At 44.0% G+C, this 65,117-nt stretch overlaps 2 protein-coding genes across 3 annotated transcripts; both read left to right on the top strand.

Moving 5' to 3' along the window:
* The first annotated feature begins 18,964 nt into the window (after positions 1-18,964).
* AFG2B (AFG2 AAA ATPase homolog B) lies at positions 18,965-43,485 on the top strand. Of its 2 annotated transcripts, XM_055278984.2 has the most exons (8): positions 18,965-20,164; positions 21,973-22,158; positions 28,407-28,565; positions 36,736-36,945; positions 37,745-37,937; positions 39,438-39,568; positions 40,657-40,782; positions 43,118-43,485. In XM_055278984.2, the coding sequence occupies exons 1-8, from the start codon at positions 19,076-19,078 to the stop codon at positions 43,283-43,285; spliced, it is 2,262 nt and encodes a 753-aa protein (XP_055134959.1). In that variant the 5' UTR covers positions 18,965-19,075; the 3' UTR covers positions 43,286-43,485. The 2 variants fall into 2 exon arrangements, with proteins under 2 accessions (XP_055134959.1, XP_055134960.1); XM_055278985.2 differs by lacking the exons at positions 40,657-40,782; positions 43,118-43,485 and having other exon boundaries at positions 19,004-20,164; positions 37,745-37,967; positions 39,438-39,569.
* Positions 43,486-52,480: 8,995 nt separating this feature from the next.
* On the top strand, positions 52,481-56,303 carry C5H15orf48 (chromosome 5 C15orf48 homolog). Its single transcript, XM_055279003.2, has 6 exons — positions 52,481-52,721; positions 52,803-52,997; positions 53,112-53,171; positions 53,340-53,425; positions 54,727-54,787; positions 55,920-56,303. Exons 3-6 carry the CDS (start codon positions 53,136-53,138, stop codon positions 55,986-55,988), a joined length of 252 nt encoding a protein of 83 aa, XP_055134978.1. The 5' UTR covers positions 52,481-52,721; positions 52,803-52,997; positions 53,112-53,135; the 3' UTR covers positions 55,989-56,303.
* The last annotated feature ends 8,814 nt before the right edge of the window (positions 56,304-65,117 follow it).

Raw genomic sequence — 65,117 nt, 5'->3', positions numbered from 1 at the left:
CTTAGGATAATGCTATGCCCATAAAGACTGCATGGTAATGAGTCTTTGACAAACTGAACTTATGTGGGTCAGCTAGAGCTGAATACTAAAGAGACAGAAAGTCCAGAACTAGTATAAGGCCTCTAAACAAGCTCAGGTATAGCTTAGATCTCTGTTGGGAACTCTACAGAGGCAAGAGAAGGTATTTTAGCATAGGGGTAGCTGTTGCTCCCTGCACTGCAGTCAAAGAAGGGACAGCAGGAAGAGGAAAGTGCCTTAGAAGGGTCTGTCCCATTGGGATGGTTCTGGAAATACAATGTATGTTCATCCTGACTTAATTACAACCCTCAGACTTTTAACGGTAGCTAAAATAGCTCCACTCACGCCGCTGAGAAAGTTGTGCCTTACAGTCGCGCGTGGTGGCTCACGCCTGTAATCCCAGCACTTTGGGAGGCCAAGGCGGGCGGATCACGAGGTCAGGAGATCGAGACCATCCTGGTTAACACGGTGAAACCCCGTCTCTACTAAAAATACAAAAAATTAGCCGGGCGCCTGTAGTCCCAGCTACTCGGGGGGCTGAGGCAGGAGAATGGCGTGAATCCGGGAGGCGGAGCTTGCAGTGAGCCGAGATTGCGCCACTGCACTCCGGTCTGGGCGAAAGAGCGAGACCTCGCCTCAAAAAAAAAAAAAAAAAAAAAAAGAAAAAGAAAGTTGTGCCTTACATTTTTCCCTAAATTGACACTTCCCCACCCCTCCTTTGTTTTTTGAGACAGAGTCTCCCTCTGTCACCCTGGTTGGAGTGCAGTAGTGCAATCATAGCTCACTGCAGCCTCGACCTCCCAAGCTCAAGCATTCCTCCCACCTCAAACTCCCAAGTACCAGGGACTACAGATATGCATCACTGCCTGGCTAATGTTTACTTTTTTTTTTTTTTTTTTTTGTAGAGATGGGGTCGTACTATGTTGGCTAGGCTGGTCTCAAACTCCTGGGTTCACATGATCCTCCTGCCTCAGCCTTCCAAAGAAATGAGATTACAGGTGTGAGCCGATCTTTCCCTTTCTTAACCCAACAGCCTCTAGCACTGGTTGTGCTAGTCAGACAGTGCATATCTAGACAGTGCCCAAAAGTGAGGAAGTCATATTGGCTAATTCCAGAAATGATGCAGAAGTTAGTGAATCTCTATCATTATGTTACATGATATTGGTGCCACAAAGATGCCACTGTCCATAAACAATCCCTGGTATTGCAGGAAATATTTTTGGGGCACCTTAGTGGTAAGAAGGCAGCTGTCACTGGACCTTCTCCTTCATCTCATTCTTGTAGCCTAAATTCCTTTCCCAGTACTTTTTCAAACATCTTCTCCAAGCTGATTCTCTATTTACACTTTTTGTCTAAAGCCTCAAAAAAATGCTATAAGAAACAGATTGAATGACCAACAACAATTAAAGAATGGTTAAGGAAATTATTACACATTTAGCATTTGGCAAAATGCTTGGCTCTTAAATGAATAAATACATTTTTCTTAATATTTCTTAAGTGAATGAATTTAGGATTTATAATAAATAAATTTCATAAGATGAACATGCATCACTAAAAATAATGTTTAAAGATAGTTTTTCTTTTAGTAAGCTAGGACGTGGAGGATGTGTCATTTTAAAATGTCAGATTGACATATTATTTTGAGTTGAAAACATTAGAGAAAATTTAGTCTTAGAAAAAGGAAGCTAACCTGTCTCTCTGTGTATAGTAAGCAATAAAGATTTCTCTGGGAGGGGTACCCTCTCCATACTAGGGCGAGAAAACAGCTCTTATCACCAGAGACTTGGAATTGTAGTTGACAATGGACCTATACAAACATACTTAATGAAGTAACTCTAATCTTTCACCAGTTTTATACCCCACTATATATCTCCTAGTGACTCCTCTAGAAAATTCACTGTCCCTAGCCAGACTGTCTTTGTCCTGTCATTTCTACTCAAATTTATTGCTCCTTGTCAAAAAAAGTATAAAAGCATCTTGCTTTGACTACTTCTTCACACTTCACTCTCCTGTGGAGATCCTTATGTACATGTAAAACTTATAAAATTTGTACGCTTTTCTCTTGTTAATCTGCCTGGTCTCAATTTGGCGTCTACATCCAGCTAAAAAGCCCACTAAGAGCTAAAAGTGGGGTTGGAGGTGATCTCTGGCTTCCTCACAATATTAACTGAAAAATAACCGAATATGAAATTGTACATACAGTATTCTCTCAACCATGTTGAATATATGTATGCACATAAAATTCTGGAAAGAAATTTACCAAAATTTAAATAGTGACAATCTTTGCATGGAGATGTAATAGGTAACCTTTATATTCTTCTTTCTGCTTTTCTGCAATTTGTATAACTTCCTCTATGAGACATTGCTACATTTATAATCAGAAAAAAAACCTAATCGCTATTTTTTTTTTTAGAAGCAAAAGGCCCTGTGTCTGCTTAGAAACAACTCTTGTTGTCACAGATATTTTCCCTTGCAGCTCTGCCCTAAGAAAACTGTAGATACTGCTCTGGGAGAAAACCTCCCACAGCCACCTGGCTCCTCTCATGTCCATGCACGCTGTGATCTGGCAGGACAGGGAGATTAGCGTGGGAAGACACTTCTGCCTATCTCTCTGTTGTGCACTTTGCCCAGTTCTCAGTCTGTGCTTGCTATTTCACTCCTGTCTGTCTCGCTTGTTGCTGGTAGGGAATTTTCCAGAATTATCATTCCCAGCAAAAGGCACTTCTCTAGCTGGGCCCTGGGAATTGGAGAAGTAACATTCGCCAGTTTTCTGCATCCCTCTCAAATATTCTTACTTGTCTTGGGCAACATCCCAGGAGGAAGTACTCATCTCCTCCACTTATGGTCATTTAAGTGACAAAACGTCCTCCATAGTGACATTCTCCCTGCTAAAGAAAGGTCTGTTCAAATAGAATTATTCAGACTTTGTAAGCTTAGAATCAAAGTAGGGTCCAATATTGAACTTTTGCTTAGGAACTCTAAATTACTGTTTCCCATGCTATTCAGAATTTAAAAGCAAAACTAAATACCAAGACCATATAAGACTATATATTGCAAAGGCTAAACTAGAAATATTCAGCTATAAGATGGAAATGGAATGACCTGTGAGGCGCGAGGTTTTTATGAAGGCTTGATTTAGTAATGACAGACTATGTCAGCCAACACACTGCCTTTTCTGGAAAGTTATGTTGTTCATGTGACAGCAATTAAATCATTTCAGGGGACGGATTTCAGACATTCCCAAGAGAATGCATCTGCAACTTGAGATACTTGTGCTTTTCTGGCACAATTCTGTAGCAACCAAATTTCTGACTCTGCAGCCAATTTAGCACTGGGAAAATCTAGTAATTCCCAGATATTTACAAACAGCCAACGAAGATAAATGTTTACTAGCATAGGACTAATTCCTCATTGACTCTGGTTAGATCAAACAGTACTATTTCATGGTATTCCTGGTTTTTTTATGTCCAAAGCTTCTGTAACATCTCCAGGAAGAATGAAGCAACTTCTTCCTTTGTACCACAGCACATCTTGTTAATATTTTTTTTAGAGCACTTATACATGGCTGTAACAGCTTGTTTACGTATCTCTTTCGCCAGACCTCTGGAGAGTAAGGGCTACAGCTCCTGTACTTAGCACAGTGATTATCACTTAATAAATGTTTGTGGAATCAATTGCCTAGTCAAAGTTTTATTTTTTCCCTTGGAATTTGTACCTCACTTTAAAACAATATTTACAATGTTTGAGAGAGGCATATTTATAGAATTTTAAAACTAAGAGGGACCTTATTTTGTAGTTGGGATAACCATGGCCCAAGGCTAAATGATTCATCCAAATTCACCACACTCTGCTGAGATAAATTGTCAGTGCAATTCTTTTTTCAAGAGTTAAGTGAACTTTTGGAAAACAGTTTGATTTTATACTCTGGGAATTCAAATCTGAAAACCTTAAACTTCCAAGTCTCGCAAAATGGTGCTATAGGTCTCAAGAAGGGCTTTAAGTGTGATTATATTAATTTTTAAAAAATTAAAGACAGAATCTTGCTATGTTGCCCAGGCTGGTCCTGAACTCCTGGGTTCAAGTGCTCTTCCTGCCTCAGTCAGCCCCCCAGAGTGCTGAGATTACAGGCGTGAGGTACTATACTAGACTGATTAAGTGTGGATATCGTAAGTAGGTGTTCTGCACAAGTTGGCCTTCTAAACTTGTAGAAGTCTATCTGTACTTTAATATGTTAAAATAATTTTCAAGTTTGTGGGAAATTTTGTTTTCTATCTGTTTTTGGATTTACAGAAAAGTTACAAAGATAGTACGGAGTTCCTGTACACCCATCACCCTGTTTTGGTTTACCCTGTTATTGTCTTCCACAGCTATGATACATTTGCTAAAACTAAGCTACCAACACTGTAAATCATTATTAACTAAACTCCAGACTTTACTTGGATCTTACCAGTTTTGCCACTAACACTCTTTTTCTGTTCCAATATCCAATCCAGGATACCACACTATATTTCGTTGTAATGTCTTCTGTGATTGCCTCTGCTCTGTGACAGTATCTTAGTCTTTCTTTGGTTTTTCGGGACTTTGTCAGTTTTGAGGAATACTAATCAGGTATTTTGTAGTCTATGCTTTGAACTGGGTTTATGTTTTTCTCATGATTGGACTGGCATTATGGAGTTTTGGAAAGAATACTGCTGAGATGAAGTGCCCTTTTTATCATATCATATCAGGTAGTATGTAATATTCTCATATCACCGATGGTATTAACCCTGTCATTTGCTTAAGGTAGTGTCTGCCGGGTTTTTCCTCTGTAAAGTTAGTTGGTGTTTTTTCCTTTTCATACTTTATTCTTTGGAATTGAGTCTCCAAGACCAACTCCCCTGGAAAGGAAGAGGGGTTTACATACATATATTACTTGGAATTCTTCTACAAGGAAGATTTATCTCTTTTCCTCTCCTTATGGAAAATTTAGTTTGATAAGTAATAATTTTCTTAGTTGGGGGAAGTTAAAGTTATAATGGTGTAAGACAGTAACGTTTGGCAGATATAAAATAGTTGGAATATGAGTTTAAAAGATAAAGCCCTCCTTAGGGGATATCTTCATGGCCAAGACATTTCATATCAATAAGCTTTCCAGATAACTGAAGCTTTTCCTTTAACACTAAAAGTTTTTAAATATATAAACTTCTCCCATTTGTATGGCTGCCTTTCTAAGATGAATTAAATACTTTTTATCTTCTTGAACATAATATCCTGAACACAATTTAACCTTTTTACAAAAATTGGTCATTATACTGAAATTCACAGCAGTGATGACGGTTGAACTTGATGACCTCTAAGGTTTCTTCTAATCCAAGTTTCTATGGTTTGATAACTATCCAACAAAATTAATGAAGCTATGCTCCCAAATAATCAAAGACTTCTTGTTTTTGCAGGGTTTTTTGTTTTGTTTTGTTTTCTAGACAAGGTCTCGCTCTGTTGCCCAGGCTGGAGTGCAGTGGCACAATCTGGGCTCACTGCAAGCTCCACCTTCCAGGCTAAAGTGATCCTCCCACCTCAGCCACCTGAATAGCTGGGACAACAGGTGCATGCCACCATGCCCAGGTAATTTGTGTATTTTTTGCAGAGATGGGTTTTTGCCATGTTGCTCAGGCTTTCTTGTTTTTAACTTAGGTTTGTATCTTGGGATAGGGGTACAGAAAGTCTCAGCCTCCCTTCCATACTAGAAAGAAGCAATAGGTATTCTTACAAAAGCATCCAGGGATGCACATAGGAATCACTTGAGGAGCTTGTTAAAAGGCAAATTCTGATTCAGGCCTGAGATTTTGCATTTCTTTTGCATTTCTTTTTTTCTTTTTTCTTTTTCTTTCTTTTTTCTTTTTTTTTTTTTTTGAGACAGAGTCTTGCACTGTTGCCCAGGATGGAGTGCAGTGGCGTGATCTCAGCTCACGGCAACCTCCACCTCCCGGGTTCAAGCAATTCTTGTGCCCCAGCCTCCCAAATAGCTGGGACTACAGGCGCACACCCATCTAATTTTTGTATTTTTAGTGGAGACAGGGTTTTGCCACGTTGGCCAGGCTGGTCTCAAACTCCTGGGCTCAAGCGATCCGCCTGCCACAGCCTCCCAAAGTGCTGGGATTACAGGCATGAGCCACTGTGCCCAGCCAAGATTCTGCATTTCTAACAACCTCCCACATGATACCCATGCTGCCAGTCCATAGGTCACACGCTGAGCAAGGACTCAGGGAATCCCACACACCAAATATTGTGGTCTGGCTGTTGACAGGGCCGGTGAGTTCCTAAGGCAGTTGGAACTTTTCTCTCATGCTGCAAAATATTTTAGACATGGATTGTTTTTTAAGTACAGTCGAATATTACAAAAAGAAGGAGCTAGATGACAAAAATTAAAAGCACATTCTTCTAATAGAAACCAAAGAAAGGAATGAAAATTATTTTCCTTAAATGACCTTTGATGCTATGGTTCCTTTGATTCAGTGAAAGGAGGTATCCAGATCACATCAAAATGACAATAAGCTAGTATTATCATCAGTTGTGTGGAGAGAAGGTCTACTTCTAGAACTTGAGGCTTCTTACCCTAAAATTGCACTTGAGGATTTTAGGACAGCATCAATGCACATTTTATAACATTGTTTCTGCTGTTTTCTCACAGCAGAAGTCTGTCCTTTAGGATTTAAGCCATAGTAGCCAACCCCTTAGCTCTTTCAAATTAAGCTGATATGATACACAGAATCTACTTATTTAAATATAAAATGAATTATGTGATTCCTGAGTGAAATATGGTGCCTTTATTAGGGCAACTAATAAAAGTCTTTCAACTATGAGAAGTCCTTCACATCACTGTATGGATGACCACACAGCCTGTCTGAGATAGTTCCAGTCAGAAGTGCAGTGCTCAGGGAAGTGCACCATGCATGCAGATGTGGAGATCGGAATTGACCTGGAGATCACTGCTTGACCATTAACTACTTGGATAACCTTGAGCAAGTCACTTAATCTCTCCACGCCTACTTGCACAAACTAGTTAACCTCAAGGTTTTGTTGAAGTCCTAGTTTCTCACCATTCTATTCTAATACCTTAGAAAGGTATTTTGTATACATTTCAAAACAGCGCTTGGCTGGGAGCAGTGGCTCACACCTGTAATCCCAGCTCTTTGGGAGGCCAAGGCGGGTGGATCATCTGAGGTCAGGAGTTTGAGACCAGCCTGGCCAACACGGTGAAACCCCATCTCTACTAAAAATACAAAAAAAAAAAAAAAAAGCTGGGCATGGTGGCACATGCCTGTAATCCCAGCTACTCTAGAGGCTGAGGCAGGAAAATTACTTGAACTCGGGAGGCGGAGGTTGCATTGAGCCAAGATAGTGCCATTGCACTCCAACCTGGGTGACAGAGCAAGACTCTATCTCAAAAAACAACAACAACAAAAACAATGCTCATCTCTTTTTATAATGCCATGAAGAGAGCTGATTTTGCCAACTTGTGCCTAACCGTTTAGCAAGTAGCAGCTTGAATGTTATCTTACACCAAGTAATCAGCAGAGGAAAAATAGCTGAGATTTTGACTTCATTTCTTGAATAGATTTGTTTGTGTTTATAAGCTAGCCAGTGGTTTAGTTAACACTGTGCAGAATTATTGCCCCAGACAATTACTAAAGATCAAAGTTTGTAGCATGAATTATACCACTTGGTAAGATTCTGCATTTCTCATAACTGAGTAGCAAATTTATATTAGAGTTGGTGTTAGTAAAAAGTGATTCTGGCTTCATTGATTGAATTGTAGAAGGTAAAGAGAAAAACTGCCAATTGCTGCCTAAAAAATTTTCAAGTTCTTCTGCTAAAGAAAAAAAAAACACAAAAAATAAAAGGATACAAAAGATTTTAGGTTGGCAAATGTGTACCTCAGACAGTGGCAGGCCCTATGGCAGAGTAAAACACAATACAGCATCATAATAGAGTGTGGGCTCTGGAACCAAACTACACCCAGCTTTAAAGCCTGACCCTACAATTTAAGCTGTATGACTTTGTGTAAATGACTTAACCCTTCTGTATCTCAGCTTTCTCAAATAAAATAAGGATAATAATAGTATGTAACTCATAGAGTTGTTATGATTAAATGAATTAATACATGTAAAGCACTTAAAATAACCACTCATATGTTAGCTACTGTTGTTATTAGGAACTGAAATGGGCAGAAGGGGAACTAGTCAGGACAGGAAGGCAAACTCGGTGACAGAAAGGAATAAAAAGATGCTGAGAGCAAGCTTAGAAATGAGGAAGAAAGTACTTTCCATATCTGCTTCCTACAGTGAGCATTCTCTGTACGTGACTACAACACTCTTGTAGAAAACTTTCTGCGTGTGTGTGTGTGTGCGCGTGCGTGTGTGTGTGGTGTCTCAAAATGATTTCATACATATCATCTCATTTGATTACCAGCAGTCTACAGAGATAAAGTCTCTACATAACCTAGCAAATTACTTCTGGCTCTCACAGAACGTGGGGTAGGTAAACACAGGATGAATCCTGAGAGCACCAAAGCACAGCACAGAAGAGCACCCACCACAAGCCATTCATTCCTAGATGGACTCTGAGAAGTAGGATGCTGGGTTTTTTTATGTATCACCAGGGATGTAATGTGGGGCCACATCTTTGTTTCCCAAGATGATCTCACCATACATTTCCCAAAAGCATTATATTTGATCATCTTCATATCTTCACATTCACCAAATGTACTTCATGTTCCTTTGCAGTAAGCATATTTTGCATGCCTGCCTAGCCTTTACTATGTATCAGATCCACTTCAAAGTAGCCACTCTGTTGAGCCCTGGAAGATGCTGGTATTGCTGTTTTCTTGTTTTTCAAATACAATTTGAAAATTTCAAATACAATTAGGGGATCAGTAGAAAACAGCTATATGGTGATGACATAGAACAATCTCTAGCCAAGTAATGGGAAATATGTCTCAGAGAGGTCACTGGCTTATTACTATTAATTAAAATAATAATTAACATTGACCACTTAATATGTGCCTGGCAGTAGCCAAGTGCATTACATGAATTTAGTTATCATGATATTGTGGTATACCCAGCGTATAGCAAATGGTAGGAGCTCAAGAAATATTTGTTGGATGAATGAACCCATGAGGTACGTATTAGTTTTATCTCCATTTTACAAATGATTAAAATCAGGTGTAAAATTTTAAAGCCTTGTCTAAGGTCACATAACTATTAATTGGTGGGTGTGGTTTGCAAAGCCAGATTTGGTTATAGCATAGCATAGTGTAGTGGTTCAGAGTGTTATTTTTTGTTTTGTTTTGTTTTGTTTTGTTTTTTTTAGACGGAGTCTCGCTCTGTCACCCAGGCTGGAGTGCCGTGGCGCGATCTCGGCTCGCTGCAAGCTCCGCCTCCCGGGTTCACGCCATTCTCCTGCCTCAGCCTCTCCGAGTAGCTGGGACTACAGGCGCCCGCCACCACGCCCGGCTAATTTTTTTGTATTTTTTTTTAGTAGAGACGGGGTTTCACCGTGGTCTCGATCTCCTGACCTCGTGATCCGCCCGCCTCGGCCTCCCAAAGTGCTGGGATTACAAGCGTGAGCCACCGCGCCCGGCCTGGTTCAGAGTGTTAACTTTGGAGCCAGCCAGGCCATTTAGTTTTGAATCCTAGCTCTGCCACTTACTAGCTGTGTGAACTCGGGAAAGTTACTTAACATTTTGCGCCTCAGTTCTCTCAACTATAATTAAAAAAAAAAAAATAGAGGCCGGGCGCGGTGGCTCACGCCTGTAATCCCAGCACTTTGGGAGGCCAAGGCGGGCGGATCACGAGGTCAGGAGATCGAGACCATCCTGGCTAACACGGTGAAACCCCGTCTCTACTAAAAATACAAAAAGTTAGCCGGGCGAGGTGGCAGGCGCCTGTAGTCCCAGCTACGCGGGAGGCTGAGGCAGGAGAATGGCGGAACCCCGGGGGGGCGGAGCCTGCAGTGAGCCGAGATCGCGCCACTGCACTCCAGCCTGGGTGAAAGAGCGAGACCCCGTCTCAAAAAAAAAAAAAAATAGTTCCAACCTCCCAAGGTTATTGGGAGGATTAAATGAGATCATACATATAAACACTTACAACTGTACCTGGTACTCTATCTGTGTAGCTATTATTGTTTAGTGGAGCCTTACATTACATGCCAATAGAGCCTTTAACCTTCAAAAGAAATTTCCATAAATTATAACATCCTGATAAGATAGGTGATAATAATTAGGTGATAATAATTACAATGAACATCATACAGGTTGAGTATCCCTTATGTGAAATGCTTGGGACCAGAAGTGTTTTGGACTTTGGATTTTTTTGAATTTTGGAATATTTGCATTATACTTACCGATTCAACATCTGAATTCAGAAATCCAAAATCTGAAATGCTGTAATGAGCATTTCCTTTGAGCATCATGTCAGCACTCAAAAAGTTTTGATGCTGAGCACTTTGAATTTTGGATTTCTGGATTAGGAATGCTCAACCTGTAATATGTCACTTAATCTCACAATAATCTATTTCAAAGATTTTAAGAATCAGGCTCAGAAAGGTTAAATGAATTGCTCAAGACCATACAGCAAGCCAGTAGCAATGCTAGCCCCTGCTGGAAGAAGGTAGAATGAAAGATCAAGATGACTAACACATAGCATCAACTCTTACAATCAGGAGGGAGTAGAGCAGAGGTCCCCAACCCTTGGGCCACAGAGCGCTGCCAGTCCACAACCTGTTAGGAACCAAGCCACACAGCAGGAGGTGAGTGGGACTGAGCGAGCATTACCACCTGAGTTCCACCTCCTGTCAGATCAGCAGAATTAGATCATCATAGGAGTGCGAACCTTACTGTATACTGTGAACTGGCATGCAGAGGATCTAGGTTGTCCGTTCCTTATGAGAATTTAATGCCTATCTGATGATCTGAGGTGGAACAGTTTCATCCCGAAATCATCCCCCTGCCACACCCCATCTGTGCAAAAATTGTCTTCCACGAAATTGGTCTCTGGTGCCAAAAAGGTTGGGGACTGCTGAAGTAGAGGAAAGACAGATAGGAAAACAACTAACTCAAGGCAGAATTAAGCCAAGTGCTAAAAAGGTGGGAAGGCTGCATGTTGAGGAAAACCAGAGGAAGAATTGTTGAATTCTATCTGGGCGTAGTGTGTTTGCCAAAACTTCATTCCAAAGGCACCAGGCAGGTCAGGCACTATTTCATGGTTCTGAAACATACTGAGTTCACTCAAAGTCAAAAAAGTTTTCAGGTCTATAAAGAAGTGGGACAAAGAAAATTCTGAAAAATGCCTAGGCATTCATGGCTACTCCCACACATTTTAGGGTGTGGGAGGGAAACAGTGACCTTCATTTCAATGGACAAATGAAACATTCAGTACCAAGGATGGGGTGAATAATGTAATTATTCTAAACAAAGTTCCCTATCTGCTCAGTTTGAGAGGATTCAGAACACGTATCTTCATCCTTTTGTCTTCAGTTTTGCTATTTTGGAACCCAGCGGATCATTTCTTTTGGAGTCAGCCCTCCCATTCCAAGGCTAAAAGGTCATGAGATCTCTCTCTCCCCTCTCTCTCAGGGCTTGCATTGTTTTGGCAAGATCTTGTCCATCAGTGAGAAATAATGGTGCAGCAAACAGGTATTTCTGTCTCCTCTGTCTGATTTTAGTGCCTTAGGAAGAGGAAATCAAGACTTCATCCCATTTTTTGGATGGGGTGTAGCAAAGCAGTAGAGGAAACTTTGATGAAATGGATAGCTGTGAATTAATATGAATAAACCATTTGCAGACAATCTCTATCCTATCTGTAGGCTGGCCTTGTTTCTGGCTCAGTCCCCAAGACCAGGTCATATTTAATGTTAGGTCAACTACTAGACAAGTCTGAGTGTTCTAAAGGTCTAAGAGTTATTATAGCACACTAAAATTCTCAACTCTAATATACCTTAAGTATAAAACCCAAACGAATTTTTTTTTAGATTTTTCAAGCTCATTCTCCTAGATTCAAATAAAAAGTAAGTGAATTTCTAGTATTTGATTAAACAGACAGATTTAACTATAAAACACCTAGCATTTTGCTCAGTGCTGGGACGGGGGCAAAAATTATGAAAGATTAGGAAAAAGAGGTACAAATTCCCAAATCACTTAAAGATCTCACTGGAAAAATAATACAAAGTCACTTTAAACAATTGTCTAGCAATACAAACAGAATGCAACTAGATGCATAAATGTATGGACAGTGCTACAGGACCTCCAATTAAGACAAGAGCAATTTGAACCAAAGATGTGAAATAAATCTTCCTGGAGGGAAGTTAAATTTGCATTAAGGCTTTATAAATGAATGACCTGGAGTAAAGGGTTTACTTGGAGGAGAGAATACCATTAACTCTGCCCTGTCCACCATTGTACTATAGTGCTCTGGATGTCATTCCCTCTAATTTACCGCACATTTCCTGGTACAGAATGAATAAATAAATGGCATTCAAGGCTTTCCATGACTAAGTCCCATTTTACCAATCCAGCCTTGCTGCTACTCATTCATTCATTCATTCAACATATCTTGATTTTACACTTAAATCCTTTAGGTACTATAGTAAGTACAGAGCACCTGGAGAAGAGCAGGACTCATTTTCTGTCCTTAAAGGGTTTAGAAAGACAAGGATACCACAACTAAAACACAATATGATAACTGCTCTAAGAAGTACGCGCAGGGTATCAAGGAAATTCAGAGCAGGAATACTTATCTTGGAGGAGGGAAAGCAGTCAAGGAAAGTTGATAAACTTGCCTTGAAGTTGCTATGAATAAACCATTTCTGGACAGTATCTTCCTTGTCCCTGGAGCCTGGTCTTCTCTCTGGCTCAGTCCCTAAGATCTGATCTTACACAATACTGGGTCAATGCTTAGACAAGTTTGAAAGCTCTATAATTCATTTAGATAAACTAAATTTTCAGATTTAATATAACTCAGACATAGTCCTCAAACCAGTCAAAGTATAAGAGATTTTTCTTGGCTGGTTTAATATAGTCAAAATTTAGGGAGAGATTGGAGGGATGGAGTTTAATTAGGACATTTTTGCAATGATCCAATAAAAGTAATAAAAATTCCTATTGATGGTAGAAATAGAAAAAAGTAGATGAATGTTTAGATAGGCTGGCAGCACACAGTTTCCAAAGGTATGTATGGTATAGTCAATCTTAAGATACAGTATTTGGGCTGGGCACAGTGGCTCACGCGTGTAATCCCAATACTTTGGGAGGCTCAGGTGGGCAGATCATGAGGTCAGGAGATCGAGACCATCCTGGCCAACATGGAGAAACTCCATCTCTACTAAAAATATAAAAATTAGCCGGGCGTGGCTGCGTTGTGCGTGTAATCCCAGCTACTCGGGAGGCTGAGGCAGAAGAATCACTTGAACCCAGGAGGTAGAGGTTGTAGTGAGCTGAGATCACGCCACTGCACTCCAGCCTGGGCAACAGGGCGAGACTCCGTCTCAGAAAAAAAAAAAAAAAAAAAAAGCCAAAAGTGTGGTAAAGTTAATACTGACCTTCTGTAAATTTCTTAAACACAAAAAACGTATTCCAATCTCAGGGCATTGGCACAGGCTTTTCCCTCTTCCCTTTCCTCTTCCGATTCTTCTGCTTGGTTTCTACTTATCCTTCACGTCTCAGCTGGAATGTCACTTCCTCAGAGGCCTTCTCTCCTTTCGTGTTGTGAAATAAGAAATATATATATGGTCTCTGCCTCTAGTCTCTGGCCTAGAGCTCCCAACACCCTTGTAATTTCCTGAGTTACAGGGGTGCTAGGAGAATCTTTGGTTCTAATGTTTAGTCTTTGCTGTCGTTCCTGACATGGAGCTCCTAAATCCCGTGGACTTTCCTGAGTGATAGGCGCAGTCTTTTGTTCTACCAAAGCAATTCTTGCCCGGCTCCTAGATAAGGGCTGGTCACCGGAAAGCCCAACCATGATCATAAACTTGGAGCTTTCAGCCCCTACCTCCATTCTCCAGAGAGGGACAGAGGCTGGAAATTGAGTTAATAATTGATCATGCCTACATGATGAAGGCCCCATAAAAATCCCTTAACTATGGGGTTCAGAGAGCTTCCAGGTTGGCAAACACACATCCATGTGCCTGGAATGTGGTACACACCAACTCCATGGGGACAGAAGCTCCTGTACTCAGGACCCTTCCAGATCTCACCCTTTGTATCCCCTGGCTGTTCATGGGTATCCTTATTACATCCTTTATTAATAAGCCAGTAAATGTAAGTAATGTGTTTTCCTGAGTTCCATGAGCCGTCCTAGTAAATTAATAGAACCGAAGAAGGGGTTCATGGGAAGCCCAGTTTACAGCCCGTCCCTGGTCAGAAGCACAGGTCACAACCTGGAACTTGTGATTGGCATCTGAAGGTGAGGGGGGCAGTCTTGAGGGACTGGGCCCTGAACCTGTGGAGTCTGATGCTATCTCCAGGTAGATAGTCTCAGCATTGAATTGAATTAGAGGACACCCAGGTGGTATCTGTGGGAGAATTTGCTTGATATGTGGGGAACCCCCCAACCAACACCTGGTGTCAGAAGTGTTGTGTTGCGTGGCTGAGTAGTGTATGAGAGTAGGAAAAACAATTTGTTTTGTTTTTCCTATCCTTAATACCTGTTTAAAGTAGGCCTTTTCTGTTTATTTCTTTCAAAGCAATTTTCATCACCTTTAATTATCAGATTTATTCACTTGTTTACTTCTTCAATGTTTGACTTCCCAGTAGACTATAAGCTTCATGAAGGCAAGGATTACAGTGTTTTTATTGTTGTTGTTTGTCACCAAATACTCAGCCTCTGGTATAGTAACAAGCAAGAAGTAGATGTTCAATAAATATTTGTTTTAATAAATATATAATTTCTATGTTTGTAAGTTGAAAAGTGTGAACCAACATCATAGGGAAAAATTACCTTAACATTAACTTCTAAAAAATGATGAATCAAGCAATTTCTTGAAAATGTGCAAGAACGGACTTTCAGAATGATGTTCTATGAACTATAGTCTGCAGGTCATTTGAAATCCAGCAAATATTTTCATCCTCCTTCTTCTGATTCTATAACTTATTCTATATCTAGAATTACTCTAAAGACTAATTCTAACCTGGATACAAGATAAAAAGTAAAGATGGGAGATTCTAAAGAACAATTTTAACAATGTCCCAGTTAGGGGGATTTTCATTACATACTTTAAGATAAGAACACACGTTTGGCATATTAGTTATCCGTGGAAATAAGTCACTTACTACATGTACATGAGTGTTGAGAAGAAAGTGTTTGCAAATCACGCTTTTTCAAGGGTGGCTAAACAAATCTCTATTCATCTATTACAACTCATAGTCATTGCTAATGTTCAAATATATTAGGGTTGAACATAACACAAAAATGGAAATGCAGGAAAGATTAACATTATTTAATCTACAGATGACTCATGCTACTGGTTTAACCATTTTCTTTAGATTTTTTTCAAATACAGGAATATATTTTTATATACATATATGCTGAAGGGACACAAATATTGTATGATCATTATCCTAAAGAAGAAACAGGTTCCAATTATTTCTTTTGAATTATAGACTTATAGTTAATTAAAAATTAGATTGTAACCTTGAATGTAACAAAGGACATAAAGAGAAACTATTTGTTACATGTACCTCTTCGGGAAAATCTCACAAAAGATTTTGTTTGGCAAAGCTATTTGAAACAATTTAAAGCTAGAAATGTTTCTAGGCTATAGCAAGATGAATTCCATCGGTTTGGATTTTGACCTACCACTAAATTTTGGATTTAGGAACAGTCTCATTTTTATACTTCACACAAAAATTAAATTTTAACTTAGAAACTGAGTTTTACATGGCTTGAGGCTTGTGAAAAATTATGTGAAAATAAGTCAGTTACTGCTATGGTCTCAATATTTGTGTCCTCCACGAAATTCATCTGTTGAAATTTTAACCCTTGAGATGATGGTAGTAGGAGTCAGGGCCTTTTGGGAGGTGATTAGGTCATGAGAGTGGAGCCCTCATGAATGGGATTAGTGTGCTTATAAAAGAAACATAAGGGAGCTAGCTAGTCCCTTCCACCATGTGCAGGTACAATGAGCTGTCTCTAGACAGGGGGACCTTACCAGTCATGGAATCTGCCAGTGCCTTGTCTTTGACTTCCCAGCCTCCAGAACTGTAACAAATAAATTGCTGTCATTTATAAGCTACCTAGTTCGTAGTATTTTGTTACAGCAGCCTGAACAGACTAAGCCAGTTAATATATAGAGACAACAGATGGCTTCATATACCTAGGTGTGAATCCTGGGAAAATCGAGTGGAAACCACAGTTGAGAACACCAATGTCCTAACAATCCTGTAGCCTTCAGGCTTAGTTGGTTCTGGACTCCCTCTAGTGGTTCAATTCTAGTGCTTTAATTGATGTTCTTCAATTCATAGAATTAACAAAGTTCTGGTCAGATTAAAAACAACTAAGCAAAAGAGCCATACAACTCCCATTAGAATGGTTTACCATAAGGAGGCCAGGTGCAGTGGCTCATGCCTGTAATCTCACCACTTTGGGAGGCTGAGGCAGGTGGATCACTTGAGGCCTGGAGTTTGAGACCAGCCTGGGCAACAGGGTAAAACCCCATCTCTACTAAAAATCCAAAAGTTAGCCAGGCGTGGTGGTAGGCACCTGTAATCCCAGCTACTTGGGAGCCTGAGACAGGAGAAATGCTTGAACCTGGGAAGCAGATGTTGCAGTGAGCTGATATCCTGCCATTGCACTCAAGACTGGGTGACAGAGCAAGACTGTCTAAAAAATAAATAAAATTTTAAAAATAAAAACAATGGTTTATCACAAGGAGATTATGTCATTGAATGGCATGATAAATATGGATGTTCAGATGGCTGAAATCATAGTGTTGCAAATGGTTAGACCTAAAGGGACAGAATGGATTTTACTGGATGATTGGGAAAGACATTTATAGTTTTGCTCAGAGTGAGTGGATAAGAGCTGAAGGCCCAGTAACAGAATTCCTTGTTGTTTTTGTTTGCAACCTATGGTAAAGACTGGATCTTTTAGGGAAAGAGTGAAGTGAAAGAATATTTCCTGTGCATATGGATTCTATAAGGTCAGAGGGTTCTTGTTTGACTTTGTATAAAATCAACCTCTTAGACCAACCAAAAGCAACATGTAGTTTCCTTCTCATCATATTCCTAATAGCATAGTTTGTGCCTCTGTTTTAAACCAATTCAGAAAACTTTGAGGCCGATTTAACTTTATTGGCTCCCTATGTTGGCTTTGGTTATTCCACTCCATTAAACCTTTACTTCTTGGCCATTTCTGCACTGTAAATATAAGTAAATCTACTAACTCTTTTACATGAGATCCCTTTACATATTTAAGACAGTTATCATGTCCTCAGTAAGTCTTCTTTCCCTCTCCCAGATCCTCAAAGCTTCTTGGAACTGAATAGAAGGAACTCGATGAGGTACAGGCTTCTGATAAAATAACTTGATAGGCATGTAATTCACACCTTTAGGGGTCGGTAAAAACGATGGCTTTTTTTTAATTTCAGAAAGTGCAAAGCTGTTATTTAAAAGTCCCAAAACCAAAAAGAACTGAAGCCAATGGGATTAAGAGAAAAAAAGAAAACAGGAAGTAACGGGTGACTTACCCATTTCAAGACCTCCTCCTGCTATTTTCTGATCCCTAAATTGTTCCAGAATCGATTTAAGCAGAAAAGTACAGCCGAGATCAGATAAGTTACTGTCAAGTCAAGAAGTCTGTCATGTCTGCCATGAAGTTTGGATAGAATGAGATCAGGAACTGGCATGGGTCTTAAGATCCCAGATCTGACAGTACTTCCCATTGATAAGATATTACTACACAGTCTGTAATTGATTATTTGCATAGATAGAAAAAAAAACTTCCCAGCAACTTAAGCACTCTAAAATATCAGTTTTGTCAACTCACAAATTGGGGTTGCAGTGAAAGTGGGGAAAATAGAGGTAGGAAGATGTAAGTCAAATAAAAACAAGGTATATCTTGTCTTTGAATATCTGTAGTTCTTTTTTAACGGCAATTAAGAGGGATAGAAAATGTATTCCAGCTGATAAAAAGGAATTCCCTGTGCGAAAGGGAGAGGAAAGGCAGAAAGCAGCCGGAAAAAAAATAGCAGGCAGTTGTCTTAATGTGGATAGGTATCGCCTCTAATACAGGACTTAGTACTGCTGTGCCCCAATTAGCCAGTAGGCATTGATCACATGAACTTTAGTGATTAACTTGTTGCCAAAGAATATTCAAAAGAATATCAGAAATCAGAACAAATGTACTATTGGTGTGCCACAAATCCATCAGGTAGCCTAGTTTTCCTTCTTTCCTCTCTACAAGGGATTTTAAGTGCCACAGTGTGCTTCCCTCCCACTATGCTGGTGCTTTCCCATAGGAAGGGTTGTGCCTGGACCTCCCAGATTGGAACCCCGATTATCGAAGGTCCCAAGGCTGTATTCTCAGCTACGCCAAGTCACCTGAGACATTTGCACCAGAGCACCCAAAATTCTGTGCCCATGGGGATAGTTGGAGTTTCTTCACAAAATAGCAGTCTCTAGGTTGCTATTCCAACAGCGGCAGTACTGATGCTCCAGTTCGAACGCCAGGAAAACAGAATGTGACGCCAGTGACTTCCAAGATATATGTAACCAACAAAGTACATGCTTAATGACCTAGTGAAGTGAGCTTAAGCCGCCTCCCAGACACCTGTAACGAAGACCATCTCGGCAGAGCTCCGGGGTGGGCAACTCGATTTCACGAAAGTGGACACCAACGCTGTACCCAGGGGCCCGAGCGTCGTCTAACGTTTCCATTGGCCCTTTCGGCCTTCAGTCAGCTGCTATCAACCCAGTCTTCCCTAGCGCATGAGCGCTGTCTGCTTCCGGCCTGCGAGCTCGGTGTTCCGCTTTTTGTGAGCCGGGTGGATTTCCCACCCTGGTTTCCTCTGCCTGGTTCATCTGTGTGCAATGGCTCCGGACTCGGATCCCTTCCCTGAAGGGCCGCTGTTAAAGCTGCTACCCTTAGACGCTAGAGACCGGGGCACCCAGCGCTGCCGCCTGGGCCCGGCCGCCCTCCAGGCCCTGGGCGCGCGCTTGGGCTCGGCAGTGAAGATCTCGCTGCCCGACGGCGGCTCTTGCCTCTGCACTGCCTGGCCGCGGCGGGACGGAGCGGACGGCTTTGTGCAGCTGGACCCGCTGTGCGCGAGCCCCGGGGCGGCGGTCGGGGCGTCGAGATCCCGGAGGAGTCTCAGCTTGAATCGCCTCCTCCTAGTGCCCTGTCCGCCCCTGCGGCGCGTCGCCGTGTGGCCGGTGTTGCGAGAGCGGGCAGGCGCGCCCAGTGCCCGGAATACAGCCGCGGTGCTGGAGGCGGCGCAGGAGCTGCTGAGAAACCGACCGATCTCTCTGGGCCACGTGGTGGTCGCTCCGCCGGGCGCTCCTGGCCCAGTGGCTGCCTTGCACATCGTCGGCGGGACGCCCAGTCCCGATCCCGCTGGGCTGGTCACCCCTCGTACCCGCGTCAGCCTTGGCGGGGAGCCTCCGTCGGAAGCCCAGCCGCAGCCCGAGGTGCCCCTGGGAGGTCTTTCGGAGGCGGCCGACTCGCTGCGGGAGATCCTCCGCCTCCCGCTCCGCTACCCCCGCGCCCTGGCCGCGCTGGGCTTAGCGGTGCCTCGCGGGGTGCTCCTGGCGGGGCCCCCCGGAGTGGGCAAGACCCAGCTGGTGCGGGCCGTGGCGCGCGAGGCGGGCGCGGAGCTGCTGGCAGTCAGCGCGCCCGCGCTGCAGGGTTCCCGGCCTGGGGAGACCGAGGAGAACGTGCGGCGGGTCTTCCAGCGCGCCCGGGAGCTGGCCAGCCGCGGACCCAGCCTCCTCTTCCTGGACGAGGTGGACGCCTTGTGTCCCCGGCGGGGCGGTCGAGCACCCGAGAGCCGCGTAGTGGCCCAGGTGTTGACGCTGCTGGACGGCGCCAGTGAGGACCGCGAGGTCGTGGTTGTGGGAGCCACTAACCGGCCGGACGCTCTAGACCCAGCGCTGCGTAGACCCGGGAGATTTGACCGAGAGGTGAATGGGCTTGGCGGGTTGGCCCACTGTCGGTGGAACCTCGGCCTCTTCTGGCGCCAGCTGGCTGCCCCGGAGGCGTTTGCCTCTTAGGTTTGAGCATCGGTGAGGTTAGAGTGAGGCTCTTTGCAATGCAGAGAACACGTTCTCTGCCCATATATGATCTGTGAGTCAGGACCTGTATTTCCCCAGAGTCAAATTGTCAGGACCTGTGAGTCAGGATCTGAGAGTCAGGACCTGTATTTCCCCAGAGTCTAATTGTTGTGGGAAGCGAGGTGTCCATTACAGATTAATTTTGTTGTGCAGGTCCTATAATCAGTAATGTTAATTCTTAAGAGAATTTTGGTCACCTACAACCGTGTTAAACTCATTTTTTGGAATGAGAATTTAAAGAAGAAGGATAGCCTCAAGAAGTAAGTGTGTTGAAATAAAAAGGGAGAAGGCGGGGAAGAACTAAATGGAAGCAGGCATGAACTCTTGTGGATTTATTCATTCCTTGTCATAACACCAACATCCTATCCCACAATTGAGGAGGTATCCACAACTGCTCCCTGAGTTGTCAGGGAGGTTGAATATTCAGAGCTGTCCTATTTTATAAGCTTTGGTCCTAAATTGACTTGAATTCTAAAGAATAGTTTGAAATTTAGTGACTGATATTTCTATTTTGTGATAGGATTCAAAAGAGAAATGATAATTACACACTTTTAGCTTAGTTAGTTCAGGATTTGAGTGGATTTCTTCCTTGCACTATCAAGTACCTGTGTCCTTAAGGGCAGGGACCTAGCTATCTATACCTGGCTTCTAGAACTTTGTGTGTTCTTAAAAATAACAAAAACTTGTTAAATGACATAGAATTTTCGTTGTGCAACTTTCTAGCCAGTGTTACTCCTCTGGAATATGAGGATTTTCATATATTCGGAATCTAAAGTATACATAAAGTGCACTGTACTAATTCCAAAATGATTCACTAAATTGTCGTACATGTTTGTCAGGATAAAAAAACATACTATTATTTTGGCCCGGCGTGGTGGCTCACGCCTGCAATCTCAGCACTTTGGGAGGCTGAGGTGGGTGGATCACCTGAGGTCAGGAGTTCGACACCAGCCTGGCCAAGATGGTGAAACCCCGTCTCTACTAAAAATACAAAAATAAGCCGGGCATGGTGGCGCATGCCTGTAGTTCCAGCTACTCTGGAGGCTGAGGCACCAGAATCACTTGAACCAGGAGGTGGAGGTTGCAGTGAGTTGAGATGGTGCCCGCTGCACTCCAGACTGGGCAACAGAGTGAAACTGTCTCAAAAAAAAAAACCAAACAAACAAAAAAAATATATATACACACACGCGCGCACGCACACATATATAAAAATTTTTTTGGAAGTAATTCTTTTTTAATTGATCTATTTTTATTAATACATAATTGTGCATGTTTTGGGGTACATGTGATATTTTGGTACATGCATACAATTTGTAATTATCAAATCAGGGTGTTTAGGATATCCATCACCTCAAACATTTATCATTTCTTATCTGAGTGTTGGGAGTATTTCAAATTCTCTCTAGTAGCTATTTTGAAATATACAAGAAATTATTGTTAACTATAGTCACCCTACTACGCTATCAAACATTACACGTATTCCTTCTGCCTAACTGTATGTTTGTACCCATGAGCCAACCTCTCTTTATCCCCTCACCCCCAACCCTTCCCAGTGTCTGGTTGCTATCATTCTGCTGTCTACCTCCGTCCATGAGATCAACTTCAAAAATAATATATTTTAAACTATAAACTTCTTTTTTTTTTTGCTTTGCATATAGGTGGTCATTGGGACTCCCACACTTAAACAAAGAAAGGAAATTCTGCAAGTGATTACCTCAAAGATGCCCATCTCCAGTCATGTTGATTTGGGCCTTCTTGCAGAAATGACAGTTGGCTATGTTGGTGCCGACCTGACAGCACTCTGTAGGGAGGCTGCCATACATGCCCTCCTTCATAGCGAGAAGGTAAGAAGTGTTAATTTATGAATGTCTATGTTAATCTATTATTGTAACAGATTAATTTGGGGGTTAAAAAAAAAGTGGTGAGTACATTTCCTTAGAACATTTGATAGCTTCCACAGCTGTTGCTTATACATTTTACATCTCAACTCTATATAAATAGTATATGATTGAGGGTGGGGATAAAGGGCTGAGTCCTCTGGGTCTACTGAGTGAATTTGTTCCCTACTCTTATAGTAACTCCCTAGTGTTGAAGCCCAGAGCAGCCAAGAAATAGTGTGGCCCCAGAAGAATCGAAGAGTTTTTTTAATTTGAATTTTTTTATTTTGAGGCAATTTCAGACTTAGAAGTTACAAAAATAGTACAAAGAGTTTCCATACACCCTTCTCCCAGATTCTCCAAATGTAACATTTGCCACGTTTGCTCTATCATTCTCTCTTCATGTGTATTTCCTTATATCTATACATAAATGTAATGAAATATTTGAGCATATGCTACATCCATGATGCCCCTTTACCCTCGAAAACTAAGTGTATATTTCTGAAAAACAAGGACTTTAACCACAGTACAATGATCAAGCTGAGAAAATTAACACAGACACAATACTTGTACTTAACCTAAATAGACCTTCATCTAGAATCATACTTCAGGCTTTCTTCTATGAAACCATAACTTTTTAAGAGTCAGTTATTCTGCAGAATATTCCTCAGTTTGGGTTTGACTAATGTTTCTTCATGATTCAATTCAGGTTTTGCATTCTGGGCAGGAATATAATAGAAATGATCCTGTGTCTTTCTCATTACATCTGTTAGGCAGCACATGATATGTTTCTGTTCTATCACTGGTGAAGTTAACTTTGATTTCTTGGTTAAGGTGGTGTCTGTGAGATTTCTCCATTGTCAAGATACCGTTTTTCCCTTTGTTATTAATAAGTATCTAGTGGGAGAAGTAAGCTTTTCTAACCTAGGAGAAGATTGGGCACTTGGAATTGTACTTAAATTTGTCCTTGACCTGCAGGTCTGTAATTCATGACTATTTCCTAACAATATTTAAGATATTAGATTAAATATAATACTTTTCAACATTGTTGGTTGGAAAATCCAGTATTTTGTATATAATAAATAGTCCTGAATCCTTAAACCCATTCAGGAAAAAACTGATTTCAGCAGGCTAAGGATTCTGAAACAGAGTTTTCAATCTCATTTGTAACATCAAAATTGTCTTTTCATCTTAAACTGCAAAAGAATGATTTATTATCCTAAATTTTGAAAAACCTTTTTACCTAAATAATTTATACCTTGCCTCACTTCCTTTCCTTTATTTCTACAGTTACACTGAAGGTGGTGAGGAGTTATGTGATCTTCTAGTGATCTTTTAAGTCTTCATCTTGTAGGTTTAGACCAAAACTACTTGAAGTTTTAAAGTTGTGTGTGTAAAGGTGTGAGAATACATGTCTTTTGAGGGAGACAGTAAGTAAGCAGGAGATGGGAAGGGAGATTTACATTTAGGATTTCCTCTGCTTTGAAGTTCCAGGTTTGACCATAAGCACCTCTGACTTAGGTGGACCAGTCAGCTGCTGTCGTCCCAGGGTGGAGCCCACTGCTACTTCAGGAGGGGCCTGCTCAGGTGTAGTTACCACAGGTGATGGCCGAGTTCAGAAACAACCCAGGGGAAGTGGAAGGAAGAAAGGCAAAAAGCATGAAGGGACAGAGACAACTGGGAAGGTACTGGCTCCATCTTTTATTCTTTCCCCCACCAGCTGAGGGGCTGCTGCTACCTCTACCTGTGCCAGGGCAGATAAGGGATACCTTACACTTTGTTAAACTTTTTGTGAAGTATTCCTATTAAAGGATTAGAACTGTAGTTTAACACTCAGACATACACAGAGGGGAAAGAACGTATAAGCCCAAAGAATCAAGTAAAATCATGTGTACACACATGATCTTGGGCTATAAATGAGATTTTCAAATATTAGTTGGTGTTACCTGAAGATTAGTTAATATTTGGACATCAGACACCTAACATATCAGCCAGTTAAAAAGGCTATTTGTTTTAAATATATAATAGGGTTATTCATGAGAAATGAAGATAGAAAATTATAAAGAACTGCCTACCTGAAATCTCACTTTCCAGAGATGACAATTGTTAACACTTTTGGGAGAATACTTTACAGAATAGCTCTATACATACAGATTCACTTAACATCAGTTTACAAATAAGAGAAGACAGTTTGTTTTTGAAAACGGGAATTTGTGGACAACTAGATGTTTAGAATTGGATATAAGAGGGCAAATACTTCAATAAATACAGTACAGATATTTTTAATAAAATTTTCAGGACTTTTTAACAAAAAAAAAAGTGTTTCACTAGAATGATCAAGGAGAATGTAGAGTCTCCGAAATATAACCTGAGAGTGAAGATGACTTTTCTAGGCATAACATAAACCTTAATAGCCAAAAAAGAGATTATTTGCTGATTTGACCATTTGGGGGTGGCAAAACAATACTATAAAGTAGTCAGACTAGGAAAAATATTTTAGTCCAATTTCCTTGATGGAAAGAACTTTTACAAATCAGTAAGAAAAGACCAACAGTCCAAGAGAAAATGGGTAATGGGGTATGAACAGGTAGTTGACAAAGGAATGACAATAAACATGAAAGATCTTCAACCTTGATTTCTTCTAAAATTATTGTCTTTATTTTGAAATAATTTAAAACTTATAGGAAAGTTGCAAGATAGTTACAAAGAACTTCCACTAAACCCTTTATCCAAATTCACCAATTTTTAACATTTTGCCAAATAAGCTTTCTCATTCTCTTTTGCTCTCCTTCGTGCTCCCTCTCCTCTTCTCTTTCTCTGTCTCTCTCTCATCTCCATATATATGTATTTATATGCACATAGTGAGAGGTGACAGTTTGCTGGCAGTCCTCACAGCCCTGGCTCGCTCTCGGTGCCTCCTTTGCCTGGGCTCCCACTTTGGCGGCACTTGAGGAGCCCTTCAGCCCACCGCTGCACTGTGGGAGCCCCTTTCTGGGCTGGCCAAGGCGGGAGCCGGCTCCCTCAGCTTGCAGGGAGTGTGGAGGGAGAGGCGCGAGTGGGAACCAGGGCTGCGCGCAGCGCTTGCGGGCCGGCTGGAGTTCCGGGTGGGCATGGGCTTGGCGGCCCCTCACTCAGAGCAGCCGGCCGGCCCTGCCAGTCCTGGGCAGTGAGGGGCTTAGCACCCAGGCCAGCGGCTGCAAAGGGTGTGCTGGGTCCCCCAGCAGTGCCGACCCACTGGCGCTGTGCTTGATTTCTCACCGGACCTTGGCTGCCTTCCCGCGGGGCAGGGCTCGGGACCTGCAGCCCGCCATGCCTGAGCCTCCCACCCCCTCCGCGGGCTCCTGTGCAGCCCGAGCCTCCACGACGAGCGCTGCCCCCTGGTCTACAGCGCCCAGTCCCATCGATCACCCAAGGGCTGAGGAATGCGAGCGCACGGCGCAGGACTGGCAGGCAGCTCCACCTGCAGCCCCGGTGCAGGATCCACTGGGTGAAGCCAGCTGGGCTCCCGAGTCTGGTGGAGATGTGGAGAACCTTTATGTCTAGCTCAGGGATTGTAAACACGCCAATCAGCACCCTGTGTCTAGCTCAGGGTCTGTGAATGCGCCGATTGACACTCTGTATCTAGCTGCTCTGGTGGGGCCTTGGAGAACCTTTATGTCTAGCTCAAGGATTGTAAATACACCAATCGGCACTCTGTATCTAGCTCAAGGTTTGCAAACACACCAGTCAGCACCCTGTGTCTAGCTCGAGGTTTGTGAATGCACCAATCGACACTGTCTGGCTGCTCTGGTGGGGCCCTGGAGAACTTTTATGTCTAGCTCAGAGATGGTAAAGGCACCAATCAGCGCCCTGTCAGAACAGACCACTTGGCTCTACCAATCAGCAGAACGTGGGTGGGGCCAGATAAGAGAATAAAAGCAGGCCGCCGAGCCAGCAGCGGCAACCGGCTCCAGTCCTCTTCCACAGTGTGGAAGCTTTGTTCTTTTGCTCTTTGCAATAAATCTTGACACTGCACACTCTTTGGGTCCACACTGCTTTTATGAGCTGTAACACTCACCGCGAAGGCCTGCAGCTTCACTCCTGAGCCAGCGAGACCATGAACCCACCAGAAGGAAGAAACTCCAAACATCCGAACATCAGAAGGAGCAAACTCCAGACGCGCCACCTTAAGAGCTGTAACGCTCACTGCGAGGGTCCGCCGCTTCATCTTGAAGTCAGTGAGACCAAGCACCCACCAATTTCGGACACAATAGTATTTATTTATTTTGGACTATTTGAGAGAATTGGTTGCATATATCATGACACTTTATCCCTTAACATTTTAATGTCTATTTCCTAAGAACAGCAGTGTTCCCGTATGTCACCACAGTATGGTCATGTATAGTGTTGTGTCCTTAGGGCCTCACATGTAGAGGCACAGAGTGTACATTGGTTCCTCGTTGGTGATGCTAACTTTTATCAACTAGTTCAGGCAGTGCGCAATTTCTCCACCGTGGAACTAGTATTTTTCCCTTTGCCACTAATGAGAAATCTGTGGGGAGACACTTTGACATATCCTGCTCCTCATCAAACTTTCAGGCTGGGCACAGTGGCTTACACCTGTAGTCCCAGCTGCTCAGGAGGCTGAGATAGGATGATCACTTGAGCCCAGGTGTTTGAGGCTCAATGAGCTGTTGCCTCAATACCGCTGCACTCCAGCCTGGGCAGCAGAGCAAGACCCTGTCTCGTAAGTGAATAAACTTTTACTCCCTTCAACGTAGCATCCAATTCTTGCTCATAACAGCCTTTACTATCATGATTGCAAGACAGGCAATATTTTTAATTCCAATATTCCCTCTACCTCATTTTGAATTGAAGAAATTTAGTTAACACAGTAATGAATGAGTACTGGTTCTTCCTGTCATATTGGCAGACATTTAAGAGTTTGGTAATGAGCCAGGCACTGTGGCTCACACCTATAATCCCAGCACTTTGGGAGGCCGAGATGGGTGGGTCACTTGAGGTCAGGAGTTCAAGACCAGCCTGGACAGCATGGGGAAACCCCATCTCTGCTAAAAATACAAAAATTAGCCAGGTGTGGTGGCGCATGCCTGTAAATCCCAGCTACTCGGTAGGCTGAGGCACGAGAATCACTTGAACCTAGGAGGCGGAGGCTGCAGGGAGCCAAGATCACAGCACTGCACTCCAACTGGGTGACAGAGCGAGACTCCGCCCAAAAAAAAAAAAAAAAAAAAAGAGTTTGGTAATGTCCAGTATTGGAGAGGTGTGGAGAGAACACAGCTTCATATTATCGGAGGAGAATAAATTGATGCAGCTTCCTTAGAGGACGATTTGGTAATAGCTGTCAAAATTGTATATGTGTGTACTTGTAAACCCAGTAATTCTACTTTGAGGAAATTATTACATAAAATACTTGAACATGAGTTTGAACATGGTGGCTCATGCCTATAATCCCAGCACTTTGGGAGGCTGAGGTGGGAGGATCGCTCAAGCCCATGAGTTCCAGACCAGCCTGGGCAACATAGGGAGACCCCATTTCTACAAAAAAATATATATATATATTTTTAATTAGCCAGGCTGGTGGCACACACCTGTAGTTCTAGCTACTCTAGAGGGTGAGGTGCAAGGATTACTTGAGCCTGGGAGACTGCAGTGAGCTATGATAACATCACTGCATTCCAGCCTGGGTAAGAGTGAGACCCTGTCTCAAAATAAACAAATACTTGAACATGAGCACAAAGACTTTTTCAGTTGCAGCTTTGTTTTTAATATCTAAAGACTGGGGATGACCTAATGTTTGTTAGAAAGGTGTAGTTGGGGTAAATTCAGTAGTGTATTATGGAATTGTGAAAAAGAATGACATAGAACTATATTAGTTGACATGAAAAGATCTCTAAGATAGGTGAAAGAAGAAAAGTACAGGCTGATATAGTATGGTTCCATTTGTGTATCTGTTTAAAAGGATATATGTATGCTTACTATCATAACATACTGGAAAAATACACAAACTCTTGACATCTTTCGGGGAAGAATTACTGGCGGGAATTGGCAGGGAGACATTTAATTCTTTGTACTATGTATATAAATTGTTTTTATAATGATAACAAAATAACTTTACAAATCCAAAAGAAGATTTTAAAAAAAAGAATTGTGCTATAAAAAAAGACCAACCTAATTTTTGGTTTGATTTTGCTTTTTTGGGTGTATTTCTTCAGAACCAGGACAATCCTGTGATTGATGAAACAGACTTCCTTGAAGCTTTTAAAAATATTCAGCCCTCATCGTTTCGAAGCGTCATTGGATTGATGGATATCAAGCCTGTTGACTGGGAGCAGATTGGTGGCCTTGAAGATGTAAAACTGAAGTTAAAACAGGTAAGACAGATAATCTACTTAATCCAGTAGGATATTACAGATTTAGCATTCTGTGCATTTATGATGACAACATACTGCGCTGAAACTGCTCTTGCTCCTATCACTAATGCGATCCTAACATCTAAATCCAATGATTGCTTTTCAGTCCTTATTTAACTGGACTTCTATGGATGTTTAAACTGATTTTTATAATTTCCCACCTCGACCCTTTGTTTTTGCTTTAAAAGAGTTTATAACCTAAGGTTGGGTGTGGTGGCTTATGTCTGTAATCCCAGCACTTTGGGAGGCCAAGGGAGGAGCATTGCTTGAGTTCAGGAGTTTAAAACCGGCCTGGGCAACACAGCAAGCCCTTGTCTCTATTTAAAAAAAAAAAAATTTATAACCTAAGGCTGGGTGCAGTGGCTCATACCTATAATCTCAGCATTTTGGGAGGTTGAGGTGGGTGGATCACCTGAGGTCAGGAGTTCAAGACCAGCCTGGCCAACATGGTGAAACCCCGTCTCTACTAAAAATACAAAAATTAGCTGGGCATGCTGGCAGGTGCCCATAATCCCAGCTACTCGGAAGGCTGAGGCAGGAGAATCACTTGAACCCGGGAGGCAGAGGTTGCAGTGAGCGAAGATCCCACCACTGTACTTCAGCCTGGGCGACAAAGAAAGACCATATCTGGGGGGAAAAAAGTGTATAACCTATAGTCTTAGCACTTTAGAAGCTCGAGACAGGAGGATCTCTTGAGGCCAAGAGTTCAAGACCAGACTGGGCAACAAAGTAAGACTCCCCATCTCTATAAAAAAAAATTTTTTTGAGACATGGTTGCTCTGTCACCCAGGCTAGAGTATTGTGTCACAAACACAGCTCACTGCACCCTTGAACTCCTGGGCTCAAGCAGTCTTTGTGCCTCAGTGCCCCCCCCCCAAGTAGCTGGGACTACAGGTGCATACCACCACGCCTGGCTAATTTTTAAAATTTTGTAGAGATAGAGTCCCACTGTGCTACTCAAGCTGGCCTTGAACTCCTGGGCTTAAACAGTCCTCCAACTCGGCCTCCTAAAATGGTGGGATTATAGTCATGAGCCACCATGCCTGGCCTACACAAAATTTTTTTAAATTAGCCAGGTGTGGTAGCACGTGCTTATGGTCCTAGCTACTCAGGAGGATCACTTGAGGCTTGACCCCAGGAGATTGAGGCTGCAGTGAGCTATGATTGCACCACTGCACTGCAGCTTGGGCAACAGAGCAAGATCCTGTGTCTTTAAAAAAAATTAAAAAACAATTTTGACTGGGCATGGTGGCTTACACCTGTAATGCACTTTGGGAGGCAGGCAGATCACCTGAGGTCAGGAATTAGAAACCAGCCTGGCTAACATGGAGAAACCCTGTTTCTACTAAAAATGCAAAAAATCCCTCTCTCTTTCTTTCTTTCTTTCTTTCCTTCCTTCCTTCCTTCCTTCCTTCCTTCCTTCCTTCCTTCCTTCCTTCCTTCCTTCCTTCCTTCTTTCCTTCCTTCCTTCCTTCCTTCCTTCCTCTCTGGCCCAGGCTACAATCTACTCGGCTTGCTGCTGCCCGCTCCGCGGACTGCCTGGGACTGCCGGCGCGCGCCACCGCTGCCTGCCTTTTCTCCTTTGGATGCAGGCACGCGTTCGCCATCTTGGCCACGCTGGTCACAAGCTCCTGACGCCGAGTGCTCTGCCCGCCTCAGCCACTGCTGGGACTACAGACGGAGTCTCACTCACCCAGTGCTCGGTGTTGCCCGGGCTGGAGTGCGGTGGCGTGGTCTGGCCTTGTGGCAGCCTCTACCCCCCGGCCGCCTGCCTTGGCCTGCCAGGGTGCTGGGATTGCAGCCCCTGCCCGGCCGCCGCCCCATCTGGAAGGTGGGGAGCGCCTCTGCCCGGCCGCCCCGTCTGGGAGGTGAGGAGCACCTCCGCCTGGCCGCCCCGTCTGGGAAGTGAGGAGCGCCTCTGCCCGGCCACCCCACCGTCTGGGAAGTGAGGAGCGCCTCTGCCCGGCCACCCACCGTCTGGGAAGTGAGGAGCGCCTCTGCCCGGCCACCCACCGTCTGGGAAGTGAGGAACGCCTCTGTCCGGCCACCCTGTCTGGGAAGTGAGGAGCGCCTCTGCCCGGCCGCCCCGTCTGGGAAGTGAGGAGCGCCTCTGCCCGGCCACCCATCGTCTGGGAAGTGAGGAGCGCCTCTGCCTGGCCTCCCATCGTCTGGGAGGTGAGGAGCACCTCTGCCCGGCCGCCCCGTCCGGGAGGAAGTGAGGAGCACCTCTGCCCGGCCGCCCCATCCGGGAAGAAGTCAAGAGCGCCTCTGCCCGGCCGCCCCGTCCGGGAAGAAGTGAGGAGCGCCTCTGCCCGGCCGCCCCGTCCGGGAAGAAGTGAGGAGCGCCTCTGCCCGGCCGCCCCGTCTGGGAAGTGAGGAGCGCCTCTGCCCGGCCGCCCCGTCCGGGAAGAAATGAGGAGTGCCTCTGCCCGGGCGCCCCATCCGGGAAGAAGTGAGGAGCGCCTCTGCCCGGCCGCCCCATCCGGGAAGAAGTGAGGAGCGCCTCTGCCCGGCCACCCATCGTCTGGGAAGTGAGGAGCGCCTCTGCCCGGCCACCCACCGTCTGGGAAGTGAGGAGCGCCTCTGCCCGGCCTGCCATCGTCTGGGAGGTGAGGAGCACCTCTGCCTGGCCGCCCCGTCCGGGAGGAAGTGAGGAGCACCTCTGCCCGGCCGCCCCGTCCGGGAAGAAGTGAGGAGCGCCTCTGCCCGGCCGCCCCGTCCGGGAAGAAGTGAGGAGCGCCTCTGCCCGGCCGCCCCGTCCGGGAAGAAGTGAGGAGCGCCTCTGCCCGGCCGCCCCATCTGGGAAGTGAGGAGCGCCTCTGCCCGGCCGCCCCGTCTGGGAAGTGAGGAGCGCCTCTGCCCGGCCGCCCCGTCCGGGAAGAAATGAGGAGCGCCTCTGCCCGGGCGCCCCGTCCGGGAAGAAGTGAGGAGCGCCTCTGCCCGGCCGCCCCGTCCGGGAGGAAGTGAGGAGCACCTCTGCCCGGCCGCCCCGTCCGGGAAGAAGTGAGGAGCGCCTCTGCCCAGCCGCCCCGTCCGGGAAGAAGTGAGGAGCGCCTCTGCCCAGCCGCCCCGTCCGGGAAGAAGTGAGGAGCGCCTCTGCCCGGCCGCCCCGTCTGGGAAGTGAGGAGCGCCTCTGCCCGGCCGCCCCATCCGGGAAGAAATGAGGAGCGCCTCTGCCCGGGCGCCCCGTCCGGGAAGAAGTGAGGAGCGCCTCTGCCCGGCCGCCCCGTCCGGGAAGAAGTGAGGAGCGCCTCTGCCCGGCCGCCCCGTCTGGGAAGTGAGGAGCGCCTCTGCCTGGCCGCCCCGTCCGGGAAGAAATGAGGAGCGCCTCTGCCCGGGCGCCCCATCCGGGAAGAAGTGAGGAGTGCCTCTGCCCGGCCACCCATCGTCTGGGAAGTGAGGAGTGCCTCTGCCCGGCCACCCACCGTCTGGGAAGTGAGGAGCGCCTCTGCCCGGCCGCCCCGTCTAGGAAGTGAGGAGCGCCTCTGCCCGGCCACCCACCGTCTGGGAAGTGAGGAGCGCCTCTGCCCGGCCACCCACCGTCTGGGAAGTGAGGAGCGCCTCTGCCCGGCCACCCACCGTCTGGGAAGTGAGGAGCGCCTCTGCCCGGCCACCCACCGTCTGGGAAGTGAGGAGCGCCTCTGCCCGGCCGCCCCGTCTGGGAAGTGAGGAGCGCCTCTGCCCGGCCACCCATCGTCTGGGAAGTGAGGAGCGCCTCTGCCCGGCCACCCATCGTCTGGGAAGTGAGGAGCGCCTCTGCCCGGCCACCCTGTCTGGGAAATGAGGAGCGCCTCTGCCTGGCCGCCCCGTCTGGGAAGTGAGGAGCGCCTCTGCCCGGCCACCCATCGTCTGGGAAGTGAGGAGCGCCTCTGCCCGGCCTCCCATCGTCTGGGAAGTGAGGAGCGCCTCTGCCCGGCCGCCCCGTCCGGGAGGAAGTGAGGAGCGCCTCTGCCCGGCCGCCCCGTCCGGGAAGAAGTGAGGAGCGCCTCTGCCCGGCCGCCCCGTCCGGGAAGAAGTGAGGAGCGCCTCTGCCCGGCCGCCCCGTCTGGGAAGAAGTGAGGAGCGCCTCTGCCCGGCCGCCCCATCCGGGAAGAAGTGAGGAGCGCCTCTGCCTGGCCACCCCATCTGGGAAGTGAGGAGCGCCTCTGCCCGGCCACCCCGTCCAGGAAGAAGTGAGGAGCGCCTCTGCCCGGCCGCCCCGTCCGGGAAGAAGTGAGGAGCGCCTCTGCCCGGCCGCCCCATCTGGGAAGTGAGGAGCGCCTCTGCCCGGCCGCCCCGTCCGGGAAGAAATGAGGAGCGCCTCTGCCTGGGCGCCCCATCCGGGAAGAAGTGAGGAGCGCCTCTGCCCGGCCGCCCCATCCGGGAAGAAGTGAGGAGCGCCTCTGCCCGGCCACCCATCGTCTGGGAAGTGAGGAGCACCTCTGCCCGGCCACCCACCGTCTGGGAAGTGAGGAGTGCCTCTGCCCGGCTGCCCCGTCCGGGAAGAAGTGAGGAGCGCCTCGGCCCGGCCGCCCCGTCCGGGAAGAAGTGAGGAGCGCCTCGGCCCGGCCGCCCCGTCCGGGAAGAAGTGAGGAGCGCCTCTGCCCGGCCGCCCCGTCTGGGAGGTGAGGAGCGCCTCTGCCCGGCCACCCATCGTCTGGGAGGTGAGGAGCGCCTCTGCCCGGCCGCCCATCGTCTGGGAGGTGAGGAGCGCCTCTGCCCGGCCACCCATCGTCTGGAAAGTGAGGAGCGCCTCTGCCCGGCTGCCCCATCTGGGAAGTGAGGAGTGCCTCTGCCCGGCCACCCATCGTCTGGGAGGTGAGGAGCGCCTCTGCCCAGCCACCCATCGTCTGGGAAGTGGGGAGCGCCTCTGCCCGACCACCCATTGTCTGGGAAGTGAGGAGCGCCTCTGCCTGGCCACCTGTCGTCTGGGAAGAAATGAGGAGCGTCTCTGCCTGGCCGCCCCATCTGGGAAGTGAGGAGCCCCTCTGCCCGGCCGCCCCGTGTCTGGGTAGAAGTGAGGAGCTCCTCTGCCTGGCCGCTCCGTCTGGGAGGTCTACCACGGAGGCCAGAAGCAATGTGGGGGCTGGACGTGGTGGCTCACGCCTGTGGTCCCGGCACTCTGGGGGGCGAGGCGGGTTGATCACTTCGGGCTAGGAGTTCGAGACCAGTCTGGCCAACTTGGCGAAACATGAAGAATACAACAGACAAACCAACCAACCAACTCAATGACAACAAAACAGGTCTACCCTGGAGTCATACTCTAATTTCTTCTATTTTCCTCCCTTTCTGATCCTTTATCCCACTTTCTTTTTCTTCCTCTTCCTTCTCCCTCTTCTTTGTCAAATAGAGGATTGAGTTATTATCACTGATCCATATAAAGTCCCTCTCTCATTTATTTTAACTCCCACCCCCATTTCTATTCCCCGACTTCCCATGTGCAACCTTCCTAATATGTTTGATACGCATCTTTTTGTTTGTATGTATTTTTAGAAAATGTTTATTGTTTTTGTATGCAAAAAAAATTAATAAAAAAAAAAAAATGCAAAAAATTAGCCAGGCATGGTGGCGCGTGCCTGTAATCCCAGCTACTCAGGAGGCTGAGGCAGGAGAATCGCTTGAACCCGGGAGGCGGAGGTTGCAGTGAGCCAAGACCACGCCATTGTACTCCAGCTTGGGCAACAAAAGTGAAACTCCATCTCAAAAAAACAAAAACAATTTATAGGCCGGGCGTGGTGGCTCACACCCGTAATCCCAGCACTTTCGGAGGCCGAGGCAGGAGGATCATGAGGTCAGGAGTTCAAGACCAGCCTGGCCAACATGGTGAAACACTGTCTCTACTAAAAATACAAAAATCAGCCAGGCGTGGTGGTGCAAACCTGTAATCCTAACTACTCAGAAGGCTGAGGCAGGAGAATCACTTCAACCTAAGAGGCTGAGGTTGCAGTGAGCTGAGATTGCACCCCTGCACTCTAGCCTGGGACAGAGTAAGACTCCATCTCAAAAAAAAAAAAAATTATAATCTAAAACGGGGGTCAACAGATTTTTTGTAGAGAGAGCCACATAGTAAATGTTTTAAGCTTTGTGATCCACAGTCTCTGTCATAACCACTCACCTCTGCCATTGCAGCACCAAAGCAGCTGTAGACCATATGTAAATTAGTAATTATATTCTGATAAAATTATGGACACTGAAATTATATAATTTTCACATGTCAAAAAATATTTTGATTTTTTTTCAAGCATTTACAAATGTAAAAACTGTTCTTAGTTTGGGCTGTACCAAATAAAGGTGGAAGGCCTTAGTTTGCCTGGATCTCTGATCTAAAAGATGTTAAATGGATGCAGTACAGGGACTGGTAAAAGCACAAAATTGAAATGAACAACATGACTACCTGATAGTGGATTTCACAGTGGAGGCTGTGGGACGCAACTCTTCAGATCCTCTCACCTGCGTTACAGTTTCAGAAATTGATTTTGCCAATTCGCCTACATGTGATCCTGCCCTAATGAACTAGGTTTCTCTAACCACACACATAACAGACTGATATGTAAGTAGTAATTATAATTTATTCATCTTAGCCAGGAGATCTATCTCCAGTGAACCCTAGAATTTTTGAGTCCATGGATAAGAGCATTTATAATATGTGCCAATATTTTTTATGCATTGTCTCATTTAATCTTCACAAGATGTATGAGAGAAATAAGCCACACCTTCCTGTTGGAAGCACTGTGTTTCCTTAGCTTTGAGACATTAAGCTTTTCTGCCTTTCTGGCCACCCCTCTCCCCTCCCTTAAATGTTAGTGCTCAAGAGGCTCCTAGAGTCCTCCTCTTGTGGGAGCTGTGGGTGATTTTATGATGATATTGATGTCCACAGCATCCCTGAAAACTGTTGACTCAGAAATCTGTATATCTAGAGTAGACATTTCTTCTGATCATCAGAACTACTTCACTGCCTGCCTACTGGATAACCCCGGGGATGTCAAACTCAGCATGTCCAAAGTTCAGCTAGTCAGCTCTGCCCCCACACTTGGATTCCCTCCCTCAATTAATACAGCCAGCCACCCCATCCCCTCAGTCAGAAATCTGTCTTCTAAAGGCATAGCATCAGAACTTTGTCCCTATGTAAAGTACAATTCTGTTTCATGTTTCAAATATGCATCCCTTCCACACCATCTTCACTGCTTGTGACACTCCAGCCTTATTATTTTTGTAGGCTGAATCATTGCAAGAAACTTCTAGCTGGTCTCCCTGCCTCTAGTTTTAATTTCCTTCCAGTCCATTCTCCATACTGCTTCCTCAGTGCAGACTAAAGTTTTCAAGGCCTGTTGTAATCTGACTCCTACCTCCACTTCAACACGGTTGCTCCTTGCTGGTGCTCTTGAATTACATTGCCTGGGGTCAGTATTGGTTCTGCCACCTCATTAGCAGTAAGACCTAGGCAAATTACTTAACTTTTTTTAAGTTTTTGCATCTGTAAAATAATGATTAAAGTGGTTAAAAACCATTTACCTTAAAGGTAATGAGGACTCATTCATTCAGTTTACTGTTACTGAGTGCCTCCTTTGGGTAGGTGTCATTCTAGCTGCTGGGGATTTTGAGGTGAGCTTTGCTTACGTTCTAGCAGAGCAGAATGACAAACCCAACGTGGAAAAATAATAATAGTGAATACGTGCTTTAAAAGTAAAGGATGGACAGTAGCATACAGAGTGAGTAAGAGGAGGGGGTTCCGCTTTAACCAAGTGGTTAGGAAAGACCTCTCCAAGGAATTGACACCTGTGCTGAGACCTGAGTGGTGAGGGATAGCCACACGAAGATCTCGGGGAACACTCAGGCAGAGAGAAAAGCAAGGAAAGGCTCTGAGATGGGAACAAACTAAGTGTTTAGGAGACAGATTATATAAGGCCTTGTCAGCTGTGGTGAGTAAGGAGTTTGGATTTGGATTTTATTCTAATAGTAAATCATTGAAGGATTTTAAACAGGAGGTGATGTCACCTGACTCAAATTATAAGATTTCTGCAGTGTGGAGAATGGACTGTTTCCAGCTCATAACAGGAGCCTGAGAATTGTTAAATGAAGAAATGAATTTACTGGATGATTTGACATTTTATTATCATACTAAAACAACTCTTCTCTTTTTGTGTACTTTCAGAGCATTGAGTGGCCTCTGAAATTCCCTTGGGAATTTGTTAGAATGGGCCTGACACAACCAAAGGGAGTTCTCCTCTATGGGCCCCCTGGATGTGCTAAAACCACTCTGGTGAGGGCCCTGGCCACAAGCTGTCACTGCTCTTTCGTTTCAGTGAGTGGAGCTGATCTGTTTTCACCGTTTGTTGGAGATTCAGAAAAAGTCTTGTCTCAGGTTTGTTTATTTCCCCATACGTTTAAATTTACTTTTGAATTTTTATTTCATTTCTTATGGACAAACCTTTTTAAAAATATTACTAGTGTTTTTTCCAGTTAAAAAATTTATACGTTTATTGAAAAATTTAGAAAATATAGGAAAGTGTAAATTATGAAATCCTTCATAATCCTCCTACCTACTGTTACCATTTTGGTGAATTTCCTTTGTCTTTTTTTCTGTTTTAAATAAAATCAAGGGTAGGTTTTATATATCTATAGCTTTATCCTGCTTTTTTAAACTTAGTATTACTACTTTTGAAATTTATAGTATTCTTTGAAAATATGGTTTTTAACTCTTAACATAATACTCCATTGTTTCTTGTTTTATTTACTCATTCCCCAATTCCTAGACATTCAGAATCTTTTTTATATCTATTTTAAAAATTATAAATAGTGGCCAGGCATGGTGGCTTATGCATGTAATCCCAGCACTTTGGGAGGCCAAGGCGGGTGAATAACTTTAGGCCAGAAGTTCAAGACCAGCCTGGCCAACATGGCAAAACCGCATCTCTACTAAAAATACAAAAAAATTAAGTGGACATGGTGGCACACCCTATAATCTCAGCTACTCGGGAGACTGAGGCACAAGAATTGCTTGAGCATGGGAGGCAGAGGTTGCAGTGAGCTGAAATCGCATCACTACACTCCAAACTGAGCAACAGAGCAAGACTGTCTCAAAAAAAAAAAAATTATAAATAGTAATGTCACATGACTAATGTATAACATATAGCTTTTTAGTATTTTTTTCCTAACAAAAGATATTTCGACAAGCAAGAGCAAGCACTCCAGCAATTGTGTTTTTGGATGAAATTGATTCAATCTTGGGAGCTCGCTCAGCCAGCAAGACAGGATGTGATGTTCAAGAACGAGTTCTTTCTGTTCTCCTGAATGAATTAGATGGTGTTGGACTTAAGACAATAGAGAGAAGAGGAAGTAAATCAAGTCAACAGGGTAAATACAAGGAGCTGAAAAAATGAAGAGGTATTTATTAGCCAGAATGCACCTAAAATCCAGGCCAACATTAAATATAATGCATATATGCTATAGCTTTGCCTATACTGAAATCATCTCATAGAAGGATTTATATAATTTCAGTTTGACTTTGTTAGGACTTTTAGAGCTAATAAAAATTGTGATTTGGCTAGGAAAGGTGAGGTACATTTTATAATAAATTATCTTAAATATAAGAATGTGAATTTTATTTTTCCCAAGAATGAGAAATATAATTTTACCTATTGCTAATAGAGAAGGCAGTTTATTCTTGTTTGCATGTCCTAAAAACCAGTATTCATTTCTTTCTAAAAATGTTTATGTAGGCTGGGCACAGTGGCACATGTCTGTAATCCCAGCACTTTGGGAGGCCAAGGCAGAAGGGTTGCTTGAGGCCAGGAGTTTGAGACTAGCCTGGCCAACATAGCAAGGCCCCATATTGAATGAGTGAATGAATGAATGAATGAATGAAAAACAAAGGAGATTATTATTTCCAATAGTCTTAGTAATGGAACATTTCCAGTTTTCTTGAGGAATGAGTTTCTTTGGTTTTAATGAATTAAAATGGTCTTTGGAAGTCCCCTCCCTCTTTCTGAGTCTCTTCTCCAGATAGAGTTTGGTATCCTTAAATTGTCCCTGATACTTTTTCTTTTCTTTTATTCCTCTCTTGTTCTCATTCTTTTCCTATTTTAAAAATCGTCATATGGAATTGTTGCATACACTCCTTAGGGATATGTCACACTAGAATTAGGAGGTATCCACGAGGTTATCTAATCAAATCGTTTCAAAGTGCAGGAATTCCTTCTATAGCATCTGATAGGTATTCACCCAGCATCTGCTAAAATACTTGCAAATATAGGGAACTTCGTACTTTGAGGGATTATGTCACTGGAGAGCTGCCTGATTATTCAACAAATGATTTTGAATGCTTAGTATATGTAAAGCCTTTCTCTGTCTGCTTTTAGACATTTCTTTATCCAGGATTTGCATACCTGCAACTTAGATTGTCATTTAAAAGAAAAATAAAAGGTCGAGTAAATCTTCCTCTTTAGGGATATGAGAGTCAAGGCTTTCTATAGCCACGTATCTCCACCTGTTGGTCATATGTATCTGTCTTTTCAAGTAGCCCGTTTAAGGGGTAAGCCTTCATTGGAGGCTCAGGTGCACTCAAGTCACCGGATGAGTGTTCTCCCCTTTGGGATAAGGCTTTTCATAGGTTCTCATATGCAGAATGTCTCTTAACTACTCCCTTAGCCATGCACCCAAAGTAGCTCTTCGATTAATGATTTGTTTCTGGGATATCTTGATATCAAGAAGCTGGTCTGGAAAGTAGATGTAAGCATTCTGGTCCCAAGAAAAGGATATCCCTATTTGAATTTAAATAGACCTTCTGATTTATCATTTGTAGAAAACTTATTAACAACTGATTGACATTACTTTGTGTTGTGTGTTTGCCCTCAGAGTTTCAAGAAGTTTTTAACCGAAGTGTCATGATTGTTGCAGCAACAAATAGACCTGATGTGTTAGACACTGCTTTGTTACGACCTGGAAGGTTAGATAAGATCATCTATATCCCACCTCCAGATCACAAGGTAGTCATTTACACATTTACTCTGTGTGAACTCAGCAGAACCGAACTCCAACTTGGATATAGGTGTCCATGGTGTTCTACTTACCCTGGGTTCCACCTTCTTCCTTGCCTGGTGGCCTTTCATTACATCATAATTTTGATCTGCCTTTTGTTGGATACTCTGATCCTGTTCACACAGAGACATAAGCCTAAATATACGGTGGTTATTTTTTGTGTTGTGGCAGACTCTAAATACTGAGTCTACTCAGCATTATTTTGCAACTAGAGTGGAGGAATCCTAAAACTGTTAAAAGGGCTTTGAAGATTGAGTCAGCATCCTTAAAGTACAGTGCAGAAATCTGAGATTACAGAGATTATGCAGTGTATCATGGTCAACCAGTACATTTTTTGTTGTTAACATCCAGAGCCACTGACACGAAGGTGAAAGGCACAGAGTGAATTTTTTTGTTCCTTGGGCTTTTATCAAGTTTTCAAGGGATAGAAAAATAAAATTTAATATCTATTATACCTTTAAGTTGTATCTGATAATTCATGTATTTGCTTCTTAAGCCATGTCTAATAGTATTATTTGTACCCAAAAGAGAGATTCAGCCGGGCGTGGTGGCTCACATCTGTAATCCCAGCACTTTTTGGGAGGCCAAGGCGGGTAGATCACCAGAGGTCAGGAGTTCGAGACTAGCCTGGCCAACATGGTGAATCCCCATCTCTACTAAAAATACAAAAATTAGCTGGGTGTGGTGGCAGGCATTTGTAATCCCAGCTACTTGGGAGGCTGAGACAGGAGAATCACTTGAACCCGGGAGGCAGAGGTTGTAGTGAGCCAAGATCGTGCCACTGTACTCCAGCCTGGGTGACAGAGTGAGACTCTATCTCAAAAAAAAAAAAAAAAAAAGAGAGATTCATAAGTTTTTTATGATGTCATTATTTTTACCATTGTCATATGAGCCATTGATGACTTAGTCTTTCTAACGCCTATATATATTTTCTCGGTAATGCGAAAGAAAACTCAAGCTAAAAATATTTTAATAAATCATTGTGTCAAACATAAATGTTATAAGATTTAAAATACTGTTTTTTATTTTGTTCCAGGGCAGGCTTTCTACTTTAAAAGTCTGTACAAAAACCATGCCAATAGGGCCTGATGTCTCGTTAGAAAACCTAGCAGCAGAAACCTGTTTTTTTTCTGGAGCTGATCTTAGAAACCTCTGCACAGAAGTAAGTTAATTAGTGAAGAAATTTGTGGCTCAAAACATTTCTTCATCTTTTCAAATCTTCATTCACTCAGCAGTATTTACTAAAAGCTTGTGTGGTACTATGCGATGTGAAACAGACAGATGTGGCCCCATCCCTCACACAGCTTATTGTAAGTGTGGGGTGGTGAGGAGGGTGGTGCAGACAGGCAAATCTTAATACTGAGTTGGCAATTGAAAATATGTAGTGAGTTGGGGAAGTAGAGGGTACTGTGGGAGCACCTAGGAAAGACACCAGCCCAGATTTGGCACATCAGAGAAGGCTTTCTGAGAAAGGAGATGTATAAACTGAAATTGGAAGGACAAATCGGGAGTTAGCCAGCTAAGAAGGGAAGGGGGAATGTTTGAGGTGGAGAGAATAAAATGTGCAAAGGATTGAAGATAAGAGATGGTGTGACATTATTGAATCTTAGAGTGGAGAATGGCAAGAAATAAAGCGAAAGAAGTGGGCTGGGCATGGTGGCTCACACCTGAGATCCCAGCACTTTGGGAGGCCAAGGCGAGAGGACTGCTTGAGCCCAGGAGTTTAAGATCAGCCTGGGTAATACAGTGAGATCCCATCTCTAGAAAAAAAAAATTAAAAAATTAGTCGAATGTGGTGTTACACACCTGTAGTCCCAGCTACTTGGGAGGGGGAGATGGGAGGATTGCTTGAGCCTGGGAACCGAAGGTTGCAGTAAGATGAGATCGTGCCACTGAACTCCAGCCTGGGTGACAGTGTGAGACTCTGTCTCTTAGGAAAAAAAAAAGCTGAAGGAGTAGACAATGGCCAGGACACATGGGTCCTTGTAAACCACTCTAAGATAACCTTTTTTGTAAACTTTTACTAAATATAACATTCAGAAAAATGTACGGATCATAAGGGTACAGTTCATTGAATTAAAGTGATCACATTTTTATAATCACTACTTATGTCAAGAAATAGAACATTATCAACAACCCAGAATCTTCCTTTGGGCCCTTTCCCAACCTCTGTCACCTACCTTCTTCCAAAAGAGAACTATTGGCTGGGCTTAGTGACTCATATCTGTAATGCCAGCACTTTGTTGGGGCCAAGGCAGGAGGATCATCTGAGCCCAGGAATTGAGACCAGCATGGGCAACATGGGGAGAACCTGTCTCTACAAAAACTTTTAAAAAATTGTCCCGGCTACTCAGGAGGCTGAGGTGGGAGGATCACTTGAGCCTGGAGGTCAAGGCTGTAGTAAGCCATGATTGTGTCACTGTACTTCTGCCTGGGTGACAGAGCAAGACTCTGTCCCCCCCAAAACAAAACAAAACAAAACGAAAGGGAACCACTCCTGATTAACAACAGTGGGGATTAGTTTTGTCTGCTTTTGAACTTTATATGAATGGAAGCATGTGGCATATGTTATTATCTGTCTGGTTCTTTAACCCAAAAAGAAACTCATCCATAGTTTTGTGTGTAGCACAGTTTATAATATTCTAGTATATGAATATTCTACATTTGTTTATCCATTATTTTATTTTGGAATATCTGGGTTTCTACTCTTGCTATTATGAGTTAGGCTGCTGTGAACAGCCTTGTACATGTCTCTTAGTTCCCGTGTCTATGTATGTCTATTTGTAAACATAGTTAGCTACAAGGAGAATTGCTGGGTCATAGGTTATGTGTTTGATCTATTCCTTTATAATCAGTGCTAGCTGAAGACTCTTCCCTACTTTACGATCAGGAAGATATTCTCTCATCTTTAAAAATACATATGGGTTCATAAAATATATATTAATCTACAACTTGCCTTTTCTTTCTTCCCATTTAAGGCTTTCTTTTTTCCCATTAATGTAAAAGAGGTTATGGTCTACAAAGTAGATTTTTAATCACCTTATTGAACTTTTTAGCATAATGTTTTTAGTGACATGAAAATTAGAAGAAGTGAGGCTGAGATTTTCCATTCAGAGTTTAAAGTATTACCATATATTGTTAAAAAAGAGAAAAGAGGCCAGGCGCTGTGGCTCATGCCTGTAATCCCAGCACTTTGGGAGGCTGAAGCAGGTGGATCACGAGGTCAGGAGTTCAAGACCAGCCTGGCCAACATGGTAAAACCCCGTCTGTACTAAAAATACTAAAATTCGTTGGGCGTGGTGGCAGACGCCTGTAATCCCAGCTACTTGGGAGGCTGAGGCAGGAGAATCGCTTGAAACCGGAAGGCGGAGGTTGCAGTGGGTCCAGATCGTGCCACTGCACTCCAGCCTGGGCAATAATAGCAAAACTCCATCTCAAAACAAAAAAAGCAAAAAAAAAAAAAAAGAAATTGTTTTCTATTGCTTGTCTCTTAATAGGCTGCTTTGCTGGCTCTACAAGAAAATGGACTAGACGCAACTACAGTGAAACAAGAGCACTTTCTAAAATCACTTAAGACTGTAAAACCGTCGTTAAGTCGCAAAGACTTGGCTTTATATGAAAACTTATTTAAGAAAGAAGGATTTTCTAACTCGGAAGGTATTTAAAAATCACCTTAAACTCTTGTTCAGTTGTTCACATTAATTGAAATGTGAACTTGCCTGTCGTTTGCAACTTCACACTTTTAGAATTTGTATTTATATTTCCTCTAAGTAAATGAAAAAAAAAAAAAACTTGTGCCTAATAAGCTAAGGCTCATTTATTTTTAAAAGGCATATTAAATAAAATACTTTAATTTAGGAAGAAAGCATATGTGTGTTGATTTTGTTGTAAGGGGTGGTTTGTTTTGGGTGATTGCTTTTTTATTAAACCCTGAAATTTCATACTTAGAGAAAAGTTGCAAAAATAGTACAAAGAATTTTTATGTGCTCAAACTCAGATTCACTGTCTTTAACATTTTGCCACATTTGCTTTCTCTGTCTTCCCTACCCCTTGTACATATACACATACACACATTTTTTTTTGAGTGGTTTGAGAATAGATTATATACATAATGTCCCTTTCCCCCCTTAATACCTCAGTGTGTATTTGTTACAAATAAGGTTATTATATGACCAAATTCAGGAAATTTAATACTGACACAGTATTTTAATCTATCATCCAGTGAACTTCATGTATTGTCACAATAATGCCCTATATCGTAATTTTCCCCATTACAGGATCCAGTCTAGGATCACACATTTCATTTAGTCACCATGTCTCTTTAGCCTCTTAACTTGAAACAGTTTCTCAATCTTTCTTGACCCTGACATTTTTGAAGAGTATAGACCAATTATTTTATTGAGCCGTTCATTCCTGGACTTGTAGTTGATGTTTTATCATGGTAGATTCAGGTTATGTATTACCAATGGAGCGCTACATAGGGGCATTGTATTCTCAGAGTATCACAGCTGAAGGCACATGACATCTGTACATTCTTGATGATTTTAATTTTGATCATTTGTTTGCAGTATTGTCTGGTTTCTCCACTATATTGCTATTTTTCCTTTTGTAGTTGTAAGTAGTTAAAAGTTTTTAAAGAGACAGGTTACATGTACATTTTTATTTTCATTTATTACAAAATAATTTAGAATACTAGAAAATACAGAAACATAAAAAAATCCTTTAGTGTTTAACCTTCCAGTCCTTCATGCAGGTACAGATAATTTTTAAAACTAGAAAGGAATGATACTGCATAACTCTTGTTCTTCTCACCTAACAATATCTGGTAGACATCTCACTAGGCCATTCTCCACTCACAAGGTGCTAAGCTGGGTGCTGGAACGTCCAGTGAACAAGGCAGGCATCAGACAAATTGTCAGTGAATTAATTACAATGGTAAGAAGTGCTTCAAAAGAAGTAGAGGGTACGATGAGAGACTACTACATGAAATGTATGAAGTCATAAAATGTTAAGCAGTTATTGGAAAGTTTCCTATTTCTGAGTGCAGTCAGCACTATTGGGAATAATTAAAGAAAAAACCTGATTTATAGGTATAAGATAATTCAATTAAAATTATTCTAACACACTGACCTTTGCTTTTGAGTAATATGAAAATACCTAGAAAACTTACTGGAATTCTTACATTTTCTTTGTTGGTTATTGATCTTATTGAACAAGGCAGCCATCCTGCACCTGACAAACCCTGGCCTGAACCCCTTAATCAGACATCTAGCTGTGGGCCCCTGTTCTTTTCCAGAAAGTTTCTAGTAGGCTGGTAATTTAGCAACCATGCTTGTTCAAGGCTGAGCTGATTTGAAGATATCTTTTTTAATTGTAATTAAAGTCAGCCATCCTCATCTGTGGGTTCCACATGGGCAGATTCAGCCAACTGTGTGGGTTGAAAATACTTGAAAATCAACAAACAAAAACAATACAACAATAAAAAATAGGCCAGGCATGGTGATTCACACCTATAATCCCAGCACTTTGGAAGGCCAAGGCGGGCAGATCACCTGAGGTCAGGAGTTCAAGACCAATCTCGTCACCATGGTGAAAACCCATCTCTACTAAAAATACAAGAAATTAGCTGGGGCATGGTGGTGTGGGTCTGTAATCCCAGCTACTCTGGGGCTCAGGTGGGAGAATTGCTTGAACCCAAGAGGCAGAGGTTGCAGTGAGCCAAAATCACACCACTGCACTCTAGCCTGGGCGATCAAGCAAGACTGTTTCAAATAAATGAATACAAATTTAAAAAAATCACAAATAAAATACAATAGTGTAACAATTACTTGCGTAGCATTTATATTATATTAGGTATTATAAGTAATTTAGAGATGTTTTTTAAAGTATAACCAGGGGGACATGTGTAGGCAACCTGCATATACTATACCATTTTATATCAGGGACTTGAGTATTCGTGGATTTTGGTGTCTGAGAGGGGTCCTGGAACAGATTCCCTGCAGATATAGAGGGATGACTCTGTAACTTCTCAACAGAACATTGGAAGCTTCCTGAGCATAAAGACTATGTGTCTCTTCTCACTGAAATGCTCAATAGATGACAAAATGAGATCAAGAATTTCTTGATCCTGTTCGAATCTGATTTAAGAATGGCTCTGGGCAACTTCCAAAAGCTGTATTCTTGATCTGCAAGAAAATTAAAACACCAGCTTCTGAACACCTTCTTTCTGGTATACTGGGAAGTGTAAACAGTTTTCCCTATAAACTGAACTCAAACTGCTTTCTGGGCCACATTATTGCTTAAGGCTGACTAACCTTAAACAACATAGAACATCCCTGGAACCTCCAAAGTTCAGCAAATCCAGTGTTATAAGCCTGGTCATAAGGCAGCCACTGAAGGATGAGGTGTCAGGATTAACACATCCATCATCAGGAACAGGGAGAAAGAATTTCAACAAAAAATATTTAATAATGAAATTTCTATTTTTCTCAGAAAAGCCTGAGCTGGACTGATTAAATTCCTGGCCAGGCATGGTGGCTCACACCTGTAATCCCAGCACTTCGGGAGGACGAGGCGGGCAGATCACCTCACGTGACTCAGGCTGATCAGAAGTTTGAGACCACCCTGGCCAACATGGTGAAACCCTGTCTCTACTAAAAAAAATAGATGGGCGTAATGGCTCACGCCTATAATCCTAGCTATTCGGGAGGCTGAGGCAAGAGGATTGCTTGAACCCGGGAGGCAGAGGTTTCAGTAAGCCAAGATCGCACCGCTCTACTCCAGCCTGGGCGACAGATCAAGACTCCATCCTAAAAAAAAATAAAAAATAAAAAATCTAAATTCCTGGGGTAGGAACCAAGCAGCCATGTCTCCATACCCCTGCAAGCCTGGGTGGCAGTAGCTAGACAAAGGCTCTACAAGTTGCTGGTAACTGGAGGTGGGTGGGGAAGGCCCCCCAAGGGATTATGGGCTCAGGGACAGCCACAGAGGGTGATATTGGTGAGTGTCCTGAGTGGGCTGCTTTGGGGGCTGCCAGGGTCTGAAGGGCTGGGAGCTGTGCCTGTTTCTCATCCTGGTCACCCAGGCAGTACTGGCCTGGTGGTGCCTTCTGAGTGCCCTGGCCAGTACACAGGGCTTAGGGGCAGGGATGACCCTAATTTCATGTCTATCCTCCGGGTGCTGGTGGTAAGGCTATGAATTCCATTACATTTTGGAGTGGGAAGTGTTCTTATTGCTAAAGAACTGAATGACAAATTTCTGGGGTCTTGCCTTCACAACCTCAGGCAAAAGGGCAGAAAATCTGAAGGTTCTTGAGTCACATACGGTTGACCCTTGAACAACACAAGTTTAAACTCCTTGGGTCCACTTATAATTAATTATTTTTTAGACGGAGTCTCACTCTGTCGCCCAGGCTAGAGTGCAGTGGCATGATCTCGGCTCACTGCAACTTCTGCCTCCCGGGTTCAAACGATTCTCCTGCCTCAGCCTCCCAACTAGCTGGGATTACAGGCACGTGCCACTACACCTGGCTGATTTTTGTATTTTTAGTAGAGACGGGGTTTCACCATGTTGGCCAGGCGGGTCTCGAACTCCTGACCTCAGGTGATCCACCTTTTGGCCTCCCAAAGTGCTGGGATTTGCTTAGGTCCACTTATATGTGAATTTTCTTCCACCTCTGCCACACTGAGGCAGCAAGCCAACCCCTCCTCTTCCTCCTTCTCAGCCTACTCAATGTGAAGAGATGGAGACCTTTCTGATGACCCACTTCTGCTTAATGAATAGAAATATATTTTCTCAGCCAGGCCCGGTGGCTCATGCCTGTAATCCCAGGTACTCGGGAAGCTGAGGCAGGGGAATCACTTGAACTTAGGAGGTGGAGGTTGTAGTGAGCTGATATCGTACCACTGCACTCCAGACCAGGCGACAGAGCAAGACTCCATCTCAAAAAAAAAAAAAAAAAGAACGATATTTTCTTTTTATTATTTTATTCATAACATTTTTATTTTCTCTTGCTTGCTTTGTTGTAAGAACTTTGTCTATATAAAAAGCAAAATATGTGTTAGTCAACTGTTTAGATTATCAGTAAGGCTTCTGGTCAACACTGGATTATTAGTAGTTAAATACTGGGGGAGTCAAAAGTTATATGCAGATTCCTGACTATGTGGAAAGCAGGGGTGTGGAAGTTCCCCTAACTCCCAAGTTGTTCAAGGGTCAACTGTACTTGTTTTGGCGACAGTTTTTTGTTGTTGTTTTTTTAAGAAACAGGGTTTTGGGCCGGGCGCAGTGGCTCACATCTGTAATCCCAGCACTTTGGGAGGCCGAGGCAGGCGGATCACTTGAGGTCAGGAGTTTGAGACCAGCCTGGCCAACATGGTGAAATCCTGTCTTTACTAAAAATACAAAAAAAAAAAAATTAGCTGGGTGTGGTGATACATGCCTGTTAGTCCCAGCTACTCGAGAGGCTGAGGCAGGAGAATGGCTTGAACCCGGGAGGCGAAGGTTGCTGTGAGCTGAGATTGTGCCACTGCACTCCAGCCTGGACAACAGAGCAAGACTCCATCTCAAAAAAAAAAAAAAAAGAAACAGGGTTTTCCTCTGTTGCCCAGGCTGGAGTGCAGTGGCACAATCATAACTCACTGTAACCTCAAGCTCCTGTGCTCAGGCAATCCTCTCGCTTCAGCCTCCCAAGTAGCTAGGACTACAGGCCCACATCACCATACCCAGCTAATTATTAAAATTTTTTGTAGACTGGGCACAGTGGCTCGTGCCTGTAATCCCAGCACTTTGGGAGGCCAAGGTAGGTGGATCACCTGAGGTCAGGAGTTCAAAACCAGCCTGGCCAACATGGTAAAACCCTGTCTCTACTAAAAATACAAAAAATTAGTCGGGCGTGATGGGCCTGTGATCCCAGCTACTCAGGAGGCTGAGGCAAGAGAATTGCTTGAACCTGGGAGGCGGAGGTTGCAGTGGGCTGAGATTGCACCATTGCACTCCAGCCTGGGCAACAAGAATGAAACTCTGTCTCAAAAAAAAATTTGTAGAGTCTGGGTATGTTATCCAGGCTGGTCTCAAATTCCTGTCCTGGCCTTGAGTGACCCTCCCACCTCTGCCTCCCAAAGTGCTAGAATTGCAGGCCTGAGCCACGGCACCTGGCCAACAGAATTTATTGAGTAAATAATTCAAAATTGCTGCATTTGCCTTAATATTATTAATTGTAAAATATAAATGAGTCACCCAAAGCACAGTGCTATAATTCTTGAATCAGGGAAAGACCAAACTACATATTGACCTTGATCTCTCAAAAGCTTGATATACCCAGGCATTATGAAAAGGAAGAAAAGTGTGGCTTTCTGGGTTTAATTTTTATTGCTGCAAATAGGAATAAGCAGATCTTAAAGGTTATAAGGGCAAATTATATCTGTAACTACCTACCTATAATTTGTGAATTTTAAAAATGTTTATTTTAAACATTTCTAAACATACATAAAGAGTATAACAAACCCACACATACCTATCACCTACATTAAATAATTATTATTTTGTAAAATATTCATAATTTGTTTTTTAGTTGAAGTGTTTTTGCTTTTGTTTTTTTTGAGATGGAGTTTCGCTCTCGTTGCCCAGGTGGGAGTGCGATGATGCAGTCTCGACTCACTGCAACCTCCACCTCCCAGTTAAGTGGTTCTCCTTCCTCAGCCTCCCGAGTAGCTGGGATTATGGGATTACAGGCGCCCGCCACCACACCCGGCTAATTTTTTGTATTTTTAGTAGAGATGTTGGCCAGGCTGGTCTCAAACTCCTGACCTTAGGTGATCCACCCACCTCGGCCTCCCAAAGTGGTAGGATTACAGGCGTGAGCCACCGCACCTGACCTAGTTGAAGTATTTTAAAGTAAATCCCAGACATCATAATATTTCTTCCTTAAATATTTCCACATACAAGCTCTAAAAAAGGGAGAGGCCATTTAAAAAATATAACTGCCGGCCAAGCGCGGTGGCTCACGCCTATAATCCCAGCACTTTGGGAGGCCGAGGCGGGCTGATCACGAGGTCAAGAGATTGAGAACATCCTGGCCAACACAGTGAAACCCCGTCTCTACCAAAAATACAAAAATTAGCTGGGTGTGGTGGCAGGCACCTGTAGTCTCAGCTACTCGCGAGGCTGAGGCAGGAGAATCGCTTGAACCCTGGAGGCAGAGGTTGCAGTGAGCCAAAATACATATATATGTAGAAAACTGCAATACCATTATCAACACCTAACAAACTTAACAATATCCCTTTAATACCATCTAATGTCTGGATCCTATTTAAGTTCCCCACTTGCCCCCAAAATGTCTTTTTACAGTTGATTAGTCTTTTTGTATATTCAGATAAATACCCCACCTTTGGTAAGTTTTCTCAGACCCCCTTAGTTAGAATTAATCACCTTGGCAACAGATCATGCCTTGCGTTAGAGTTATTTATGGGCGCTAAATTGCAAGCACCTTGAAGTAACTGATTTGTGTCTTATTACTCTTTTTAATTCTGCTATGCCCCCATCCTTAGAATAATGTCTAGACTACTACAAAACTGCATTATATTTTGAAAAGAAATGGTACTGGCAAAGCACAGCTCTGTGTTTAAGGTCATTAATAGGCAATGGCTACACATTTTAATTTCAATTTTGAGGCCGGGCGCGGTGGCTCAAGCCTGTAATCCCAGCACTTTGGGAGGCCGAGGCGGGCGGATCACGAGGTCAGGAGATCGAGACCCTCCTGGCTAACACGGTGAAACCCCGTCTCTACTAAAAATACAAAAAATTAGCCGGGCGTGTTGGCGGGCGCCTGTAGTCCCAGCTACTTGGGAGGCTGAGGCGGGAGAATGGCGTGAACCCGGGAGGCGGAGCTTGCAGTGAGCCGAGATCGCGCCACTGCACTCCAGCCTGGGGGACAAAGAAAGACTCCGTCTCAAAAAAAAAAAAAAAAAAAAAAAAAAAATTTCAATTTTGGGCTCATGGAATACTAATGTAAGATTTCTTTCTTCTTCTCTCTCTTCGTCCTGTTTCTCTTTCTCTCTCCCTCCCTTCCTTCCATCCAAGAAAAACTTCTGTTTGTTAAAAACATGAGGCTTTTATGTAGAACCTTCTGACAGAAGTAGCCTTAGAAGTCTTTCATTAAAAGCCTTCTCTGATTCTAGGTAATACAAACCAAGGAGAATTAATGTTGAATTTTCTTTGAAGTATATAACGTAGATCCATCCAATCAGCAAATGTCTCTAGTTGCAGCCCTGGGGTTAAAGAGTAAGAACCCTTGCCAGAGTAAGGGAGTGGGAAACTACATTTATGATCGGCCTTACATAAAACGAATCTTTGAGGCCGGGCGTGGTGGTTCACACCTATAATCCTAGCACTTTAGGAGGCTGATGGGGGCGGATCACCTGAGGTCAGGAGTTCTAAACTAGCCTGAACAACATGGCAAAACCTTTCTCTACTAAAAATACAAAAATTAGCTGGGCATGGTGGCACATGCCTGTATTCCCAGAGGCCCAGGAGACTGAGGCCTGAGAATCGCTTGAGCCCAGGAAATAGAGATTGCAGTGAGCCAAGATCACACCACTGCACTCCAGCCAGGGTGACAGAGCGAGACTCTGGCTCAAAAAAAAAAAAAAAAAAAAACAAAACAAAAAACCAAATCTTTGCATATAGTAACTATTTATTGAGTGCCTACTACAAGCAGGGCAGAATGCTTTACATATATTCTAACATTTTTTCCAACTCTCTCTCCCGCTAGTTTTGCCCCCATTTTGCAGATATATAAACTGAAACTCATGAAGGTTAAGTAGTTTACTTAAAGTCAGCTATTAATAATAAGTATAGCAGGGGCAGGCTCTGAACTCAGGTCCATTTGACTGCAAAACCCAGGTTTAGAACGAAAATGGGGTTGAAACAGAGCAGGGTCTAGCCAATTTCAGGGAACGTTAAGATGTTGCCTTTTAATTTTAACTTACAGCTTGAACTTCAAACTGTTTGTTTTAAAATAACTGGTCCTTTACTTATTGCAGTATTTAACAGAGGGGTGCAGACAGAACCATGATGTTGGGCACCAGACAGACCTGCGTTCTGATGGCATCGCCGCCACTTACCAGTGACGTGACTAGAGCCTCTCTGAGTCTTAATAAGACTTTGCACCCACCTTGCCGAGGGGAATCTGGCTCAGTGTCTGGCACACACAGCCCCTGGCTCTGTGAAATTGTTACCATTGCAGCCGCCTGCAAACTGCAAAGTGAGGTTGCTGGCTTAGAGGAGAGTTAGGAGGGAACCCAAAGACTAAACCAGCCGGCAGGGTCGTTTGCAGAAAGACCTTTTCCTGACAACCTGCCCAGCTGATTCTTTTGTTTGTTCTCCCTCGACCTCAGGTTTTTGTTTTATTGTGGTTTTTTTGTTTGTTTGTTTTTGTTTTTTTAGCAGAAAAAGTCAGGACGCCCTGGGAGTTATTCTGAAATAAACTTTACAATTTAATTTTAATTATCTCCATAGGTGCACAGCACCACATTTTGGAACTTTTAATATGATTGGATTAATTCTAATTTACCCGCCTGCACCTGGGAGCCTCTCCTGGGACCCTCGGGTCTGCGGCTCATTTTTCCGGACCCCTTTTTATTGTTTGCTTATTTGCTTATTTAAATATTTTGTTTTATTGTATTTTATTTAATACAGGGTCTCGCTCTGTTGCCCAGGCTGGAATACAGTGATGTAATCTTGGCTCACTGCAACCTCAAAGGCCTGGACTCAAGCGATTCTCTTGCCTCACCCTCCTCAGTAGCTGGGACTGCAGGCAAGCACCACCACGCCCGCTAATTTTTTTTTTTTTTTTTTAGTAGAGACGTGGTTTCGTCATGTTGGCCAGGCTGGACTCGAGTGATCCTCCTGCCTTCAGCCTCCCAAAGTGTTGGGATTACAGTCCTGAGCCACCGCGCCAGGCCCGGATACCCTTTTAGAAGGGTTGGCTTTCCCTCAGGCCTTGGCTATTAGCGCTCCCCTCTTAGGGGGTTCCACCTCCTACTCCCCAAACCTCTAAACTCCTCACAAGCGCCAGGGGTGGCCAAGAGCGACCGGGGTCGGCAGGTAAGGAAGACCGCGGCGAGCGGCAGGGGGCGCCAGCGCCCGCGTTCGGCCGCTTCACGTCAGCCGCACAATGTCCTGCAGGGGGCGCCCGGGAGCCGCGTGTCCAACGGGGAAAGCGAGTCAGGTACCTCGCGCTCCCCGCCCCAGGCGCGTGACCAGAGCGTGCTGACCCGGCCCACCCGGGGCGGTTGTGGTCGCTATATATAAGGTGAGGAGGCCGCCGGCCCGTTCGGTTCCGGGCGTTACCATCGTCCGTGCGCACCGCTCCGCGTCCAGGTGAGTCTCCCATCTGCAGAGACGCGGACGCGCCGGCCCGCAGTTGGCCTGCGGAGCGCGGTGGACGGTTTGGCGCCCACCAGGCGATCAATACTTTGGATTTTTAATTTCTAGATTTGGCAGTTCTTCGCTGAAGTCATGAGCTTTTTCCAACTCCTGATGAAAAGGAAGGAAGTAAGTTTTAAAAACAATTGAAAATCTTGACTAAAGTTTTAATTTTTAAAGATGAAAAGATGGCACAGATTTTGAAAAAAGTATAAAATAAATATAGCTGTTTTGCTGTATTTCAAATATTTCATATTGAAGTGTCCGAATGTGTCCCCTCCACCTGTTATCTGTTAGCTCATTCCCTTGGTGGTGTTCGTGAGTGTGGCGGCGGGTGGAGCCTCATCTTTCGCTGTGTATTCTCTTTGGAAAACCGATGTGATGTAAGTAGGTCTCAATTTATAAAAACGTTTTTGGCAGTGTTTGGATGACCTTTAGTTTATGAAATGTATAAGTTTCCTATTTTTTTCCCATGGATAAGAATGCCAAATTGTGAACTGGGAGTCAGGGTTAAAAAGCATCTTTTATCAGAAAACTCCTATGATATTGTCTACCAATGGGTCAGAAAATGAAAATTAGAAAAAAAATAAAAAAAAAAACCAAAGACAAAAAATTTAAAAACCGGCCGGGCGCGGTGGCTCAAGCCTGTAATCCCAGCACTTTGGGAGGCCGAGGCGGGCAGATCACGAGGTCAGGAGATCGAGACCATGGTGAAATCCCGTGTCTACTAAAAATACAAAAAATTAGCCGGACGTGTTGGTGGGCGCCTGTAGTCCCAGCTACTCGGGAGGCTGAGGCAGGAGAACGGCGTGAACCTGGGAGACGGAGCTTGCAGTGAGCCGAGATCGCGCCACTGCACTCCAGCCTGGAGGACAGAGCAAGACTCCGTCTCAAAAAAAAAAAAAAAAAAAAATTTAAAAACCCGTGATATTAATCAAATTAGTTTATTTCTTGTGTTTATTCTTTTACCCATTGGCCGTTCTCCACTCTCCGGCAGTGAAGTAAAGCTTGTTTTTTTTTGTTTAAGTTTTGAAATTTAAAGTTCTTCAGTGGTTTTGGGAGATATATATCATAAAACAATCATTTTAATTAAAATTTTAAATTTTAGCTTATTAGATTTTTACTAATGTGGTAGAATTGATAGATTCAGTTGTCTATGATGAACCTAATCTCAACTTTGGGTAGAAGAAAGTAAAAAACAAAAACATGTATCCTGGAATATGAGGAAAAGATAAACTTGAAACTGATGGAGGCTGGTGCAGGGCTGGAGAGGGCAGTCCTCTAACCCGCTGGCAGAGGGGCCTAGAGCCCTGGAGTTCACCACCTTCGGAGTTCAACCTGCCCCTCCCACAGACTGAGATAAGAACATTATTGCATGTCCTTAGCTTAGCAGTTCTGCTCCCATGGTTATTTGGTTTGTGGGATCCTTCCCCAATGTAGCCCAATCAAGAGAATATGGACCTCCTACCCTTTAGAGGAACTGATGCTTAATGTTTGAGCCACACCATGAAACTCCCCTAGAGAATTTTCCATCAATTTTAGTTACTACTGATGGTTCCTGATCATTAGCAGACAAATGCCTTAGTATGAGACTGGTTTTGTCCCTAGCATGTTTATAGACCCAGTATCAGTGTTGGTTTAAATTCACATACTTTAATGTTTAATTGGCTTTGTTTAATTTTAGCCTTGATCGAAAAAGAAATCCAGAACCTTGGGAAACTGTGGACCCTACTATACCTCAAAAGGTATTGTTAAATTAAAAATAAATGATTTCCATTTTGCCCAAACCTTAGCACCTTTGTTAGCAAAATAGATTTAGTACCTTGCGCTTATTGTGTAACTTAGATCAATTGTGCCTTCATCGAGTAATTAAAGTGAGGAGATTTTGAGAGCCTACTCTATGCCAGGAGCGTTGTCCATCCACTCACGAGAAGCATATACACTTTTGGAACTTATGGCTCACATAATACCTGGCAAACTTAAAAATCTGGATACTGGCCAGGCACGGTGTCTCACACCTGTAATGCCAACACTTTGGGAGGCCGAGGCGGGTGGATCACTTGAAGTCAGAAGTTCGAGACCAGCTTGGCCAACATGGTAAAATTCCATCTTTACTAAAAATACAAAAATTAGCTGGGTGTAGTGGCACGCACCTATAAACCCAGCTACTGGAGAGACTGAGGCACGAAAATTGCTTGAACCTGGGAGGCAGAGGCTGCAGTGAGTTGCAATTGTGCCACTGCACTCCAGCCTGGGCAACACAGCAAGACTGTCTTAAAAAAAAAAAAAAATCTGGATACTGCTAAGTGACAGGGCACATGTGTTTGATCTTTCCCTCTGATCCCATAACACTTAGGAGCCCAAGGGCTTTTTAAAAAGATGGACAGATAGAAACCAGTTCACATTACTATTTTGTGCATGTTTTAGATATGGAAAGAGGTAGGTACAAACACAATGGTGATGCTTTTTCTAAAGGGGAGTGTGGACAAATCCGAAAGAGGGACATGCAAATGAAAGTCAAATTTTAGGCCGGGCGCGGTGGCTTACGCCTGTAATCCCAGCACTTTGGGAGGCCGAGGCGGGCGGATCATGAGGTCAGGAGATCGAGACCATTCTGGCTAACACAGTGAAACCCCGTCTCTACTAAAAATACAAAAAATTAGCCGGGCGAGGTGGCGGGCGCCTGTAGTCCCAGCTACTGGGGAGGCTGAGGCAGGAGAATGGCGTGAACCCCGGGGGGTGGAGCCTGCAGTGAGCCAAGATCGCGCCACTGCACTCCAGTCTGGGTGACAGCGAGACTCTGTCTCAAAAAAAAAAAAAAAAAAAAAAAAGTCAAATTTTTAACAAAAGGGTTTTTTTTTCCTTTTTTCCCTTCAGCTTATAACAATCAACCAACAATGGAAACCCATTGAAGAGTTGCAAAAGGTCCAAAGGGTGACCAAATGACCAGCCCTCGCCTCTTTCTTCTGAAGAGTACTCTATAAATCTAGTGGAAACATTTGTGCACAAACTAGATTCTGGACACCAGTGTGCGGAAATGCTTCTGCTACATTTTTAGGGTTTGTCTACATTTTTTGGGCACTGGATAAGGAATTAAAGGAGTGCAGCAATAATTGCACTGTCTAAAAGTTTGTGCTTATTTTCTTGTAAATTTGAATATTACATATTGAAATTTTTTATGATCTATGAATATTTTTCTTAAAATTTACAAAGCTTTGTAAATTAGATGGTCTTTAATAAAATGCCATTTGTGCAAGATTTCTCAAAGTTTAGATATATATTTAAATGGAAAAGAAAACATTTTTATAGGAGAAAAATACATTTGAACCATGAAATTTCATCTTTTAAATAACATCCAGTACAGATTTCTGCATAAGCTTTTTTTTTCAAGTTCATTCATTCACTAGTAGTTTATTGAGCACCTACTATTTGCAGTATAGCTAACGAAGCCAGAATTTGGTGGGATATGAATAAAAGATGGTAAGTACAATGAGGAAAATGAAGTGGGGATGAGGTTGGAGACTCTCATGAGGATTGACCTTGGAGGAAGTGCTGGGATTCTGGAGGTGAATTGGAATGCAAGGCATACTGAGATCTGCCCTAAAGATGCCAAGCCAGGCCGGGCGCGGTGGCTCACGCCTGTAATCCCAGCACTTTGGGAGGCTGAGGCGGGCAGATCACGAAGTCAGGAGATCGAGACCATCCTGGCTAACATGGTGAAACCCCGTCTCTACTAAAAATACAAAAAATTAGCCGGGCGCAGTGGCGGGCGCCTGTAGTCCCAGCTACTCGGGAGGCTAAGGCAGGAGAATGGCGTGAACCCGGGAGGTGGAGCTTGCAGTGAGCCGAGATCACGCCACTGCACTGTAGCCTGGGTGACAGAGTGAGACTCCGTCTCAAAAAAAAAAAAAAAAAAAAAATGCCAAGCCATACTGTGATGTTCTTGTGGGGACTAGGGAGGGGAAAATGAGGAGCCTTGCCAGCGCTCTTCAGAGTTTGGGGCCACTCTTCTCTCTGGCCAATGGTAACGTGAAGGCTGAAGATACATTCATATCCAACATGCCCCTGGGCTCCCCTGCCTGTCCCTAAAAATAAGAAGAAAGTTGCTTTTCATTAACTTTTTTTTAAAAAATGGAGATATAATTCACATGTCATAGTATTCACCCATTTAAATTGCACAATTCAGTGGTTTTTAGCATATTCACCAAGTTGTGCAACCATCTCCATCTAATTTCAGAACATTTTCCTCACCCCAGAAAGAACTCTGTACCATTAGCAGTCATTTCCCTAGTCCCAACCCGTCTGCTCCCAGCCCCAGGGAAATACTAATAAACTGTCTCTATGGATATGCCCATTCTGGACATCTCATGTAAATGGAATCAGACAATATGTGACCTTTGGGTTTGGCTCCTTTAACTTGGTATAGTGTTTTTAAGAGTCATCTCTGTTGTACCATGTTTATATTATCAGTATTTCATTACTTTTTCTGACGGTACTCTTCCAATGTAAGGAAATGCCATTTTTGTTCATTGGTAAGTTGATAAACATTTGGGTTTCTGCTTTTTGGCTATTATGAATAATGCTGCTATGAACAGCCATGTGCAAATTTTTGTGTGGCCATATATTTTTGGTTCTCCTAAGCAGGTACCTAAGTTCGTTAACTTTTTTTTTTTTTTTTTTTGAGACGGGGTCTTGCTGTGTCACCCAGACTAGACAGGCTGGAGTGCAGTGGCACCATCTCACAACCTCTGCCTCCTGGGCTCAAGCAATTCTCATGCCTCAGCCTCCCGAGTAGCTGGGATTACAGGCATGCGCCACCACCACACCTGGCTAATTTTTAACTTTTTTTTTTTTTTTTTTTTTTTTTTTTTTTTTTTTTTTGAGACGGAGTCTCGCTCTGTCGCCCAGGCTGGAGTGCAGTGGCGCAATCTCGGCTCACTGCAAGCTCCGCCTCCCGGGTTCAAGCCATTCTCCTGCCTCAGCCTCCCGAGTACCTGGGACTACAGGCGCCCACCACCACGCCCGGCTAATTTTTTGTATTTTTAGTAGAGACAGGGTTTCACTGTGTTAGCCAGGATGGTCTCGATCTCCTGACCTCGTGATCCGCCCGCCTCGGCCTCCCAAAGTGCTGGGATTACAGGCGTGAGCCACCGCGCCCGGCCAATTTTTGTATTTTTAGTAGAGGCAGGGTTTTGCCATGTTGGCCAGGCTGGTCCTGAACTCCTGACCTCAAGTGATCCACCTGCCTGATCACTTGAGGAAAGGAGTGATTCCTTCCCTCCCCATTGGATCATGGCTAACACCCCTATAACAAAAGACAGGTTAACCAGAAAAAGCGTAACAAACTTATAGTTTTACTTGACATAGTAGCCTTCAGAATGAAGACCCAAAGATATAGGGAAAACTGTTCATTTTTATGCTTATGTTCAATGAAAAGTCGATGTAGAAATATGACTGGACATGTAGAAATATGGACAACAAGGATATGGTCCTAATGCTATCAGAATAGACTGCATGGGGAAGCTCACCAAGGCCTGTCTGCAGCATTTCCTCCTGCCAGGTGGGGGTAGGATCCCTCTGGAATGAGTGTCTTAATTTCTTTATGGCCAGCTGTTACATAGAAAGGTGGGGGAAATTTAAGAGCAATATATTTAGGTTTTATGGCTGGCTTTCAGGAAAAGGGATTCTAGCTTCTATGGCCGGTCTTGGAGAAGAGGAATTCTAGTTTCTATGGTTCACCTGGGGAAGAATCAGGGGCAACAGACAGGAGGGCAGAGAAATTTTGCTTCTGCGGCCTTCATTCGGGGTATCATTTTTTGGGCTCCAGCTTTACCTTCACAGCAATAAAAAATAACTAGGTTTTGCCAGGAACTTGGCAACTCTGAGAGGATTAAAGCAAGACTGCTGCCAACTTCTATTGCTTCCTTATCACCTCAAGTCGTCTCAGATGAAAGTCTCTGATAGTTGATCTCAAGGAATTACACGTAGCAATTGAGAAGCACATTTTTATTTCTTAAGCTTCTAAAGTCGAATGTAATATCATTTGCACAAATAAAAATTAACAGTTCGTCAACTAAGAGAGCAAAGTATAGAGTGTTTTTCAAGGGATGACTGTGGCTTTCAACTTACAAACCTCATTAAAATGTGGTGGTGTGAGGCCGGGCGCGGTGGCTCAAGCCTGTAATCCCAGCACTTTGGGAGGCCGAGGCGGGTGGATCACGAGGTCAGGAGATCGAGACCATCCTGGCTAACACGGTGAAACCCCGTCTCTACTAAAAAATACAAAAAAATTAGCCGGGCGTGCTGGCGGGCGCCTGTGGTCCCAGCTACTCGGGAGGCTGAGGCAGGAGAATGGCGTGAACCCAGGAGGTGGAGGTTGCGGTGAGCCGAGATCGCGCCACCGCACTCCAGCCTGGGGGACAGAGAAAGACTCCGTCTCAAAAAAAAAAAAAAAAAAAAAAAAAAAAAAAATGTGGTGGTGTGAACATGGCAATGGGAGGTACTCTTCTGCAGGTTTAGGAAGGAGAGGCCAAAAGCAATGTTGATGCTTAAATTTCAAAAGATTTGGGTTTTGTTGTTTTGTTCTTAGCATTTCCCTCATTTTATTTTGAAATTTTTCAAATATGCAGAGAAGTTGAAAGATAGATACTCACACTTCTTATCAATTAACATTTTGCCACATTTGCTGTATCTCCCTGTGTATGTATGCTTTTCAAAAATTAACTCGTTGAGGCCAGGTGCAGTGGCTCATGCCTGTAATCCCAACACTTTGGGAGGCTGAGGCGGGCAGATGGCTTGAGCCCAGGAGTTTGAGACCAGTGTGGACAACATGGCGAAACATCTCCACTAAAAATGCAAAAATTAGCCAGGTGTGGTGGCACACACCTGTGGTCCCAGCTACTTGGGAGGATCACCTGACCCTGGGAGGTCAAGGCTGCAGAGAGCCTTGATCTCATGCCACTGCACTCCAGCCTGGGCAACCCAAGTGAGACCCTGTCTCAAAAGAAAAAAAAAAAGCGTTGAGAACAAGTTACAGACATAAGGCTTTTTTCCCTAAAAATTTAAGCATGTACTCACTGCCTAAGATAAAGGACATTCTAGCTGACTAGAATACCATTATCATCCCTAAGAAAGTTAACATTAATTCAATAATATCACCTATCATAAATATGATAGTGATATCATAAATATCACCTTTTTTTCCTCTAATTGTCTCAAAAATATTCTTTATATCTGTATCTTAAAATCCAGAATCATCTAATCCAAGGTTTACTTGTTGCATTTGTCTAAGTTGTACTGAGTACTTGACTGACTTGTGGTCATGAAAATGACTCCAAATCAGCTTTTATAGAACAGCCATCTCTACAGATAATGAGAACATTATCCGGATAACATTCTCTTACATGCAGACTTTACAATTTTTTATTTACAATCTAATAATGATGTATTTTCATGTAGTTTATAAGAGGTTGTACAATTGATGGGCACTCACTGTGTGCTAGATGCTGTGCTGGCCTTGAGGCTCTGACAGCTTAGGAAAGGGAGACACATGTAAACAGCATGAGAGCAGCGCCAGGACAATAAAGCAAGGACAGGAGTAAGCACGTGGTATGAAGGAAAGCTTCCCAAAGAAGGTGGATCCCTGAAAGTCTACTTGGGCTAATTTCATTTTTTTTTTTTTTTTTTTTTTTTTTTTTTGAGACCGAGTCTCGCTCTGTCGCCCAGGCTGGAGTGCAGTGGCGCAATCTCAGCTCACTACAAGCTCCGCCTCCCGGGTTCACGCCATTCTCCTGCCTCAGCCTCTCCCAGTAGCTGGGACTACAGGCGCCCGCCACCATGCCCGGATAATTTTTTGTATTTTTAGTAGAGACGGGGTTTCACCGTGGTCTCGATCTCCTGACCTCGTGATCCGCCCGCCTTGGCCTCCCAAAGTGCTGGGATTACAAGCGTGAGCCACCGCGCCCGGCTTGGGCTAATTTCTTGAAAAAAAAAAAAAAAAAAAAAAATCATCATCCTCACAAGTCAGCAAGGCAATTGAAGTAGAGGCACATTTTTACCAAGACAGAGCCACCTAAAGTAGCATGATGTCTCTTGGAAACTTGGAGTAGATTAATACAGGGTTTTTTTTTTTTTTTTGAGACAGGGTCTCACTTTCGTTGCCCAGGCTGGAGTGCAGTGGTGCAATTACAGCTCACTGCAGCCTCGACCTCCCCAGCTCAAGTGATCCTCCCACCTCAGCCTCCTAAGTAGCTGGGATTACAGGCTAGAGACTGAGTTTCGGCATGTTGGCCAGGCTGGCCTCAAACTCCTCGCATCAAGCAATCCTCCTGCCTTCGCCTCTGAAATTGCTGGGATTACAGGCATAAGCCATCCTACCTGACCAATACAGAGAATTTTTAATATTAAGAGAGATAATTGGAGAAAAAGAAGTAGGTGGAATGTGTAGGACATTTGTGCTATTATCTTGCAGGCACAAAGGAACCAGAAAAGGATTTTACGTTGAGGGAGGAGGTAATAGTCTACTGCCAGGGGTGTCCAATCTTTTGGCTTCCCTGGGCCACATTGGAAGAAGAATATTCTTGGGCCACACATAAAATACACTAACAAAATCGCAAAAAAAAAAAAAAAACAACTCAATGTTTTAAGAAAGTTTACAAATTTGTGCTGGGTCACATTTGAAGCTGTCCTGGGCCTCATGCAGCCTGAAGGAATCAGGTTGGACAAGCTTGGTCTACTCAATGGGGAGTTGGCAACAGCAACTGGAAGCAGATGCAGACAATGTGTGCTGAAAGGAACTTTGGTTGCAGGCCAGAGACCAGTTGCTGCCATGGTCCAGGGGTCAATGATGAGGGCCATGACTAACCAAAGCCGTGGTGGAGGGGATAAAAGAAAGGATGCGTTTGCAAGAAATTGGGGAGAAATAAATGGCAGAACCTCATTAAATGAAGACTCACTGGATGCAGCTGGGGATGTTCACAATGACTCCCAGATTTCTCACCTGCAGGGTTGGGTGGCTGGTGGTGCCAACATAGAAATGCAGGAGAGCCGGGCGCAGTGGCTCACGCCTATAATCCCAGCACTTTGGGAGGCTGAGATGGGTGGATCACGAGGTCAGGAGTTCAAGACCAGCCTGACCAACATGGTGAAATCCCGTCTCTACTAAAACTACAAAAATTAACCGGGCCTGGTGGTGCATGCCTGTAATCCCAGCTACTCGAGAGGCTGAGACAGGAGAATCGCTTGAACTCAGGGGGTGGAGGTTGCAGGAGAGAGATCACACCATTGCACTCCAGCCTGGGCAACAGAGTGAGACTCCATCTCAAAAAATAAAAATAAAAATAAAATTTAAAAATTAAAAAAAGATGCAGGAGAAAAAACTGGAATGTGGGGAGGAGTGGATAAAGAAGAAAATAAGTTAGGCTTTGGAATTGTTCGCTGGAGAGCCCAGAGAGCCATCTAGATGCTACCCCTGGAAATAGGTTAAAGAGTGGTAAAACCAGGGGCATGGACGAGATGGCCTACGGAGGGCTTCTAGAGTGAAATGAAGATTGAAATGAAGACTATAAGAGGCAGGCGAGAAAGAGGATCCATCTATGATGGGGATTGAGGAGAGATCGATAGGGAAGGAGGAGAGATGTGGTGTGGAGGAGCCCAGAGAGGAGGAAGTGCTTTTCCCAGTCAGGAGGCTGCTGCTGGTTGCAATGAAACCAAAGCCCAGAGTCCTTCCAGTTTTATGGTGTTGAGCTTTAAGCAAACATCTGTAATTCTCTTTTACATACAAATCAAATATTATGCTTTCTGAGCAAAAAAGTTAATATCACATTCCACATCACTAGAAACTGGAGTGAGAGCTTATCATTTTTCATTTTCTTGAAGAAATTATTTTACATTTTAGTTGAGACTGTGGTAGAGAATGAAATTACAGGCTCAGAAATCAGGCTGCTCTGCCACTTACTTCGTTGCTTTGGAAAAGCCTCAGGTTCCTCAACTGTAAAACTGGGCCAGTGGGGCCGGGTGCGGTGGCTCACGCCTGTAATCCCAGCACTTTGGGAGGCCGAGGGGGGCAGATCACGAGGTCAAGAGATCGAGACCATCCTGGCCAACATGGTGAAACCCTGTCTCTACTAAAATAACAATGACAAAAAAAAAAAAAAATTAGCTGGGTGTGGTGGCGCACGCCTGTAGTCCCAGCTACTCAGGAGGCTGAGGCAGGTGAATTGCTTGAAACTGGGAGGCAGAGGTTGTAGTTAGCCAAGATCACGCCACTGCACTCCAGCCTGCGACAGAGTGAGACTCCATCTCAAAAAAAAAAAAAAAAAAATAGGCTAGTTCAGGCCAGGCGCAGTGGCTCACACCTGTAATCCCAGCACTTTGGAAGGCTGAGGCTGGGTCACTTGAGCTCGGGAGCTGTTAGACATAGGTTTGTGGAGAAAAGAAAGAGATCAGATTGTTACTGTGTCTGTGTAGAAAGAAGTAGACATAGGAGACTCCATTTTGTTCTGTACTAAGAGAAATTCTTCTGCCTTGAGATGCTGTTAATCTATAACCTTACCCCCAACCTGAAACATGTGCTGTGTCAACTCAGGGTTAAATGGATTAAGGGCTGTGCAAGATGTGCTTTGTTAAACAGATGCTTGAAGGCAGCATCACTCCCTAATCTCAAGTACCCAGGGACACAAAAACTGTGGAAGGCTGCAGGGACCTCTGCCTAGGAAAGCCAGGCATTGTCCAAGGTTTCTCCCCATGTGATAGTCTGAAATATGGCCTCGTGGGAAGGGAAAGACCTGACCGTCCCCCAGCCTGACACCGTATAGGGTCTGTGTTGAGGAGGATTAGTACAAGAGGAAGGAATGCCTCTTTGCAGTTGAGACAAGAAGAAGGCATCTGTCTCCTGCCCGTCCCTGGGCAATGGAATGTCTTGGTATAAAACCCGATTGTATGTTCCATCTGCTGAGATAGGGGAAAACCGCCTTAGGGCTGGAGGTGGGACATGTGGGCAGCAATGCTCTGTAAGGCATTGGGATGTTTATGTGTATGCATATCTAAAGCACAGCACTTAATTCTTTACCTTGTCTATGATGCAGAGACCTTTGTTCACGTGTTTATCTGCTGAACTTCTCTCCACTATTATCCCATGACCCTGACACATCCCCCTCTCCGAGAAACACCCAAGAATGATGAATAAATACTAAGGGAACTCAGAGGCCAGCGGGATCCTCCATATGCTGAACGCTGGTCCCCTGGGCCCCCTTATTTCTTTCTCTATACTTTGTGTCTTTTTCTTTTCCAAGTCTCTCGTTCCACCTAACGAGAAACACCCACAGGTGTGGAGGGGCAACCCACCCCTTCATAGGTTCATTTTTCTGGTGAGAATATCCATTTCTTCTTTTCTTTTTCTTTTTTTTTTTTTTTTTTTTTGAGACGGAGTCTCACTCTGTTGCCCAGGCTGGAGTGCAGTGGTGCAGTCTCGGCTCACTGCAACATCTGCCTTCTGGGTTCAAGTGATTCTTCTGCCTCAGCCTCCCGAGTAGCTGGGACTACAGGCATGCGCCACCACACCCGGCTAATTTTTGTATTTTTAGTAGAGACGAGGTTTCACCAAGTTGATTAGGCTGGTCTTAAACTCCTGATCCTAAAACTGCTGTATGTGTTTAGGATTACATTCCATGAGTGGTAGCATTGCCTGTTTCAAATCCATGCATACCCAGCTCTGTTTGAAATCTATGCATACCCGGGGACTCCAGCCCACCTTTGGTTCACAACGCTCCAGTTACAAACCTTTTAGAGAGAGTGCACACACAGCTGTAGATAAATGCATCCCATATTCACTCTCACCTACATAGATACCTAGCTTAAAATAAAAACCCGGGCACACATAACACATATAGATGATCTCACAACCAGAAAAGACGTAACAAAAACATACATATCTCCTTAGAAATAAGGCCCGGCACGGTGGCTCACAATCAGTAATCCCAGCACTGTGGGAGGCCGAAGTGGGCAGATCACTGGAGCCCAGGAGTTTGAGACCAGCCTGGCCAACATAGGGAAACCCCATCTCTACTAAAAATACAA

The sequence above is a fragment of the Symphalangus syndactylus genome, chromosome 5 (genome assembly GCF_028878055.3).
Source record: "Symphalangus syndactylus isolate Jambi chromosome 5, NHGRI_mSymSyn1-v2.1_pri, whole genome shotgun sequence".
Taxonomy (NCBI): Eukaryota; Metazoa; Chordata; class Mammalia; order Primates; family Hylobatidae; genus Symphalangus; species Symphalangus syndactylus.
The sequence above is the reverse complement of the archived record's forward strand: the minus strand, read 5'-3'. Positions and strand labels throughout refer to the sequence as shown.

Excerpts from the sequence above, each read along its gene's own strand:
- AFG2B (XM_055278984.2), top strand. The coding sequence starts at position 19,076 with ATGGCTCCGGACTCGGATCCCTTCCCTGAAGGGCCGCTGTTAAAGCTG. Across the intron at positions 37,938-39,437 it reads AAGTAAATCAAGTCAACAGG|AGTTTCAAGAAGTTTTTAAC; the intron begins GTAAATACAAGG and ends GTTTGCCCTCAG. Across the intron at positions 40,783-43,117 it reads TTAGAAACCTCTGCACAGAA|GCTGCTTTGCTGGCTCTACA; the intron begins GTAAGTTAATTA and ends GTCTCTTAATAG.
- C5H15orf48 (XM_055279003.2), top strand. The coding sequence starts at position 53,136 with ATGAGCTTTTTCCAACTCCTGATGAAAAGGAAGGAA. Across the intron at positions 53,172-53,339 it reads TCCTGATGAAAAGGAAGGAA|CTCATTCCCTTGGTGGTGTT; the intron begins GTAAGTTTTAAA and ends GTTATCTGTTAG. Across the intron at positions 53,426-54,726 it reads CTTTGGAAAACCGATGTGAT|CCTTGATCGAAAAAGAAATC; the intron begins GTAAGTAGGTCT and ends GTTTAATTTTAG.